Below are 72089 nucleotides of genomic sequence, written 5' to 3' on the forward strand. Positions count from 1 at the left end.
ATACTTATATTTATTTATTTATTTACATATCTATTAGATTAATAGATAGATTTGTAAATTATAATTATTAGATTTATATTCTAATATTCTTATGATCTACATTTTAAGTAATTCTATTAATTTATTATACATTATTATTTGTAACAAATAAGATAATGATACATAGTCCCTAATTAATCAAGATATAATTTAATTATAATTAGGTTTTTATCTATATTTATATTTTATTTATAATTAAAATCTAGTCAATCATAAAAATAAGTAGAAATTCTAAAATCTAATAAATCATCATATTTTACTCAAACGGATTATAATAGGATAAACAACTAACTTTATGTTACTTAAACATTTTCAGATCCCGAACCCCTTATTTGAGACCCTGTTGTCTTTGCTAGCGAGAAGTGTCACACGGTTGATGGGCGGATGTAAGGGATACGTGGTTTGTATCTTCTGATCAGTGTGAGTAGTCTTATCCCCTAGATCCCTTTCTCAAATTAGGTTATAAGAATATTAGAATAGTCCCTAATTAATCAAGATATAATTTAATTATAATTAGGACGCGTTTGTGAATGCTGCTCTTAGTCTATGTGAACGCAGTACCCGTGTTCGAACGCATTTGTGAATGCAGCTCTCGGTCTGTGGGAATGCAGTACCCGCGTTCTAACGCGTTTGTGAATGTGGCTCTCTGTCTGTGTGAACGCAGATTCCGAGTTCGAACGTGTTTGTGAACGCGGTGTGAACTCAACGGCTTTTCTCCAATAAACTTGCAATTCTTCAAACTAGAGATATTCTAGACTTGTGTAAAGTTCATATATACATGAAAAAATACACTTAGAATATTTTGTACACAATTGCCAACAAATAAAACCTTACAATCTCCCCCTTTGGCAATTTGTGACAAAACACCTAGGTTACAAGATATTACAAAGACTTCAAACTGAGCAATCAACAAGTCTAGAATATTTTGCACATCAATCCCTACAAATAAACATATACCAATCCAAGATCAAGTGAAAATAACTTGAAATGAATAAACAATCCAAACACAAGTTATGAATGGAGCATAAGTTCAAAAGTACTTAAGCAGACAAAGTTCACAATTACTCCAAGCAAAGTTATAAGCAAGGTTATAAAGACTCTTAAAGACTCTAACAAACTCCCCCTATTCCCATACTCCCCTACACACCTAGACACCTAGACACTCTCCCCCTTTTGACACAAATGCCAACAACTAGGAACTCGGAGGAAACAGACGATGAAGAATCGTCAACACAGAGTCAAGTATAGTCCCCTGACGAGCTTGCTCACCTCATAAATCATTCACTGCCAAATGGAGATCCTGTACTTGAGTACTAAGCTGATCGAAACGGTCAGAGTACTGTGGTAACTCCCCCTCAGTGTGAGATGAATCATCGTCAGAGCTATCATTAGAACTGTCAAGGTGCGATGAACGACCAGCGGCGGAAGAGGATGGCTTGAGAGGAGACGACTAGTCCTGAGCTTGACTCCGCTTAAGAGTAATCCGATCCAACGGTTTTTGCGAAATAAGGGAAGGTTCCGAAACATCCACACGCACCCCACTCTGAGTGCACAAATTTGTAATAAAGATGCCAAACGGTAACCCCTCACGAGATGCTTCTTTCTGTGCAGCTGTAAAAATCGAATCATAAATCACGGCAACCAAATCAATAGAGACTCCAGATAACATCGCATGAAGAAGGAATGCACGATCCAGACTAATATTGGAATGTCGAGTCTTGGGGGTGACATTGTACAGACAAAAAAGGTGAAGCATGCGAGCCACGGCTGTCAGCTTCGCATGCGGTATCATGTTTCCTTTCCAACGTTCCCCTTTGATCGGTACAGTACCAGCATATTCATTGACATCAGGAAGTGGAGCAGACGTTGGATACTGGAACTCACCATCAGGAAGACGAAGTTCAGCGCGAATAACATCTGAGTCCAAGTATACAGACACACCATGAACAGTAGAACGTATACAGCGATCTAAAATCGTGGCATTACTAAAAAATTCCCGAACAACTTCCACATAAGCAGTCCCGCTCATTCGACACAGATAACCAGCCACGCTCAGTAAAGATCTGTTCAATCCCCAATTCATAAAAATCAGAAATAACCATGGGTCTTTCAAAGATAACAGGACGAGTGCCAAAATTATGTTTGTAGCGCTCGGCAGCCGTTATGTAACAACCCAATCTTAAAAAAAAATAAATAAATAAATAAATAATTTGGGGCACGACGCGACCGGCCACACTGTGGCCGGCCTCGTGCCCATACAAGCTTGCGTGGTGGGGGCGCCACGTGCCCGCTGCCGCTGCCGCAGCTAATGGGCTGCGACCAGCTGGCCGCGGCGGGCCCCGGCGTCGCCGCAAACCGCCCCCCCCTCACCGCCTTCCCTCTCTCTCTTTAAATCTCTCTCTCTCTTTAAATCTCTCTCTCTCTCTCTCCCGGTTGGTCTCTCTCTAAACCTCTCTCTCTCTCTCTCTCGCCGAGGCCGGACTATCGCCACCGCCGCCACCTCCACGAGCGCCGGTGAGCTCTTTCTCTTCCTCTCTCTTCTTCTCTCTTCTTCTCTCTCTCTCTCTCTATCTCTCTCTCTCTTTCTCTTTTTCTTACCTTGGGCTCGGGCCTGTCGCAGCCGAGCCGCCGGCGAGAGGCCGGCAGCTGGCTGGCCACCAGCTGCCGGTGCCCTCCCCGCCGGCCCGGGTCCACACCTCCCTCACCTCCTTTCTTCTCTTCTTCTTCTTTTTCTTCTTCTTCTTCTTCTTCTTCTTCTTCTTTCTTTCCTTCTTTCTTTCTTTCTTTTTCTCCTTCTTCCTCAGCTCCTTCTCTTTCTTTCTGCACAGTGTTGGGCTCGGCCCAGCACTGTAGCAGACAGTGCTGGGCCGAGCCCAGCACTGATGGCAGATGTGATTAATTTATTAATTAATTAGTTTATTTAGGTTATTTATTTAGGTATTTTTCTTCTTAATTAATGCAAATAGATTATTTAGACATGAACTATGTTAATAATACTATATATCCTTCAATATAATTTTATTAATGATAATTTTTATCATTAATGATTAATTAGGTATAAATATATGTAATACTTATATTTATTTATTTATTTACATATCTATTAGATTAATAGATAGATTTGTAAATTATAATTATTAGATTTATATTCTAATATACTTATGATCTACATTTTAAGTAATTCTATTAATTTATTATACATTATTATTTTGTAACAAATAAGATAATGACTACATAGTCCCTAATTAATCAAGATATAATTTAATTATAATTAGGTTTTTATCTATATTTATATTTTATTTATAATTAAAATCTAGTCAATCATAAAAATAAGTAGAAATTCTAAAATCTAATAAATCATCATATTTTACTTGAACGGATTATAATGGGATAAACAACTTACTTTATGTTACTTAAACATTTTCAGATCCCGAACCCCTTATTTGAGACCCCGTTGTCCTTGCTAGCGAGAAGTGTCACACGGTTGATGGGCGGATGTAAGGGATACGTGGTTTGTATCTTCTGATCAGTGTGAGTAGTCTTATCCCCTAGATCCCTTTCTCAAATTAGGATTTATTATATATTATGTACATGCATGTTTTGGCCTCCAGCATGATTATATGACTTTATATAGAGATAATTTCAGTCGAGCATATATTTTATCATGCATTTGATTAGACTGATCTGGGATATGAGTACATTGGTGATATATAGAGATGATTGGAGATTATTATGCTATTATGGTTTTATGTCGGGATGATCTCTATCATGAGTATGCATGTGATAGATTAGCATGAGTATGCATGTGTTAGATACATGGTTGGAGTTTGCATTACATCATTTTTCTCTCAGCTTCTTTACCACCTAAATTCCTGAGTTGTATGATCTATTGTCGTACTGGATATATGCATATGATTTATCATGTATAGGAAATCATAAAAGTACATGTGTATGTGATGTGATGTGATGTGATGTGATGGCTGGAACGGTATCTGGTCCGGACTGGTACTGGACATACTCTTAGCGTATGGCAGAGTATGGTGATGGCTGATAGTTGTACTCTTAGCGTATGACAGGGTACAACTATCATTGATATACCCTTAGCGTATGGCAGGGTATGATTTATCTATAGAGATACTCTTAGCGTATGACAGGGTATGCTCTGAGCTTGTGACATGATGTGTATCGAGTTTGGGGCCGGGTACCGTAGTCCAGCATGGTGGATGATATTCAGAGTTGAGATGGATGATTGTGATAGTGAGAGATATGTGAATTATATCTAGCTCTGACATATATGATTATCTAGTAGTTGGCATGCATCATGCATCATCATTGTTGTGACTAATATCATTGGATCATAATTGTTATACATGATATGGTGTTATATTCGATGATGTTATATAATTTCGGTTGAGGATATAATATGGTCATTCATGAGAACTGATTTCATTCATATATATGTTATTGAGGATACATATATATATATATATGTTCATACATGACATCATACTGTTTTCTGATTCATATTATCCAGTACATGATTTACTCTCTGTTTGGCATCACTGATTCGGGATAAGATCTATTCACTGAGCCTTTTGCTCATGACTCTCTTTATTTCTTTTCTAACCCCTCAGATTTATGATATGTGATAGCGACTTGAGAAGATATTTTAGAGCGATGATGAGGTGAGCTATAGATGCGAGATGGTATAGATGATAGTTTATATAGAAATCGAGTTGTACCAATATTTGATATTTGTACTCTTTTGTATTAGATAATGATTTGTTTAATACAGGTCGAATCATAGAGTAACCTTGTATTAGTTATTTTAGTTGTATCTTGATGGTTTGTTGTGGCCTGTGTGGGTCCTGCCAGATTATGTGGCGGTCTAGTGTATATTATTGTGGACTTTGATATTCATATACTAACAGGTTTATTTGGTTAAGAGTATGATTTATTTGGTGATGGATTATGTGATCATGGATATGTTAGCAGGTGTTATTTGATGATGTCATGATTGTATGTGCACAGGAGTGTATCTGTGCGTGGCGGGCCCCGCCCGACTTGTCGCGTACGCCGCACGTGCCGTGTGGGCGCGTGGGCGTGTACGTGCCGTGCCGGGCGGGGGCGTTACAGTTCAGGTGGTATCAGAGCTTAGGTTTAAGGATGATCTGGCAAACCATCAAGATAGTAGTTGTCGGTTTATTTTAGGGCTACCCTAGTAGTCAATCTCGATGAGTTTGATATTAATTGGTTGAGATAGGAATCTAGGTTGTGATGTTAAGATTATTAAGTTTTGATACTTGTCGATATTTATAGAAATAATGTGTGATATTTGTATATTGATAATTTATCTGAGCGCCTAATGAATAGGAAGATGTATTATTAAAATCATGCATTGATATTGATATTGATGTATCATAGTCTGTGAAGCCTAATATGGGATATATATAGCGTTGTTCATATGTTGTGATAAAGTGTAGAAATTTGTAAATATGTGGAGATATGTATTTTGTACAGAAGAATTATTATAAGTAGATTTGAAGTTATGTTGAGCAGATATAGCATATTTTTGGATTTTTGATCTTTATGAGGGTTATAATTATGGATTGTGGATGGATGAGTAAGACATATGATGATTTTGTATAGTGGAAAAGAAATTATGTGTTGTGATATAGATGATTATAGATTGTATATAGAAAATAATTTTCGGATGATTAGTATGATAAATTATGTTTGCAAGATGTTTGTGTTAGTAGGTATGAAATTTTGATTGTATCGATAAGATGAGTGATTCAGTAGGGATATGTGTAACTAGCAATATTGTTAGAGGATTAACATCTTATTTAAACCTTTGAGTTGATTACCAAATAGGGTAATGGGTATAAGAAATATGTCATGGATACAGTTATTAGTTTGTGAGTGGTGTTAGTAACTAAGAAGTAATGTATATCTTTCTGGATGGCATGATAGTAGGTTTAGTTTAGAAGTTGCTGACTGTGTGAATTTGATTAGATAGAAAGAATAATAATGAAATGAATTATATCGGGTGATGATAGTTGCTAAAGTTGATAGTCTCAGGATATATCTTGTATGGCAGTGAAACTATATTATGGTTATTAGTTTAGTTTTGAAAATTGATTTAGAGGATAAGAATATTATAACTTGAAGATCGTGTATGTTGGGTGATGAATTTTAATTACAAGTATACAGACTTATTTTATTATGATTATTAGGTGATATTAATGATATTGTAGAGAGATATTGCTGATTCTATACGATTAAATTGTGCAGCATATATAGTGGACTTTGTATAGAGGATGTGATAGAATATTAAATTACGACTCTTAAAGAAGTATGAGGTTTAAATGATTTAATTAGGAATGAGATATGTTAGTATAGATGTTAAATTGAGATATTATGTGTTTTGACATGTTAGTTGTTTCAATGATACTAATTGGTGAGCTAATTTGATAGCGTTATTCATAGAGCCTATAGACTTGATTATTTGTTATGACTGAGAGATGGTTTGGAAGTTGAACTAATTGCTTCATAGGACGATAATGAAAGGAATATAGAGGACTATGATATTTCATGTACAATGTATCGATGGATGTTTATTATACTGCTAGATGATAAACAGATAATGATGTATAGGAAAGTGATTATATTAGCAATTATTTAACCATTGACTTACATGCTCGATTATTACTAGAGGTTATTGAGCGAGCCTTTTTGAATGATTAGATTGATTTAATGATTGTAAAGACTTACAAGTTTACATTTAAGTCTTAAGATAAAGACATTTGATTGGAAGACAATGATTTCATGATTGAGAGATAATGACTTCATGATTGGTTCCATTATAGTTTGTGAGAGTGTGATCTTTTAGTAAATTGCAAAGTTAAGGTTGCAAGAATGTTATAATTTATATGTTTGGATGTCTTCTGATCTATATGAATTAGTTAGCGCCAGTTATTTTATTAGCAGATCATAATAGCATTACCAATTCGGGAGATTAATCTTAGTAACTTTAGTTCATGTACAATGACTTTGTAGATTTGTTTAAGATATGTTTATGTATTCTTAAAGATCAAGTATGATGGATTAACAAATATTTGTGTGGCAATGGATTAATATTTTGAATTGAATATTATATCTATCGAGATATTGAAGAGATTATTAGATTACTTCGTAGAACTCAGTAGATAGTCTCTGGATATGAATATCGTTATCATTAAGTGATATTTTGGTGGATATACTAGTAGTGAGCGTAATTAACTAAATAATGATTAAACTGGAATTATGTGAATCGAGGAGTGAATAGTTTGGATATAGAAGTGATTGATCGGATGATCATTATAAAGTTTATTATGTATGTTTCTTGAGATAGTTGGATTTAACCTTTTAGATATTGCAGATTAAGAAGGAATATAATGTTATAAATCAAAAGAGGATATAAATTTCATTTGAGGTTGCATTAGGATTTACATTGATAGGTTGGATTTGTTGCACTATATGTTATTCTGAAGAATGTATTATGAATACACGTTGATATTGTAGTCTTATATGGATAGGTATGATCTCTTATATTGATTTATCTAGTAATTTGTATAATAGTTTAAGCATGTGAGCAATGCACTTTAAATAAGAGAGTTTGTGCTATCGCCTAAATTTGATAAGGATATCGGATGATGTTGAGTATGTTTATATGAGTGAGATTATTTGCTTAGGAAGAGGAGCATGAGTTAAAGTATTTCGGATGTTTTTGAAATAACTTGTATTTATCGTTCCACTTAGTATTAGTGATAGTATTGAGGATTAATCCATTGAGTATGTTTGGGATCGGAGTGTATATTCAGCAGATTGAAGATAATTTACTTAAATAGGTTGTATCATATTACCATAAGTGATTATTGCATTACGATGTGTATTATTGTAGTTAGGAGGAAAAGTGATAAATTGGTATAGCTTGAGGTATTTTGGAGTAGAATATGACTTAGATCTAGAAAATTTAATTTTTGTAAGAGAGCTACTTGTGGTGGTATAAATTATAGATTTGAAACAGTAAGATTATGCAGTTGTCGATTTGATGGGAACGTAGTAGAACTAGATTTGTAGATTTTCTTACAATACCAATGTGATTTAAATTTCGGGGTCGAAATTTTTATAAGGGGGGAAGGAAAATGTAACAACCTAATCTTATTAAAAAAAAAAAAAAAAAAAATTCTGGGCACGACGCGACCGGCCACACTGTCTCAGCCGTCGCCTTTCCCCCTCCTCCATCGCCTTCCCTCTCTCTCTTTATATATCTCTCTCTCTCTTTCTCTCTAACATATTCTCTCTCTCTCCCTCTCTCTCTCTCTCTTCTCACATATTTTCTTGCCGACGCCGGTCTACCACCGCCGTCGCTGCCGTCGCCGCCGCAGCACCACCCTCACCGCCTCTCTCTCTCTCTCTTTTGATCTCTCTCTCTCTCTCGAACCCTCTCTTTCTCTCCTTCCCTTGCCGACGCTAGCCTACCGCCGCCGTCGCCGTCGTCGTCGCCGCCGCACCACCTTCTCCTTCTCTAACTCCCTCGTTCTCTCTCTCTAGCACCGCTCTCTTTCTCTCCTCGCCGACGGCTTCTCGTTGTCGCCGTCGTCGCCGCCGCACCACCTTCTCTCTCTCTTACCCTCCTCTCTCTCTCTCTCTCTCTCTCTCTCTCTCTCTTGAGCTCTCTCCCTTCTCTTATCAACGCCAGCCGCCGCTGTCGCTGTCGCCGTCGCCGTCGCCACCGCCGCAGCCTAGGTGAGCCTCCCTTCCTTCTCCTTCTCTTCTTCTTCTTCTTCTTTCTTCTTTCTTCTTTCTTTCTTTCTCTTCTCCTTCCTCTCTTCTTCTTCTCCATTCTTGGCCTCCTCCTCTTGTTGTGTAGCAGACAGTGTTGGAAGAGGACTATTATTATTAATTTTTTATATAATTACTTCCTAATGATAAGTAACATAGTCTATTTAGATAATTAATTATTTTAATAATTTATAACTAATATAATTTTACTAAGCATTTTAGTATAATAATTTATTAATTACAATTATAAATATTGCCTATAAATTTATTTAGAGTTTTAGTTATTATTTATTAGTGAATATATGTAGTCTTATATTTATATTTAACTTATATTATATATGTCTATTTTTAGTATATTAGTATTGTCTAATAGTTTGTATAAACTAGAATACTAGAATTGCAGATTATTTTTGTATAATAGGATAATGATTATTTTATGTATAATCTAGGATTAGTTAAATAAGAGTAAGTATTACAAAATAACTAGTAATAATATTATTCTATAATTATTTTTTTATTAAATCATATGTATAGACGTCTTGGTTATTTATAAAAAGGAGATAAATTACTATATACTTATTTTCTATAATTACCAAATTAGGATTTTATTAAATAAATATAAATAGCATATTAATATTGCCATAATTAAATTTATCCTATAAATCTAATCAATATTAAACCTAATAAAATATCATATTTTACTCGAACGAATTATAATCAGATAAACAACTAACTTTATGTTACTTAAACAGTTTCAGACTCTGAACCCCCGTTATTTGAGACCCTAAGGATCTCACCAGCGTCGAGTGGTAGTTGATTGATGGACCCGAGGGATACGTGTGTTGAGTATTCTGATAAGATGTGAGTAGTCGTATCCCCTAGATCCCTTTCTCAAATTAGGATTTATTATATATTATGTACATGCATGTTTTGGCCTCCAGCATGATTATATGACTTTATATAGAGATGATTTCAGTCGAGCATATATTTTATCATGCATTTGATTAGACTGATCTGGGATATGAGTACATTGGTGATATATAGAGATGATTGGAGATGATTATGCTATTAAGGTTTTATGTCGGGATGATCTCTATCATGAGTATGCATGTGTTAGATACATGGTTGGAGTTTGCATTACATCATTTTTCTCTCGGCTTCTTTACCACCTAAATTCCTGAGTTGTATGATCTGTTGTCGTACTGGATATATGCATATGATTTATCATGTATAGAAAATCATAAAAGTACATGTGTATGTGATGTGATGTGATATGATGTGATGTGATGTGATGGCTGGAACGGTATCTGGTCCGGACTGGTACTGGACATACTCTTAGCGTATGGCAGAGTATGGTGATGGCTGATAGTTGTACTCTTAGCGTATGACAAGGTACAACTATCATTGATATACCATTAGCGTATGGCAGGGTATGATTACTTTCTTCAGAGATACCCTTAGCGTATGGCAGGGTATGATTTATCTACAGAGATACTCTTAGCGTATGACAGGGTATGCTTTGAGCTTGTGACACGATGTGTATCGAGTTTGGGGCCGGGTACTGTAGTCCAGCATGGTGGATGATATTCAGAGTTGAGACGGATGATTGTGATAGTGAGAGATATGTGAATTATATCTGGCTCTGACATATATGATTATCTAGTAGTTGGCATGCATCATGCATCATCATTGTTGTGACTAGTATCATTGGATCATAATTGTTATAAATGATATGGTGTTATATTCGGTGATGTTATATAATTTCGGTTGAGGATATAATATGGTCATTCATGAGAACTGATTTCATTCATATATATGTCATTGAGGATACATATATATATATATATATTCATACATAACATCATACTATTTTCTGATTCATATTATCCAGTACATGATTTACTCTCTGTTTGGCATCACTGATTCGGGGTAAAGTCTATTCGCTGAGCCTTTTGCTCATGACTCTCTTTATTTCTTTTCTAACCCCTCAGATTTGTGATACGTGATAGCGACTTGAGAAGATATTTTAGAGCGATGATGAGGTGAGCTATAGATGCGAGATGGTATAGATGATAGTTTATATAGAAATCGAGTTATACCAATATTTGATATTTGTACTCTTTTGTATTAGACGATGATTTGTATAATACAGGTCAAATCATAGTGTACTCTTGTATCAGTTGTTTAGTTGTATCTTGATGGTTTGTTGTGGCCTGTGTGGGTCCTGCCAGATTATGTAGCGGTCTAGTGTGTATTATTGTGTATTTTGATATTCATATGTTAACAGGTTTATTTGGTTAAGAGTATGATTTATTTGGTGATGGATTATGTGATCATGGATATGTTAGCAGGTGTTATTTGATGATGTCATGATTGTATGTGCATAGGAGTGTAGGCGCGTGGGCGTGCAGATGTGATTAATTTATTAATTAATTAGTTTATTTAGGTTATTTATTTAGGCATCTGTTTGGCATCACTGATTCGGGGTAAGGTCTATTCACTGAGCTTTTTGCTCATGACTCTCTTTATTTCTTTTCTAACCCCTCAGATTTGTGATACGTGATAGCGACTTGAGAAGATATTTTAGAGCGATGATGAGGTGAGCTATAGATGCGAGATGGTATAGATGATAGTTTATATAGAAATCGAGTTGTACCAATATTTGATATTTGTACTCTTTTGTATTAGATAATTATTTGTATAATACAGGTCGAATCATAGAGTAACCTTGTATTAGTTATTTTAGTTGTATCTTGATGGTTTGTTGTGGCCTGTGTGGGTCCTGCCAGATTATGTGGTGGTCTAGTGTATATTATTGTGGACTTTGATATTCATATACTAACAGGTTTATTTGGTTAAGAGTATGATTTATTTGGTGATGGATTATGTGATCATGGATATGTTAGCAGGTGTTATTTGATGATGTCATGATTGTATGTGCATAGGAGTGTATCCGTGCGTGGCGGGCCCCGCCCGACCTGTCGCGTGCGCCGCACGTGCCGTGTGGGCGCGTGGGCGTGCACGTGCCGTGCCGGGCGGGGGCGTTACACGTTAATGAAGAAAATTTTGGAGCCGAAGACGGTGACGAAGGCGGCCTTGGTTTCTTGGTCACTGTCGCTTTTTTAGGCATTCTTGAGAAAGAAACAAGTTGCAAGATTCAATACATGCCCAAAGCAAACAAAAAATTAGCAAGAATCCCAAAAAATTTTAGAAACCATGAAGGCCCTAAATGAAACCCATCTTTCTCTTGAAAACTCAAAGATATCACGTTCAATCTCACAAGAAACATCAAGATGTTAACATTAACGTGATCAAAACGTGAAAACGCACAAAATCAATCAAGATGAAGCAACTTTATTGAATAAAAAAATAGGAAAATGATTGATGATCATACCTTGCAAAAGTGAAGAAAAACTCTAAGATTCGGTCGAAAGATGCTAGATCCGGTGGAGAACTACCCTCTAAAAGGATTTGAAGTGAAAAATTCGATGAAAAACACCATGATCTTGAAGATTTGAGAAAGGAAAATGAAGGGTTTTTAGAGTTTGGAAAATGGAAGATGAAACCCTTGGGTTCGGACGCACTATTTAAAGAACCCACGAGTGCGTTCGAACGCACCAGTCTGCGTGTTCGAACGCGCCAGTCATCGCGTTCGAACTCAAAAATCTGCGTTTGAACGCCCTTTTTTTATTTTTCTATTTTAAACTAAAACAAATCAAAAATCTTTTTGGAGATTCACTTCTAGAATTTCAAAATATATTCAAGACATAGAATATGATAATCAAATGAAATAAGTCATACACGGATCAATCAAATCATCAAAAGCATATTATAATCAATTCGAATGCATCACTCAAAATTAAATTAATCTTGATTGATCATAACGATATGCATATGCAAGATGAGCATAGATAACATGAACCAATCTTCTTAAACAAACTTTCCTACATAAACAATGATGCAACATGATATGATCACGCCTCGGGATATGAAGCTCTGATACCAAATTGATACGATCTCCCCTTAGGCTAAGGTTCGATCTCTTCCAATTTCCTGATCTAGACTAGATCTGGCATGGAACTTTGAAATAAGATCCCGAAATATGTCGCCATCGGATCAACGTGAAACTTTGATATGTTGTATATCCAGACAATATCTTTCCAACAAATCTAGTTTTAGGCGAATCGGATATGGGGATCTCGAGATATCGTCCGATTAGTAGACGAACGTCAGGTGGTCTATTTTGGCTCCGTGGATGGAGGCACGTGATCCTATGTAATGGTGGTTGAAGGTGGATCGGTGTTAATGGGGTGGCACCAGGAAAAAGTGGTGGTGGAAGGGTTATGGTTGATGGAAGGGTTAGGGCAAGTGTTGGATAGATTGGAAGAAGGGGGAGGAGAGGGCCACCCCTAAGGGACTAGGGTGATTGGCCGATCGAGGGAGGTTAGATGCGGCGTCGACGGGGATTGAGAGAACGGGAGCGAAGAAGACGAAGGAGGCAAGGCAAAACTCAATCTCAATATTCAATAATCAATAATGACTTTGGTTGCCATCCACATCCTTTTAAAGGCTAACCAACAACTCAAAATTAACCCTAAAAATAAAATTTTCGCCAACCACGTTCGAACGCACCGAGTTCACTCCTCTAGATTTACGAACACAATGCAGGCGTTCGAACGCCCCTCTCGATATTTGCAAACACGATGCAGGTGTTCACAGTGTGTTCGAATGCACCGCGTTCGAACGCACAGTGCACTCTCTTCACCCACGTTCACAACCCCGTTCACAAACCACGTTCGAACTCACTCCACCCGCGTTCGAACACAACTTACAAAAAACATATTTTAATGGAAATTAAACACTAAAACATGAAATAAAAACACTCCTAAAGTGAATCCATGCTCGAGACGACGTCGGTGAAGTCCAAATCGTATCAATCCACCACGCTTCCGCAACCTTGTCCTCAAGGTTTGAAATTTGGGAAGCGATCCATGATATCTGACTCTAGCTCCCATGTAGACTCGTTAGTAGGTTTGCTCAACCACTCAATCAGCACTTCAGTCTCTAATCTGGACCCATGGCGTCTTCTCCTACGGCCTAAGACTCGGACCAGTTCAGTAGGGCCATCTTCCTCCATTGGTTCGGGTAAGGCCGAACCCACCACATGGTTAGGCCCGATATGGGCCTTCAATGCTGATACATGGAAGACCGGATGTAACCTGGTTACTTCAGGTAGGTCCAATCGGTAAGCTACTGGACCGATTTGTTGTAGCACTCGATACGGACCGTAGTACTTGTAACCCAACTTTTGGTTCAAAATTGGCCTCAATGTGGATTACCGATACGGTTGAGCTCGAATGAACACCAAATGATCCACCTCAAATTCTCGCTCACGTCAGCCTTTGTCATGAGTTTGCTTCATGCGGTTTTGGACTGTGGCTAGGTGAGTCTTGAGCCGTCTCAATGTTTCATCTCGATCAGCAAGCTCCAAGTCAAGGTCAGTCCTATCCGCCGCCACGAGTCTATTGTATGCACGCAAGACAGGGGGAGTGCGCCCATAAACCGCCTCAAAGGGGGTCATGCTGATGCTAGAGTGATGAGCAATATTGTATGACCACTCAGCCCATGGAAGGAATTTGACCCAATCCTTTGGTCGGTCCGCCACAAAGCATCACAAGTATTGCTCCAGTCCGCGATTCACCACCTCAGTTTGGCCATCCGTCTTCATGTACAGTTTTGGGCCAGCCGCTTGTAGGTACGTAATACCCCTTCATGACCTGCTATAGGAGTATCATGGAAGTGTGCTATCAACAGTCTCCGTAGCTCTTCATTCCGGGGTACCTTGATTCGCCCGCACTCTAGTACTAACCCATCGCGCTCCTCGTGCTCGGGGTGGCTTGAGGGGTTCTCTCTCAACTCCTCCATGAGTCGGACCAGCTCACTATCCTCTGCACTGGCTCTCCGCAGATCTGAGAAGAAAGGAAAGGTGGGTGCCGAGAAAGAAGCGAGCTCCCTTGCGTCCCTTTCGTTTGGAAGTCCAAGCAGCGGTTTACTTCCATCTAACAGCACTCTCTGGTCATTCCTCCAAAATGTCAATGTGAGGCTTGTAAAATCAAATGTCACGGGCCTCAAGCTTCGAAACCATTAGGTCCCCAAAACAATATCGGCACCTTGCAAGGCCAACGGATAAAGATCCACTGTGAAAATTTGGCCTTGCACCTTCAATTCCACACCTCCACAAATAAAATCTGCTCGCATTGTGGTGCCATCTCCAATCGTCACATCGAACCCTTCCGTGGGTTCTGACTCGAGCCCAATCTTTCTAAGGAGCCTCTTGTCAATGAAGTTGTGGGTGAACCCGGTGTCAATCAAGATTCTCACTGTGGTTTTCTTGACTACACCGTTCCATTGGTGGTGGATGTTCTGGTTCAGCAACAACCATTTGCAATAGTAGAGCTCGGTCCCCTGCACAAGGAAAACCCACAAGTGGTTGCAATGTCGGCCCTTGCCGCGGTTGATTTCCATCCAGCAGCACCCTTCGTCCATTCCTCCGAAATGTCAGTGTAAGGTTTGAGAAATCAAATGTTACGGGCCCCAAGCTTTGAAGCCATTGAGTCCCCAAAATAATGTCGGCACCTCGCAAGGCCAACGGATAAAGATCCAATGTGAAGGTTTGACCTTGCACCTTCAATTCCACACCTCCATAAATAAAATCTGCTCGCAATGTGGTGCCATCTCCGATCGTTACATCGAACCCTTCCGTGGGTTCTAACTCAAGCCCAATCTTCCTAAGGAGCCTCTTGTCAATGAAGTTGTGGGTGGACCCGGTGTCAATCAAGATTCTCACTGTGGTTTTCTTGACTACACCGTTCACCCGCAAGGTCTTTGGCGCAGCTGTCCCCGAATAGGCGTGGAGGGAGATTTCGGCTATCATGTCCTCCACGGGTTGCTCCTCAGCTTCTTCTCCTTGATGTCCAGCCACATCTGCACTTTCAGCTACAAACTTATCCTCAGCTTCCTCCAATCCATCGATTAGCATCACCGATCCCATCAGTTTAGCGCAACAATGCCCGGGTACAAACTTCTCATCACAACGGAAGCATAGGCCCTTGGCCCTTCTTTCTTCTACTTGGGTAGGTGTGAGTGCTCGTCCCGGACCTCTAGGTGCATACTTCACATCTTGGGATGGCTTCAAGGGTGGGCGAGGAGGTACCACTATAGCAACAACTCTTGGTACTCCGGTGATGTTTCCTGCCGTTATGGTTGGTTAGGATTGATTGCGGCTTCCTTGACTCGTCCAACTCTGTTTGAGGTGTATCTTCATGGCCCTATGTTTGTCTTCCATAAGCATTGCATCCTCGAAAGCGTCCTCTAAGGTTCTGATACGATTCGGACTTCACCGACGTCATCTCGAGCATGGATTCACTTTAGGGGTGTTTTTGTTCCATGTTTTAGTGTTTAATTTCCATTAAAATAAGTTTTCTGTAAGTCGCATTCGAACGCGGATGGAGTGAGTTCAAACGCAGTTTATGAACAGGGTTGTGAACGTGGGTGAAGAGAGTGCACTGTGCATTTGAACGCAATGTTAACACTTGCATCGCGTTCGCAAATACCGAGAGGTGCGTTCGATCGCGCGTTCGAACGCGCATACGAACGCCTGCATCGCGTTCGCAAATCCAGAGGAGTGAACTCGGTGCGTTCGAATGCGATCGGGTGAGTTCGAACACGGTCGGCGAAAATTGTATTTTTAGGGTTAATTTTGAGTTATTGGTTAGCCTTTAAAAGGATGTGGATGGCAACCAAAGTCATTTATGGATTATTGAATATTGAGATTGAGTTTTGCCTTGCCTCCTTCGTCTTCTTCGCTCCCGTTCTCTCAATCCCCGGCGACGCCGCTTCTAACCTCCCTCGACCGGCCAATCACCCTAGTCCCTTAGGGGTGGCCCTTTCCTCCCCCTTCTTCCAATCGCCTAAAACTAGATTTGTTGGAAAACTCTTTTCTGGGTCTACAACATATAAAGGTCTCACGTCGATCCGACGGTGACATATTTTGAAATCTTATTTCAAAATTCCATGTCATATCTAGTCCAGATCAGGAAATTGGAAGAGATCGAACCTTAGCCTAAGGGGAGATCGTATCAATTTGGTATCAGAGCTCCATAGCCCGAGGCGTGATCGTATCAAGCTTGGTATCAGAGCCACTGTTCCTCGGACAAGCGCTTCCTATGACGACCACCAGAGCCATGGCTGCACGGCGAGATGATGAAGAAGAGATTCTCCCAATAAAGGAGGGGGAAACGATTGCGGGGACTTCCACCCGCGAAACCGCCCGATCTAATCGGAATACGGAAGAACCTAGCGTTCAAGCCATGTTGGGGTCTCTTTCCGAGCAAATGGCCATCAATAATCAAATGATTATGGAGATGATGCAGGAATTACGGGCGACAAGGGAAGCAATGGCGAACGGGAACGCACCATCGACCCGACGATGCGAGTGCACCGCCTTGAACCCACCGCCACCGGTTCAGCCTTTGCAACCACAAGAGCCGCTGCTACCACCACCCTATGGGCAGAGGCAAGCAAGGATGGTTACACCAGGTCCAGTTGCGGGTGAACCCATCCGACGAGCAAACCACTATGGAGACCACCTTGGAGATCAAGATCCGTGGGCGGGTCAACATGATCCAGAACCACGGCTTGTTAATCAAAACCGAAGGAGGGCCCTTCATGGTGCATCCTCCCTCGGTTAGACAAGGACTTGGACATGATCCGGAACGAGACAATGGCATCCGTTGACAAGTCGTGCGTCTCGAATTCCCTAAGTTCAAAGCTGGCGATCCGATCGATTAGTTGTACAGGGCGGAGCAATTCTTTGCATACCAAGGTACGACGGAAGAATACAAGGTGACGCTTGCGAGCTTCCACCATGAGGATGTGGCGATTCATTGGTTTCGAGCAGCCAATGCCATAGAGGCCATCGAAACTTGGGCTGAATTTTGCGTCGATATCACATGACGATTTGGAGCATCGGGGTATGAAGAATTTGATGCTCTCCTCTCAAAAACAGTGCAAAAGACTACGGTTGGGGCATACCAAGAAGAATTTGAGAGAATTAGTAGCCGATGTCATCCACCCTAGACGGATCAGCAACTTCGCAGCACCTTCATCTCTGGGCTGCGGGGTGACATACAAGCCGATGTGAGGGCTTTACGGCCTAGAACCTTAAAGGAGGCCTTCGAAGATGCAGTGCTTATGGAAGACAAACATAAGCCCATGAAGATACACCTGAAACAGAGTTGGACGAGCCAAGGAAGCCGCAATCAATCCCAACCAACCATAACGGCAGGAAACATCATCAGAGTACCAAGAGTTGCTGCTATAGTGATACCTCCTCGAGCACTCTTGAAGCCATCCCAAGATGTGAAGTATGCACCTAAAGGTCCGGGACGAGCACTCACACCTGCCCAAGTAGAAGAAAGAAGGGCCAAGGGCCTATGCTTCCGTTGTGATGAGAAGTTTGTACTCGGGTATCGTTGCGCTAAACTGATGGGATCGGTGATGCTAATCGATGGATTGGAGGAAGCTGAGGATGAGTTTGCAGCTGAAAGTGCAGATGTGGCTGGACATCAAGGAGAAGAAGCTGAGGAACAACCCGTGGAGGACAAGATAGCCGAAATCTCCCTCCATGCCTATTCGGGGACAGCTGCGCCAAAGACCTTGCGGGTGAACGGTGTAGTCAAGAAAACCACAGTGAGAATCTTGATTGACACCGGGTCCACCCACAACTTCATTGATAAGAGGCTCCTTAGGAAGATTGGGCTTGAGTCAGAATCCACGGAAGGGTTCGATGTGACGATCGGAGATGGCACCACATTGCGAGCAGATTTTATTTATGGAGGTGTGGAATTGAAGGTGCAAGGCCAAACCTTCACATTTGATCTTTATCCGTTGGCCTTGCAAGGTGCCGACATTATTTTGGGGACTCAATGGCTTCAAAGCTTGGGGCCCGTAACATTTGATTTCTCAAACCTCACACTGACATTTCGGAGGAATGGATGAAGGGTTCTGCTAGATGGAAATCAACCGCGGCAAGGGCCGACATTGCAACCACTTGTGGGTTTTCCTTGTGCAGGGGACCGAGCTCTACTATTGCAAATGGTTGTTGCTGAACCAGAACATCCACCACCAAGGGAAGTAGCCTCTGACATGGAAGAGCTACTGCAGGAGTTTCAGGATCTCTTCAAGGAACCCCGAGGACTACCGCCGAACCGTTGTCATGACCATCACATCCAGATCATTCCAGGGGTTGAACCTACAAATGTCCAGCCTTATCGGTACCCGCATGTCCAGAAGGAAGAGATCAGTAAATTGGTGGAGGAAATGCTCGAGCAAGGGATTATTCAACCGAGTAGAAGTGCCTACTCATTGCCAGTGCTGCTGGTTCGGAAGAAAGACCGGAGTTGGCGATTTTGCATCGACTATTGAGCCTTGAATGCAATTACTGTCAAGGACCGGTATCCAATACCGGTGATTGAGGAGTTGCTGGATGAGCTCACAGGGTCGGCCTACTTCAGCAAACTTGACTCAAGAGCAGGATACCATCAAATTCGAGTCGACCCTGAAGATGTACACAAAACGGCGTTCCGAACTCACGATGGCCACTATGAGTTCCGAGTCATGCCGTTTGGGCTCACCAATGCACCGGCCACCTTCCAAGGGCTAATGAATGACCTCTTCCGCCCACTTTTGTGTCTGTACGTGCCCGTCTTCTTTGACGATATTCTAGTATATAGCAGGAATTGGAGTGAGCACTTGCGGCATGTACGGGAGGTATTAAATATCTTGCGACAAAACCAGTTAAAAGTCAAGATGAGCAAGTGTCTTTAGGGAGAGTCACGAGTGGAGTACTTGGGGCATATAATCTCAGCAAAAGGAGTGGAAGCCGATCCAAGCAAGATCAAGAATATGGTGGACTGGCCAATTCCTACTAATCAGCGGGAATTGAGGGGATTCCTTGGGTTGACGGGGTACTATCGGCGGTTCGTTGCCAACTACGGCAAAATTGCAGCCCCGCTGACCTCCTTACTCAGAAAAGGTGGGCTTCAATGGACGAGCAAAGCAACGGAGGCCTTCGAAGCCTTGAAGACAGCTATGTCTACCGCTCCGGTTCTAGCACTACCAGATTTCGGCAAGCCCTTTGTGGTGGAGTGCGACGCTTTGGGTGAGGGCATTGGAGCAGTTTTGATGCAAGAGGGCAGACTCGTGGCATATATGAGCAAAGCATTGTCAAATCAGTCACGATAGCTATCCACCTACGAGCGCGAAATGCTAGCGATTCTACACGTCGTCATCAAATGGTGACCCTACTTGATTGGCCAACAGTTTACTATCCGCACGGACCAGCGTAGCTTACCCTACTTCATGGAGCAACGTGTGCACACCCCAGCCCAACAACGGTGGGTCACGAAACTCCTTGGGTATGACTACGAATTAGTCTACAAAAAGGGGATTGAGAATCGAGCCGCCGATGCTCTTTCGCGCCAACCGGACACAAGTGAGCTTGCCTCATTTTCAGCACCAATATTTCCTATATCTTCAGATATGTGGGGAGCCAATGCAAAAGATCATACCATGGAAGAACTTGAGTCAGAGTTCAAAGATCACTTCACAAACTTCAAACCTTGAGGACAAGGTTGCGGAAGCGTGGTGGATTGATACGATTCGGACTTCACCGACGTCGTCTCGAGCATGGATTCACTTTAGGGGTGTTTTTGTTTCATGTTTTAGTATTTAATTTCCAATAAAATAAGTTTTTTGTAAGTCACGTTCGAACATGGATGGAGTGAGTTCGAACGCGATTTGTGAATGGGGTTGTGAACGTGGGTGAAGAGAGTGCACTGTGCGTTCGAACGCACTGTGGACGCTTGCATCGCGTTCCCAAATACCGACAGGTGGATTCGATCGCGCGTTCGAACGCTAGCATCGCGTTCGCAAATCCAGAGGAGTGAACTCGGTGCGTTTGAACGCGGTCGGGCGAGTTCGAACGCGGTCGGCGAAAACTATATTTTTAGGGTTAATTTTGAGTTGTTGGTTAGCCTTTATGGATTATTGAATATTCAGATTGAGTTTTGCCTTGCCTCCTTCGTCTTCTTCGCTCCCGTTCTCTCAATCCCCGGCGACGCCGGTTCTAACCTCCCTCGATCGGCCAATCACCCTAGTCCCTCAGGGGTGGCCCTCTCCTCCCCCTTCTTCCAATCTATCCAACACTTGCCCTAACCCTTCCATCAACCATAACCCTTCCACCACCACTTATCACCAGTTCCACCCCATTAACGCCGGTCCACCTTCAACCACCATTATCTAGGATCACATGCCTCCATCCACGGATCCAAAACAAACCACCTGACCTTCGTCCACTAATCGGATGATATCTCGAGATCCCCATATCCGACTCGCCTAACACTAGATTTGTTGGAAAGCTCTTTACAGGGTCTACAACATATCAAAGTTTCACGTCAATCCGACTGCAACATATTTCGGGATCTTATTTCAAAGTTCTGTGTTAGATCTAGTCTAGATCAGGAAATTAGAAGAGATCGAACCTTAGCCTAAGGGGAAATCGTATCAATTTGGTATTAGAACTCGATAGCCCGAGGCGTGATCGTATCAGGTTCTAGGCCTTAAAGCCCTCACATCGGCTTGTATGTCACCCCGCAGCCCGGAGATGAAGGTGCTGCGAAGTTGCTGATCCGTCCATGGTGGATGACATCGGCTACTAATCCTCTCAAATTCTTTTTGGTATGCCCCAACCGTAGTCTTTTGCAGTGTTTTTGAGAGGAGAGCATCAAAGTCTTCATACCCCGATGCTCTAAATCGCCGTGTGATATCGGCGCAAAATTCAGCCCAAGTTTCGATGGCCTTTATGGCATTGGCTGCTTGAAACCAATGAAGCGTCGCATCCTCAAGGTGGAAGCTCGCAAGCGTCACCTTGTATTCTTCCGCCGTATCTTGGTATGCAAAGAATTGCTCCGCTCTATACAACCAATCGATCGGATCGCCAGCTTTGAACTTGGGGAATTCGAGACGCACGACTTGTCCACGGATGCCATTGTTTCGTTCCGAATCATGTCCAAGTCCTTGTCTAACCAGGGGAGGATGCACCATGAAGGGTTGATGATCCGTCCTTCGGTTTTGATTAACTCGCCGTGGTTCCTGATCGTGTTGACCCGCCCACGGATCTTGATCTCCAAGGTGGTCTCCATAGTGGTTTGCTCGTCGGATGGGTTCACCCGCAACTGGACCTGGTGTAACCATCCTTGCTTGCCTCTTCCCATAGGGTGGTGGTAGCAGCGGCTCTTGTGGTTGCAAAGGCTGAACCGGTGGTGGTGGGTTCAAGGGGGTGGACTCGCGTCGTGGGGTCGAGGGTGCATTCCCGTTCGCCATTGCTTCCCTTGTCGCCCATAGTTCCCGCATCATCTCCATCATCATTTGATTATTGATGGCCATTTGCTTGGAAAGAAACCCAACACGGCTTGAACGCTAGGTTCTTTCGTATTCCGATTAGATCGGGCGGTTCCGTGGGTGGAAGTCCCTGCAACTGTTTCTCTCTCCTCTATTGGGAGAATCTCTTCTTCATCATCTCGCCATGCAGCCATGGCCCTGGTGGTCGTCATAGGAAGCACTTGTCTGAGGAACGGTGGCTCTGATACCAAGCTTGATACGATCACGCCTCGGGCTATGGAGCTCTGATATCAAATTGATACGATCTCCCCTTAGGCTAAGGTTCGATCTCTTCCAATTTCCTGATCTAGACTAGATCTGGCACGGAACTTTGAAATAAGATCACGAAATATGTCGCCGTCGGATCAACGTGAAACTTTGATATGTTGTAGATCCAGACAAGAGCTTTCCAACAAATCTAGTTTCGGCGAAGCGGATATGGGGATCTCGAGATATCATCCGATTAGTGGACGAATGTCAGGTGGTCTATTTTGGATCCGTGGATGGAGGCACATGATCCTAGGTAATGGTGGTTGAAAGTGGATCGGCGTTAATGGGGTGGCACCAGTAAAAAGTAGTGGTGGAAGGGTTATGGTTGATGGAAGGGTTAGGGCAAGTGTTGGATAGATTGGAAGAAGGGGGAGGAGAGGGCCACCCCTAAGGGACTAGGGTGATTGGCCGGAGTTTGAACTCAAAATTAACCCTAAAGATACAATTTTCATCGACCGCGTTCGAACTCGCCCGAATTCACTCCTTTGGATTTGCGAACGCGATGCAAGCGTTCGAACGCGTGATCGAACGCCCCTCTCGGTATTTGCAAATGCGATGCAGGCGTTCATAGTGTGTTCGACCGCACCGCGTTCGAACGCATAGTGCACTCTCTTCACCCAAGTTCACAACCCCGTTCACAAACCGCGTTCGAACTCACTCCACCCGCGTTCGAACGCAACTTACAGAAAACTTATTTTAATGGAAATTAAACACTAAAACATGAAATAAAAACAGTCCTAAAGTGAATCCATGCTCAAGACGACGTCGGTGAAGTTCGAATCGTATCACAACATAGTAGTCAAACCGACTTAGTATTGAAATTTTACACTTTTCGACTTATTCTCCATAACATAACAGGAATTTTTCCTATATTTTTCTTTTACTGAAACATATATGTGCAATGATGGCTTTCACACATGAGTAGGTAGCTCTTTTCTTATAGTACAAATAAAACAATGTGCAAGAAGAAATTCATATATGTCATTTTTTTTTAAATTTGCAAATAATATACTGAGTCAAACTGGACTCTAAACAAGACGACTTTCACACTAACTCATTGTAGCCATTTTCATTGATCTTTTATGAACAAATTTTTGATGACTAAGCATGAGGTCAAACTGTGCAAATCAAGGTTAATAGTGAGCTATTTTAAAAAAATAATTCATGATATCATGCTCACTCAAGAATACACATACGTTATGAGTGCATTAAAATTAGTTTCATTATAATAGAAGTCGAGGGAGTGACAAAATCAAAATTGATACAATATACTACAAGATGACAAAATTGACTATAATAACTCATTGGAGGAGATAGAGATCGTAGAGCTAGTTTGAGTACTTGCTAGACAAAGACGACAATATAGTACCAGATTGGAGATGGAGATTCTAGTTGAGTGGCCTGGCAAGCCATCTGATGAGGTGACGTGGGAGTTGGAGACTGATATCTTAGAGCGTTTCCTTAACTTTTCACCTTGAGGGCAAGGTAGGGGAAGCGTGGTGGGCTGATACACTTAGTTAGGATATTTTCTTATTGCATTAGGTGTTTATTTTTATTAAAATAAAATTCCTATGGGTCACGTTAGAATGCAGGTGGAGTTGCGTTTGAATACCCTTGTGAACGCCTGTGTTTGTGAATGCCTGCGTTCGGCGCCATGTGAACGCCTGTGTCGTGGTCGCGTTCGCAAATCTAGAGAAGGGTCTTTTTGAGTGCGTTCGAACATGATCGGGCGCATTTGAACGTAATCGACGGCAATCCTCTAGAATTAGGATTTCATATTAATTTAGGATTTGTTGGCTAGCCTCTATAAATATGTGGATGACAACCAACTTCATCATGGAATTAGATTCTTGATTTCTTGCCTCCTATCTTCTCTCAAGATTTCTCCCTCCTCCTCTTCACCATCCTTCCACCTCTACTATTGGCAAGGTTTCTCCTCGCTTCTAATCTCCCTCGTCTGTTAAGTCACCCATCTTCTTTGGGATCTTGACCACTTCGTTCCCTTCGTCTACTTCCCTTAATCACTTCCACAATCGACTCTTATCTCCATACCCATCCATAACCCTAACATCCACTCTATCCGTCACCACCACCATCACCCACGTTATTCCGTATTTTCGTTAGTTTGATTCTGCAAAGGGCATACATATAAAAGTTGTAGATTAGGAAGTTACGGATCCAACCAATTGGTTTCGTAATTTTCTAACAATCGGAGAATATCTGATGAATATTTTTCCACGGTTGCACGGACTGCTTCCTACAATAAATTCAGATCTTAAAGAATTATTCCATAGCCAATCTTTTGGTTCCAGATCCTATCAAATTAATTTGATAGGCTCCGATACCAAATTAATAGGCTTTGATACCACTTTGATGGGCTCTAATACCAATTGATAGGCTAGACTTTGATACCAAATTGATAGGCTCTGATACCACTTTGATGGGCTCTGATACCAATTGATAGGCTTTGATACCAAATTGATAAGAACTAGAACCAAAAGATCGACTACGGAATAATTCCTTAAGATCTGAATTTATTGTAGGAAGTAGTCTATGCAACCGTGGGAAAATATTTGTCAGATATTCTCCAATTGTCATAAAATTACGAAACTAATTGGGTTGGATCCGTAACTTCCTAATCTACAAATTTTGTATTTATGCCCTTCATAGATTCAAACTGTGGCAGGGACAAAAACATGGAATAACGTGGGTGATAGTGGTGGTGACGGGTGGAGTGGATGTTAGGGTTATGGATAGGTATGGAGATGAGGGTAGAGTGGATGTTAGGGTTATGGATGGGTATGGAGATGAGGGTGGATTGTGGAAGTGATTGAAGGGAAGTAGACGAAGGGAACAAAGTGGTCGAGATCCCAAAGAAGAGGGGTGACTTGATAGACGAGGGAGATTAGAAGCGAAGAGAAACCTTGCCAACGGTAGAGGTGGAAGGATGGTGAAGAGGGAGGAGGGCAAAGTCTTGAGAGAAGATAGAAGGCAAGAAATCAAGAATCCAATTCCATAATGAAGTTGGTTAGCCAATAAGTCCTAAATCAATATGAAATCCTAATTCTAGAGGATTCTCGTCGATCGCATTCGAACGCACTCAAAAAGCCCCTTCTCTAGATTTACGAATGCGACACAAGCATTCACAAGGCGTTCGAACACGGGCGTTCACAAGGGCGTTCGAACGCGACTCCACCTGTGTTCGAACGCGACCTACAGAAATTTTATTTTAATTAAAATAAATACCTAATGCAATAAGAAAAGATCCTAACTAAGTGTATCATAGGGATCGATCAAACTTGGTTTCGTAATTTTCTAACTATGGGAGAATATTTGGTGAATATTTTTTTTCGGTTGTACAGATTGCCCCTACAATCAATCCAGATCTTGAAGGGATCATTCCATAGCCTATCATTGGTATCAGAGCTTGGTTAATCTCAGACCTCCATTAATGGTGGAAATAAGGAAGATGGCATCAAGAAGGAGATCAATAGAGCACACACTGACAAGGGAAGACTCAATCCACGATAACCCTAACCGAGAGACTGATTCCCTTGGGGCAGCCAGGGTAGAACCGAGTCAACCGATGTCCATGGTTGTGAACACGGGCTTGGCGGATTAACTTAGGGGCATGTTCCAAACATTGCTACATAGGGTTGACGTAATGCAGAATGATCATTGAAAAACCCCTAGACACACGTATGTATCTAACCTCTAGGCAATGATATTTCTCGTTCGCTTAAGTAAAAGTCGGAAGAAATATTAAAAACGAAAGTAGAGATGAACGCTAAGATTTTAACGAGGAAAACCCAAACGGGAAAAAAACCACGGATCCAAACTCGGATCAAAACCAATCACTATGATAGTAGCAGTTACAAGACTGACTCACAAAACAACGAACCGATCCAAACGACTTTGTTCCTCTCAGTCTTGATCGCTAGAACCCACGATTCACTACTTCTTGTAATTGAAGTCCAATCTCAGTAGCCCTCGAGATTGATCTTTCGTCTAGATCACCCTTAAGACGAAAGATTAAGATTTGTAGATGCGAAGGGCCTTGTTTGTTGAATAATCTTCTTCAACCCCCCTAGGTTAGGGCAACACTATCCTTATATATGATCTCCAAGATAGAGCCAAATCCAAGTTATATTCGTACTCACGAAAATCCAATAAATTGCAAACTTCATAGGTGCATTCGAACGGCCTAACTTAATCTCAGGTGCGTTCGAACGGGCCCAAGTGCGTTCGAACGCGACAGCTTGAATTCTTCAGGTTGCATTCGAACGCGTTTGTGAACGCTGCTCTCGGTTTGTGTGAACGCAGTGCCCGCGTTCGAACGCGTTTGTGAACGCGGCTGTCTGTCTGTGTGAACGCAGTGCCCGCGTTCGAACGCGTTTGTGAACGCGGCTCTCTGTCTGTGTGAACGAAGTGCCCGCGTTCGAACGCGCTTGTGAACGCGGCTCTCTGTCTGTGTGAACGCAGATTTTGCGTTCGAACGCGTTTGTGAACGCGGTGAGAACGCGAGGCTTTTCTCCAATGATCTTGCAATTCTTCACACCAGTGATATTCTAGACTTGTGTAAAGCTCAAATACATGAAAGAATACACTTAGAATATTTTGTACAAAATTGCCAATAAATAAAAAACCTAACAATCTCCCCCTTTGGCAATTTGTGACAAAACACTTAGGTTACAAGATATTACAATGACTTCAAACTGAGCAATCAACAAGTCTAGAATATTTTGCACATCAATCCCTGCAAGGAAACATATACCAATCCAAGATCAAGTGAAAATAACTTGAAATAAAAAAAATCAAAACACAAGTTATCACAAGAGCAAAAATTTAAACAGACAAAGATTAAACACACGTTATCACAATTACTTCAAGTTAAGTTTCAAATGCCAAGTTCAACCATCAAGTAAACTCCACTAAACTCCCCCTATGCCCATACTCCTCCTACACACCTAGACACTTAAACACTGAGACACTCTCCCCCTTTTTGGCACAAATGCCAAAGACTAGGAACTCGGAGGATACTGACGATGAAGAATCGTCAACACGGAATCAAGTACAGTTCCCTGACGGACTTGCTCAGTACGTAGATCATTCACCGTGGAATAGAGATCCTGCACTTGAGTACTAAGTTGGTCGAACCGGTCCGAGTACTGTGGTAACTCCCCCTCAGTGGGAGATGAGTCATCGGCAGAGCTATCATCAGAACTGTCGAGATGCGATGACCGACCAGCGGCGGAAGAGGACGGTTTGAGAGGAGACGTCTGGTCGTGAGCTTGACTCCGCTTCAGAGTAATCCGATCCAATGGTTTCTGCGAAGTAAGTGAAGGTTCCGAAGTATCTACTCGCACCCCACTCTGAGTGCACAAAGTGGTAAGAAAAATGCCAAAAGGTAATCCCTCACGAGGTGCTTCTTTCTGTGCAGCTGAGAGAATGGAATCATAGATCACGGCAGCTAAGTCAATAGAGACTCCCGATAACATGGCATGAAGAAGGAACGCACGATCCAAACTAATGCTGGAATGTCGAGTCTTGGGGGTGACATTGTACAAACAAAAGAGGTGAAGCATGCGAGCCACATATGTCAGCCTTACATGCGGCATCATGTTACCTTTCCAACGTTCCCCTTTGATCAGGACTGTACCGGCATAGTCATTTATATCAGGGAGTGGAGCAGACGTCGAATACTGAAACTCACCATCAGGCAAACTCAGTTCAGCACGAATAACATTAGAATCCAGGTATATAGATACACCACGAACAGTAGAACGTATACAGTGATCGAAAATCGTGGCATTACTAAAGAATTCTCGAACAACTTCCACATAAGCAGTCCCGCTCATCCGACACACTGATAACCATCCACGTTCAGTAAAGATCTGTTCAATCCCCAACTCAGAAAAATCAGATATAACTACGGGTCTTTCACAGATAACAGGACGGGTGCCAAAATTATGCTTGTAACGACCCTCAGCCGTTGTTGAAGAAAACTTGGGAGCCAAGGATGGCGAGGAAGGCGGCCTTGGTTTCTTGGTCACCGTCGTTTTCTTAGGCATTCTTGAAAAGAAAACACGTTTCAATATTCAATACATCTCCGAAAGCAACCAAAAAAAAATAGCAAGAAATCCAAAGAAAAATGGTAAAAACCATGAAGCCCCAAAAGGAAAAACATCTTGCACTTGAAAAATGCTAAGATATCACGTTCAATCTCACAAGAACCATCAAGAGTTGAACATTAACGTGATCAAAAGTTGAGAACGCACAAATCACTCAAAATCAAGCAAGTTTATTGAAAAAAAAATAATGGATGATCATACCTTGCAAATGTGGGGAGAAACTCAAAATTTTGGTTGAAAGACACTAGATCCGGAGGAGATCGACCCCCAAAAAGGATTTGAAGTGAAAAATTCGATGAAAAACACCAAGATCTTGAAGATTTGAGAAGGGGAAAATGAAGGGTTTTTAGGGTTTGGAGAATGGAAGATGAAACCCTTGGGTTCGGACGCAATATTTAAAGAACTCACGCGTGCGTTCGAACGCACCAGTCCGCGCGTTTGAACGCGCCGCGTTCGAACTCAACAATCCTCGTTCGAACGCCCTTTTTTTATTTTTATTTTTTATTTTAACTAAAAATAAAGTAAAAATATTTTTGGAGATGCACTTCTAGAATTCCAAAATATAATCAAGACATAGAATATGACAATCAAATGAAATAAGTCATACAAGATCAATCAAATCATCAAAAGCATATTATAATCAATTCGAATACATCACTCAAAATTACATTAATCTTGATTGATCATAATGATATACATATGCAAGATGAGCATAGATAATATGAACCAATCTTCTTAAACAAACTTTACTATATAAACAATGATGCAACACAGTAGTCAAACCGACTTAGTATAGAAATTTTGCACTTTTCGACTTATTCTCCATAATACAGCAGGAATTTTTCCTGTAATTTTTTTTTATTGAACCATATGTGTGCAATGATGGCTTTCACAGATGAGTAGGTAGCCCTTTTCTTGTAGTACAAATCAAACGATGTGCAAGAAGAAATTCACATATATCATTTTTTTTTAAATTTGCAAATAATGTACTGAGTCAAACTGGACTCAAAATGACTGTGCATGAGATCAGCAAACTCCTTAACTAATAATTGACTCGTCGCCCCGAAGACAATGTCATCCACATATATTTGTGCCACAACTAAACTCTTGTTTTCACGTCTGATGAATAATGTCTTGTCCACTCCCCCTCGAGTGAACCCCGCATCCACTAAAAAGGTGGTCAACTTCTCATACCAAGCTCTTAGAGCTTGTTTTAGCCCGTAAAGAGCCCTTTTCAATTTAAAAACATGAGAAGGAAATTTTTGATCTTCGAAACCCTTAGGTTGTTCAACATAAACATCTTCATTCAGGATACCATTTAAGAAAGCACTTTTAACATCCATTTGAAACAATTTAAATTTTAAATGACAAGCAATGGCAAGCAGTATACGAATAGACTCTAATCTAGCAACAGGAGCAAATGTCTCATCAAAATCTATACCCTCAACCTGAGTGTATCCCTGTGCTACTAGTCTGGCTTTATTTCGAACTATATTGCCATGTTCATCACTTTTATTTTTGTAGATCCATTTTGTTCCAATAACATTCACATTCTTAGGTCTAGGAACTAAATGCCAAACATCATTCCTTGAAAATTACTCTAATTCCTCATGCATAGCATTTACCCAAGAATCGTCTAACAATGCTTCCTTCACATTTTTAGGTTCAAAAGAAGATGTATAACAAGTAAATGATACCTCACTTTGGATTTGTCGTCTTGTCTTAATTGGTCCATTCACGACTCCGATCACTTGTGACAGTGCATGATTTGATTTCACTCTAGCAGATGGTTCCGGTACGTTGCAGTCATTTTTGTTCATTTCAACTTTGTCCTCGTCCTGATTCTCCATATCCAGATCAAGCTCCTTTCCTATTTCTTCATAATATGTATTTGCAGAAACAAAAATAGAAGTAGCTTTAGTTAAGTCAGTCGAGGATTCATCTATCATAACATTAGCAGATTCCATAACAGTAGAAGTTTCAAGGTTAAATACTCTGTAGGCTCTACTATTATTCGAGTACCCCAAGAAGATGCCTTCGCTACTTCTAGTGTCAAATTTAGTCAAATATTCTCGATCACGCAAGATATAACATTTACTACCAAAAACTCGAAAATACTTAACACTAGGTTTCTTACCTTTCCAGATTTCATAAGCAGTCATATTTGTACCTGGTCTTAGATAAACACGATTTATCACATGTACCACTATATTGATCGCCTCTGCCCAAAACCTTTGAGTAACCATTTTAGCATGAAGCATAACCCTAGCCATTTCCTACACAACTCGATTTTTTCTTTCAACAATCCCGTTCTGTTGTGGAGTTATAGGAGCTGAAAACTCATGTTGAATACCAAGAGAATTGCAAAATATAGAAAAATTTTCATTTTCAAATTCTCTACCATGATCAGAACGAATCCTAACTAGGGTTGTAGATTTTTCATTCTGCAATTTTAAGCATAGTGATTTAAAAACTTCAAAGGTTTCAGACTTTTCACGTAGAAAGGCAACCCAGGTATATCTGGAGTAATCATCGACCATTAAGAATATATAGCGATTACCTCCAAGACTTTCAGTTTTTGTTGGTCCCATCAAGTCCATGTGAACTAATTGTAGCACACGGTCAGTGGTAGCTGTATTTACCTTCTTGTGTGAGATACGAATTTGTTTTCCAATTTGACATGAACCGCACACTCTTTTTGACATTTCTTTTATCTTAGGTATTCCTCTTACCACTTCATGTTTGGACAGAGTAAATAATTCCTTGTGATTCACATGTCCAAGACGTTGATGCCAAAGATCTGCAATGTCAAAAGACGCACTGTTACATTTCAGTTTATGTGAAGTTCCAACGACATAGCAATTATCAGATGTTCTAGATCCATAACATATAACATTACCATCATGATCTAGAACAGTACAATCATTTTTGGAGAATTTTACCTCATAATCTTCATCACAAAATTGACTGATGCTTAGTAGATTTGCTTTCAAGCCCTTAACATAAAGAACATTTTCGAGACTAGGAATCCCTAGAGTACTTACTTTTCCTTTACCTATTACCTTTGATGAATTACCATCTCCGAATGTCACAACTCCCCCTTCATGTTTTTCAAGATTAGAAAATAACGACTTGGTTTGAGCGATAAAAATCCCTCTCTCCAATTGAGTAATTTGAAGCCCTAAAAAGAAATTCAACTCACCCATCATACTCATCTCAAAATGACTGTGCATGAGATCTGCAAACTCCTTAGCTAATAATTGACTCGTCGCCCCGAAAACAATGTCATCCACATATATTTGTGCCACAACTAAACTCTTGTTTTCACGTCTAATGAACAATGTCTTGTCCACTCCCCCTCGAGTGAACCCCACATCCAATAAAAAGGTGGTCAACTTCTCATACCAAGCTCTTGGAGTTTGTTTTCAATTTAAAAACATGAGAAGGAAATTTTTGATCTTCGAAACCCTTAGGTTGTTCCACATAAACATCTTCATTCAGGATACCATTCAAGAAAGCACTTTTAACATCCATCTGAAACAATTTAAATTTTAAATGGCAAGTAGTATACGAATAGATTTTAATCTAGCAACAGGAGCAAATGTCGCATCAAAATCTATACCCTCAACCTGAGTGTATCCCTGTGATACTAGTCTGGCTTTATTTCGAACTATATTGCCATGTTCATCACTTTTATTCTTGTAAATCCATTTTGTTCCAATGACGTTCACATTCTTAGGTCTAGGAACTAAATACCAAACATCATTCCTAGAAAATTGGTCTAATTCCTCACGCATAGCATTAACCCAAGAATCGTCTAACAATGCTTCCTTCACATTTTTAGGTTCAAAAGAAGATGTATAACAAGTAAATGATACCTCACTTTGGATTTGTCGTCTTGTCTTAATTGGTTCATTCACGTCTCCAATCACTTGTGACAGTGGATGATTTGATTTCACTCTGGCAGATGCTTCCAGTACGTTGCAGTCATTTTTGTTCATTTCAACTTTGTCCTCGTCCTGATTCTCAATTTTCAGATCAAGCTCCTTTCCTATTTCTTCGTAATATGTATCTGCAGAAACAGAAATAGGAGTAGCTTCAGTTAAGTCAGTCGTGGATTCATCTATCATAACATTAGCAAATTCCATAACAGTAGAAGTGTCAAGATTAAATACTCTGTAGGCTCTACTATTATTCGAATACCCCAAGAAGATGCCTTCGCTACTTCTAGTGTCAAATTTAGTCAAATATTCTCAATCATTCAAGATATAACATTTACTACCAAAAACTCGAAAATATTTAACACTAGGTTTCTTACCTTTCCAGATTTCATAAGCAGTCATTTTTGTACCTGGTCTTAGATAAACACGATTTATCACATGTACCGCTGTATTGACCGCCTTTGCCCAAAACCTTTGAGTAACCATTTTAGCGTGAAGCATAACCCTAGCCATTTCCTACACAACTCGGTTTTTTCTTTCAACAATCCCGTTCTGTTGTGGAGTTATAAGAGCTGAAAACTCATGTTGAATATCAAGAGAATTGCAAAATATAGAAAAATTTTCATTTTCAAATTCTCTACCATGATCAGAACGAATCCTAACTAGGGTTGTAGATTTTTCATTCTGCAATTTTAAGCATAGTGATTTAAAAACTTCAAAGGTTTCAGACTTCTCACGTAGAAAGGCAACCCAGGTATATCTGGAGTAATCATCGACCATTAAGAATATATATCGTTTACCTCCAAGACTTTCCGTTTTTGTTGGACCAATCAAGTCCATGTGAACTAATTGTAGCACACGGTCACTGGTAGCTGCATTTATCTTCTTGTGTGAGATACGAATTTGTTTTCCAATTTGACACGAACCGCACACTCTTTTTGACATTTCTTTAATCTTAGGTATTCCTCTTACCACTTCATGTTTGGACAGAGTAGATAATTCCTTGTGATTCACATCTCTAAGACGTTGATGCCAAAGATCTGCAATATCGAAAGAGGCACTGTTACATTTCAGTTTATATGAAGTTTCAACAACATAGTAATTATCAGATGTTCTAGATCCATAACATATAACATTACCATCATGATCTAGAATAGTACAATCATTTTTGGAGAATTTTACCTCATAATCTTTATCACAAAATTGACTGATGCTCAGTAGATTTGCTTTCAAGCCCTTAATATAAAAAACATTTTCGAGACTAGGAATCCCTGGAGTACTTACCTTTCCTTTACCTATTACTTTTGATGAATTACCATCTCCGAATGTCACAACTCCCCCTTCATGTTTTTCAAGATTAGAAAATAACGACTTGTCACCCGACATATGTCTTAAACAGCCACTGTCTAAATACCACAAATCAGAATTTAAAGCTTTCAAGGCTGTATGCACAACATAACATTTCAAATCACTTTTCTTGACCCATATGGCCTTTGTTTTCATCTCATAAATGAAAGCATTTCTAAGGTTTTACAAAAATTTGCAATGAGGTCGAATATGCCCTAGAATGCCGCAATGATAGCATGTCGGAACAAACCCTTTTCTACTCACCTTTTGTCGAGGAGTGTGACTAGAGTTTACCTTTGGTGCCGTTGAAGATTCACCAGTTTGTAGATTCAACTTCAGTTTAGAAGCATTCATCCAAGATTGCTTTTTAAATGCGGTTGATGACTTCAGGTATTCTTCATTTTGTATACCTGCAGAAACAAAAACAGTTTTATTATTATTTGAATTACCAGTGTATCCAACACCATACCTGTCTTTTCCAGAGATCTGAGCTTTTAGAATCTCGTCCAGTTTGTTCTTCCCTTTTAGTAATGTAACTTCCTTATGCAATCGCTCTACTTCAATTTCATCAGCCTTCATTTTATTTTTCGCATTGTCAAGTTGTTCAGAAAGGTCTTTGACACGTTCAAGCTCCAATTTGTACTTCTCCTCAAATTGAATTCTTTCTGGTTCAATTACCTTGAGTCGTTGAAGTAGTCTAAGATTGCTTTTCTTGAGTTTAAAGGACTCCAGGTACAAATCATTATATGCTTTTTGAATTTCAGATTCATCTTCCTCAGCTGGTAGCATATCAAGATCATCTGTACTATCAGTATCAACAACAGAGTCAGTATTAAGCAGAGAAGAGGCAAAGGCTACAAAGTTTTCTTCATCTTTTTCAGAATCATCATTAGATTCATCTGAATCATCCCAAGTAACTTTCATAGCTTTACCCTTTCTCTTAAGACGATTAGGGCATTCTTGTGTGATGTGTCCAAAATCAGAACATTCAAAACATTGAACTTTATTCTCAGAATTCTTATTTTTCTGTTTGACATTGTTGTTGCTACCACCTGTATTCGAACTCACAGTATTCTTCTTTTTCACAAAGGCTTTGCTTTTTTCAAATTTTTCAGCATTCAATTTGTTTGGCTTTCAAAAGAATTTATTGAACTTTTTGACAAACATAGCCAACATCTCAACATTTAAATCACCTTCATCATCAGACTCCTCTAAATTTTGTTCAACAGTGGATAGAGCCATCCCTTTGGACTTCCTTGGTTTTGAAAGACTGGACTAAAATGTTTGTAGATTTCCTACCAATTGTTCAACTTTCATAGAGTCGATGTCCTTACTTTCCCCAATAGCTGTAACTTTTGCCTGAAACCTTTCTGGAAGAGACCTAAGGATCTTACGGACAATTCTGCTTTTAGAAATTTTCTCTCCTAGGTTGAAACTGGAGTTGACTATATCACTCAACTTTGCATAGAACTCATCAAATGTCTCATTCTCCTCCATATGTAGGGTTTCAAAACTAGTAGTCAACCTCTGAAGTTTCAAAAGTTTTACAGCCATAGTTCCTTCATGAGTTGTTTTTAAGATCGTCCAGGCTTCCTTTGCTATTTCACAAGTGGAAATTCTTCTAAATTCTTCGGAGGAAACACAACTAAAAGTTGCATTTATTGCTTTTGCTATTCCAGCCAACTTTTTCATAATCTGTCTTATCCCATGACTCAATCGGTTTCTCAATAAACTCATCATTCACCATGTACATTGGTGGACTTCAACCATTCACAATGGCTATCCATACTCGCTCATCTATAGACTTCAAATAAGCTCTCATCCTAGTTTTACAATATCCATAATTTGATCCATCTAAAATAGGAGGTCTAATAGATGAGAGTCCATCTCTATGAAAATCCATGCCAACCTGATCTCTCTCAAAGAGTGAGGGAACCTGCTCTGATACCAATTGAAAAAACCCCTAGACACACGTATGTATCTAACATTTAGGTAATGATATCGTTCGTTCGCTTAAGTAAAAGTTGGAGGAAATATTAAAAACAAAAGTAGAGATGAACGCTAAGATTTTAACGTGGAAAAACCCAAAACAGGAAAAAAACTACTGATCCAAACTCGGATTAAAACCAATCATTATGATAGTAGAAATTACAAGACTGACTCACAAAACAACCCGTCGATCCAAACGACTTTGTTTCTCTCAGTCTTGATCGCTAGAACCCATGATTCATTGCTTCTCGTGATTGAAGTCCAATCTCAGAAGCCCTCGAGATTGATCTTTCGTCTAGATAGCCCTTAAGACGAAAGATTAAGATTTGCAGATGAGAAGAACCGATGTAGCCTCAAAAAGTCTCCTTCAATAATGCTTCTTCAACTACCCTAGAGATAGGGCATCACAATCCTTATATATAATCTCCAAGATAGAGCCAAATCCAAGTCTTATCCGTACTCACGAAAATCCAATAAATTGCAAACTTCATAGGTGCGTTCGAACGGCCTGACTTAATCTTAGGTGCGTTCGAATGGGCCCAAGTGCGTTTGAACGCGACAGCTTGAATTCTTCAGGTTGCGTTCGAACGCATTTGTGAACGCTGCTCTCGGTCTGTGTGAACGCAATACTCGTGTTTGAATACGTTTGTGAACGCAGCTCTCAGTTTGTGTGAACGTAGTACCCGCGTTCGAATGCGCTTGTGAACACGGCTCTCTGTCTGTGTGAACGCAGATTTCGAGTTCGAACGTGTTTGTGAACGCGGTGTGACTCAACGACTTTTCTCCAATAAACTTGCAATTCTTCAAATCAGAGATATTCTAAACTTGTGTAAAGCTCATATACACACAAAAATACACTTAGAATATTTTGTACACAATTGCCAACAAATAAAAACCTTACAGAGGCTTTAGGTAAGAAGGGCATTACGCTCGATCATTTGATGCTTGTTGGCAATTACGAAGCCCACCATAGGCTTGTAGCTAACCATTATCATCAGTGGTCGTTTGAACGCAGGTCTCAAGGTTGCACCCATGGATTTGCTTTAGGGAGAGAACTATCGTAGACAGTTTGTCGAGTGTCTCGTGACCTAGCTAAAGTAGCATTCCTTTTTATTCTCGGAATGTTTCTTTATTATAACATATATGGAGTCTTAACATAGAGAAACCTTGAATATAAAAGTTGGAGATCAGGACATCTTCGATCTTCTCCAAGTGGTCTTATAATATTTGATCAACTAATAAATATGTACATAATATTTTCCTAAAACTGCATAGAAGTTAACGAACTTAGCTAATTAAATAAACTTTAACCTACTTAGATTCTAACTAAACTATATAAGAAGAATAAATTAGATAACTAGACTTGATCCATCGAATCCAATGTCATCGTGAAGCGATCCGATCTGACTTGGATTGCATCAATTTTTTACGTGAAAAACCTCAAAGGTAAAAAAATATAGATCCAAATTGAATCAAGACGAATCATTAAAACTTGCTATAGTTGACAAGAAATTTATAGATCACCTACTGATTCCCATGACTTAATCTGTACCAGCCTTACTTGCTATATCTCGCAACACATTACTTCCAGTGATCTCGAGGTTGATCTTCTTGTGTTAGTGACCCTCGAGACGTAGTTCTTCTAAATCTGATGTAATTGCGTTGAGGTGAGGACGATTTAGCACGTTTCGTCTAAAGTATAGAAGTGATCTTTAATGGCCTCCAAAAGATAAGATAAAATAAATATCTTTTAAAGATAAGAGAACTATCTTTATGAACCAGATCTGGCCCGGTCTAGATGTAAGAAAATTATGAAATACATAATAGTAGCCTTAATAGTCGGAACGAAAAGATATAAATAAAATAGTGGAGGAAGATCAGAATTGGATAAATTGGTAATTTTTCAATATTGTGGTGGCCATTAGAGGGTGGCAGATGGCTAAGGGTGGTGGTGAACGATCATATAGTTAGATGGCTCATGGAGGTGATAGTGGCTATGGTTTAGAGATAAAATTAGAGTTCTAAGTTAGATTTGAAATAAATGGCTATGATTAACTTACTTCTACGCTTATATTATTTTACTTTTATTTTTAAGATAAACTCAAAACTAAAATAATTTCTCAATGATTGGATGCTTTGACGATTAAATGATTAACTTACTTCTACTCAAACTAGTATTAAAAATTTATACGGCTCGAACTAGAACTTACCTTAGTGGCATGCATGACTTAATTAGACTTGCCTTAAGGGCTTATATGACATAACTAAACTTGCCTTATGAACTTACATAAAAGATAACTATGAATATATTAAAAGATAAATAGATTTGATTCATTAAGCCCAATGGCCCTGAAATTCAATCCGATCAAACCTAGATCGCATCAAGTATCTCTTAGAGATAAGATAAATATCTTTTTAAAATTCTCGATAGATTTTCCTAGAGATAAGATAAACAAAGATAAACTCAAATCTAAGTCAATTTAGTCAAGGCCATTCAAATGCCTATAACATGTTTCTACTCCCCACGAAATGCGTTTGAATGCTCGTAGAAGTCCGCTACTCACAGACTTTTGCGTTTGAATGCTTCCAAAGGTTGTTCAAACACCAGAGCATCGGAACTCTGGTACAACAGACTTTAAACCTTCATTACACTATGTGAGTGCTAAAATCAAATTTCCACTTTAATATTATTTGTCAAACATTTCATATCTTGTGCATATACTCATACATAAAATCTAAACACATTATAAAAATATATGCATTATGTTTTGAAATATAATTTGTCAATTACATAAGTGTAAATAAAACCTAATACATAGTATTTATTTCGCTGTTATTTCATTTACAATATGGTACTACCATATTCTGCTCATACAATTATGCATATATATATATATATATATATATATATATATATAAATTGAGACATAATATATGGATATCTAACAATTATGACTTTGGTTATTTCTTTTATTTAGCATCTTTACATATTGTTATATTCATATAAGTATAAGATCCAATCTTGTTATGTTTACATTATCTTTAGACTATTGTGCACTTCACTTGCCGGGCAATTATACTCACCATCTTCGGTGGAATATATATCACAAACTTTGAGGAGGATTATGAGTTCACTATGGAGTAGCTACTGCATAGACTTAGACATTATTTTATTATGTAGAGTATATTATAGCTTCTGCGAGAGTTGGATAGTATGAATTAATATGGACATATGATTCTGAAGATTTATTGTGGCCTGTGATTTGTTTAGTTTATGTCTTATTGAATTTATATTTCTTTTTAGTAAACTAGTTTTATTATTTATAAGTTGTTGAAATATTAATTATTAAGTCACGTGAGTATATGGCACGTGATATGCACGTTATATGGTGGTGGTGATATCCACTTAATTGAAATTGATCTTAAATATATGAGAGCTCTAATTTTTTTATAAGCATTTGGCCGATAAATCTGAAATACGTTTGATATAGTACTTTTCTCCGTTTCATATTTCTATTACAAAACTACCCAATTTCACTATTTTTTTTTTTTGCCAAATCATCCTTTCTTTATTTTTGAGTGTAGGAGAGAAAGTTACGCTTTTCATTTAATAACTGTTTGGTTTGTTCGTTTTCAAAAGGAAATAATACTTTTTCAAAAATACTAGTATATTTTTAAACTCAAAAAATTATTATTATTATTATTATTATTATTATTATTATTATTATTATATGTGTTGAAGCTTAACGTGGCTACTATAACTTTATCTTTTATGAATATCTTCACAACTTAAAAAAAGAATACCATAGGTTGAAAAACAACATAATCCATTACTAATAATAGAATCAATATTTATTCACTATTTTACTTTTTTTTTAATATAAATACTAATCGGTATTATTTTATATGTACTAGAAAACTTATATAGTCACGAAGAAACTAAATAAGTGAAAGGGAGGCAGAATCCAGTGATTTATGTGTATTCAAAACTATAAATAATTTATATTATTATGTGTATTTCTAATAAAATAAAAATAAAATAATTAGGATTTAGAAAGATTTGAAAATCCAGTCATATCAAAAGTATGTGGATTGTAAGAGAGCAAGTTTGGGGGGTATTAAACATACTTATACATTTATTTGTAGATTTTATGATTTAATAGATATTTGAATTGTGGATAAACAAATATTTGCATCTGATACGAAATCCACATCCACATCCAAAATTTCTAAAATTCATATCCATATCCATATTCAAATCTGAATTCAGATCGGACAAAAAAATTTGCAACCTACATAAAAAATCAGTCAGATTGTATTATTTTTCGACCTGCTTTCAGCCCCAGTGAATGATCGGTTCACCTCTCGGTAGGCTTATTATGCCAATTTGAAGTCCTTTGTAGCCGATGAATTAATATTTTCAATCAGTGTCAGTTTTGGCCAGTTACAAATTGATATTTTCAATTATCTGAATTCTAATCATAAATAGTTTTATATAAGATGACCGGTGAATAATTCCAGCACATTAATAAATGAATCCCATCTAAGATGTTATAAGTCCTCACGTCGATCTTTGTCCACAATTATTGCTATTTAGAGTGGGCTTTTGGATGAGCTGAATGGAGTCCAGCTAAAGCAAATCACAGGCTGTAGCATATTTGAAGCTCGACTGTCGGTTGGATGTGAACCACACTCATCAAGTACTACCTTTTCTGCGTTCAAACTGGAAACTGAAACCGTGATCTACCTTCTTTCCTTTTTCTATGAGTCGGGCTAAAGCAACACCATTGGTCAAAGTACACAAAGCCCCGAAATTCTATCTATAGCACTATATTTGTTGTATTCTAGCATTCATAGTACAACTAAAGTAAAGGCCTTATTGATCAGACCTAATAATTCGACACAATAATTCGTTTCTTAATTAGATTTGAGTTTAGTCTACTCCGACTTGGGTCATAAACACGTCAATCTGCCAAACTCGATAATAATTAGATTTTGTTCAGATATATATAGTTGACTCATTGACCTGTTTAACTCGTTTAAGTATACGGTTTGGATTGGGTCATGATCAACTCATCAACCTATCAACCTGTAATATATAAACTAAACTCTAAACCTAATCCTATCTCTTGCATAAACTCTCACTACCACATCCTCACACCGATTCAACCAGCCGCCTCCAATATTCTCCCATCTCCACTAGCCACCACCACTCACCTCTCGCCCATCTCCACAGGCTACTGCCTCTATCACAGGTTCTCAGCTCTCGTTGAAAGCCCTCAATTCTCTATTATCTCCCACCGCCTCTCGCGGATCTCCACAGGAACCAAATGCATCTTTGTACACCTTTCCCATGCCAGACTGCATGTGTCAGCAAGAAGAAGCATGAGTTTGCAGCTACCCTATAAGTGAAGTTGTTAAATTTATAGGTTGAATTTGTTGATACACATGTAAGTAATCTTATCATCGATGACTATTCAATTGCTACATCAATTCATTTAATTTTGTTCGGGTGGGAGAGTTGGCATAGCTCGATATTCAATTTTACTTAGGCCTATAATAAATTGATATATGAGTTTATTGTATATGACACCGTAGAAAATTTAATTGTATAACAAGATTTTCTGTAATATCATCATTTTTTCTGCAGTTAGTGTTTCAAACGTTTTTTATGAACTCCTTTTACAATCCGATCTTGCTGTTCTTTATGTTCCTCCTCTGATACGAGTCTACATTTTTGGTATGTCAGCTAATTTCGGAAGGCCAATACTTGTACTGGTCGTTGAACAGCTGATTTGCTAGCATGCCTCTTTTTATTTCAATTGCTGTCTCTGATAACCTCGTTATATACTTCAATGCTTTGATGATTCTTTTTGTACTCCTGGAAAATTGTTATGCACTGAAAGATGAGTCCAGTACTGGGAACCTCTTCAACTCTTGATTGTTCAAGATTGAGGTGAAATGGATTCTTCTTCGTGGGTGTGGAGAGAAAAGGAAGAATGTCACAACATACTAACTAAACAACATGAGGGTATTGCTTGATGATCTTTTCACTGGAATTGTTATCCCATCTCCTCTCCATGTGCTATGCTGTGTAATTTATGCTACTTGTGGGACTCTAGTTATGCATTTTTTTAACTTATTTGAGCTAATCCTTTCAGATGTTACTTTTGCCAGTGAGAGATATCTTTTTTTTTGTTGTCGAGGATTTTGTATATCTGTGGTCTTTAGTTGAGGATTATAACTTCATAATATATCTGCATTCTATTCGATTGTTCAATTCAATGTTTGTGAACCTGAAATTCTTTATTGACATTTTTTACTTGGTTGTATATGCATCTATATTTGATATACGAAGCTACTCTATTAGATTCAAGTTGCTTATCCTGTCTGACATTATACAAGGCTATAGAACAATACTGCTTATGTATTAAGAAATCACTGCTGAAATTGATCTTTTACTTTCCAGATTATGTTCTCTGGTTCACTGAGCTAGAATTGGTATTGATTATCTCTGTACATTTAAAAAATTTCTGGATATGTTCTCTGGTGAACTATTAGAATTAGAATTTTATGTTATATGAGTTTTGAGTCGAAAATAGGTTATTTTGTTTATATAATACACTAGTTATATAGGATAAATCAATAAATATTAAATTTTATATAAAATTAATACAACTGTGTTATTCATGTCATGCTATTGTGTTATCATGTTATCATGTCGTGTTAAACGGGTTATACTGTCGTGTTAATACAACTCATTTATTAAATGAGTTATCGTGTTGTGTTAATGTGTTGTATTAACATAACCTGTTTATTTAATGAGTTAGACGGGTGTTGTAACGCCCCCGCCCGGCACGGGCATGTGCATGCCCACGCACTCACACAACACGCGCAGTGCACGCGACAGGACAGGCAGGGCTCGTCACGCATAGATACACTCCTGTGCACATATAGTCATGATATCATCAAATAATACCTGCTAACATATTCGTACTCACATAATCCAACACCAAATAAATCATATTATCAACCAAATAAATCTGTTAACATATGAATATCTAAATCTACAATAATATACACTAGACCACTACCTAATCTGATAGGACCCACACAGGCCATAACAAACCATCAAGATACAACTAAACAACTAATACACGAGTACACTATAATCTGACATTTACTATACAAATCATTGTCTGATACAATAAAGTACAAATATAACAAATAACGATACAACTCAATATCTGGTTAAACTATCTTCTATACCACTTCACGTCTATACCTCACCTAATCTTTGCTCTAAAATATCTCATCAGGATATCTCAAGTCGGTATCACGTACCATAATATCTGTGGTGGTTAGAAAAGAAATTAAAAGAGTCTTGAGCAAAAAACTCAGTGAATAGACCTTACCCGAATCAGTGATGCCAAACAGAGAATAAATCATGTACTAGATAATATGAATAAGAAAACAGTATGATGCCATGTATGAGCATATGTATCCTCAATGACATAAAAATGGAATCAATTCTCATGAATGAGCATATTATATCCTCAACCAAAAATATATCTCATGATGAAATTATAATATAACGTCACCGAATATATCAACATATGATGTATAACAATTATGATCTAATGATACTAGTCATATCAATGATGATACATGATGCATGCCAACCACTAGATAATCGTATATGTCAGAGGCAGATATAATCCACATATCTCTCATTATCACAATCATCTGTCTCAACTCAGAATATCATCCACCATGCTAAACTACGATACCCGACCCCAAACTCGATACTCATTATGCCACAAGCTCAGAGCATACCCTGTCATACGCTAAGAGTATCTCTGGAGATAAATTATACCCTACCATAGGTTAAGGGTATCTTAGAAGAAAGTAATCATACCCTGCCATATACTAAGAGTATATTAATGATAGTTGTACCCGATCATACGCTAAGAGTACAACCATCAACCATCACTTTACTTTGACATATGCTAAGGGTATGTCCAGTACCAGTCTGGATCAGATACCATTCCAACCATCACATCACATCACATACACATATATTTTTTATGCTTTCCTATACATGATAGATCATATGCATATCCAGTACTGCAATAGATCATGCAACTCAAGAATTTTGGTGGTGAAGAAGCCAAGCGAAAAATGATGCAATACCTACTCCAACCATGCATCTAACGCATGGATACTTTTGCTAGTCTATCACATGCATACTCATGATACAGATCATCCCGACATAAAACCATAACAGTATAATCATTTCCAATTATCTCTATATATCACCAATGTACTTATATCCCAGATCAGCCTAATCAAATGCATGATAAAATATGCTCGATTGGAATCATCTCTATATAAAATCATATAAACATGCTGGAGGGCAAAACATGCATGTACATAATATATAATATATCCTAATTTGAGAAATGCGTCTAGGGGATAAGACTACTTATCTCTGATTAGAAGACCCAATACACATATCCCTCACATCCATCAATCAACTGTCACACATCACTAGCAAGGTCCCGATAGGCAGCGGTTCTAAGGGAGCTAGTGCCAGCCGGCAGGCCGGCGGGGCGGCGATGGTAGTAGTTAGAGAAAGGGAGAAAGAGAGCTTGAAAGAGAGAGGAGAGTGAGAGAGAGACCGAAAGGGAGAGAGTGGAGTGAAGTAAACGAGAGAGCAAGAGAGGCGGTGGGGAGAGGGAAGTCGGTGGTGGGGGCAGGGTGGGGCCCGCCGAGGCTAGCTGGCCGGGCAAGTGACGCATGGCGCCCCCATGCAGCATCAAGCTGCATGGGCACGATGCCGGCCACACTGTGGTCGGCCACGTCGTGCCCAAAATTTAATTTATTTTTAATTTTTAATTTTTTTTAAGGTTGGGTTGTTACAGGTGTCATATTATTCATTTAATAATTGAGTCATATTTATATCTATCAAATGCAACCCGTTTATTAATTGAGTTGTGTTTGTATTAGGGTGAAATTGACCCGACCCAAACTCGCTTAACACTATCCAATTGCCACCCTTACTTAAGAGTTGTTTGGTTGAGAACTTTTCTAAATGCTGCATTAATATATTTAGTATTTAATTTAAAAATTATTATTTAATTCGATGCATTAAATCTAAAAAAAAATATTATTTTAAAAAACTAATTACACTCAGATATAGTCTTTTGGCATCCATCTGATCCAAGTGGATATCAAAAGACTAGATCTAGCCATCCCGACTTGACTCATCTTTCTTCTCTCATTTTGATCACAACCCAACCCATCTCCCTCCTCTCATTTCAATCCCAACCTAACCCAAACTCATCTCTCTCCTCTCATTTCCATCATCAATTCTAACTTATCTTTTCTCCCCTCTCGTTTATTTTCCTCCTCTAATTAAACACTTGTTTACTATATCATTATCAAATATAACTAACCAAACATGTATTTAATAAATACAGCGCTATGAAATACAATCAATCAAATAAACCATTTATTTCTCTAGAGGAAAGTAAGTTTACTCTATTTGATTTAAGGAGAAAAGAGAAGAGAAAACAATATATTTACCATTATATAATTTATATAATATCTAATTATTAAAATTCATTAGCAATATTACAAACTAGACTTGGGTCGACCCGTTCGCACGAAAAATCTAGAATTTTATGAGAGATAGTGTAATAACCAAGATTTTTTTCAAAAAATATATTAAATTAAAAACAAGACAAAAAGAAAAAAGAAATTGTGTTGCATGGCACAAGCTCATGCCATGCAAGTCGCGGGTGTGCATTGTGGGTGTCGGTGTGCCGCTAGCTGCTGGCCCTACCAACCCGGTCGGGCCAGCTGGCGCAGCAAGCTCCATTGCCACCACAGCTACCGCCTTCTCTCTCTCTAAATCTCTTTCTCTCTCTCTCTCTCATGGTTCTACAGCCACTGGAACCCACCGTTGCCACCTCCACCGAGCGCTGGTGAGCTTCCTGTCTTTTTTCTCCTCTCTTCCCTCTCTTTTTCTCTCTCTCTCCCCAAATACCTCAAATTCTTGCCCGTGAGCTCGGGCTCACCGGAGCTGAGCCACCGATGAGAGGCTGGACACTGGTTGGCCAGCAGCGGCCGGTGTCCTCCCCGCTGGCCCGGGTCCGCACCTTCCTCCCTCCTCTTTTCTCCTCATCTTCTTCTTCTTTTCTTTTTTTCTTCTTCCTCTTTCTTCTTCTTCTTCTTCCTCAGCTTTTTCCCCTTCTACAATAGTGCTGGGCCGAGCCTAGCACTGTAGCAAGGAGGTTGCTCCCTTTTATATTTTTTACATTAATTATATCATTTTATTTTCTAAAATTTAGGTAAATTAGTTTATTTAGATGGTAGATTAGTTTGATAATTTACACTCACTAGTATAAGTATTAGCTAAGTATTTTTAGTATAATAATTTATTAATTATAATTATAAGTACTTGCATATGAATTTATTTATAGTTTAGCCATTGTATATCAGATTAATACATGTAATCATATTGATAACAATTTTATATTTTACATATTTAGTTTTTTAAAAATAATTAAACTATATAAGTTTCTATTAATGTTTTTATATATATATATAATGTATTTCTAGCTAGGGGTGGCAATCGGGTCGGGTTAAGCGGGTTCAGGTCAGGTCAACATTACCTTGACATGAACACGACCTGATTAATAAATGGGTAACACAACACGACCCGTCTAACCCGTCTAATAAACGGGTTAGGTTAACACGACACGTAACATGACCCGTCTAACCCGTATACTTAAACGGGTCATGTTAACCCATTTAATATAAATCCTATATAAAATTTAATATTTACTGATTTTGATATGATTTAGACTTCAGCGATGTCGTTTCGAGCATGGATTCACTTTAGGAGTGTCTTTGTTTCTTGTTTTAATGTTTAATTCCTAAGAAAATAAGTTTTCTGTAAGTCGCGTTCGAACGAGGGTGGAGTGCGTTCGAACGCGGTTGTGAACATGGTTGTGAGAGTGTGCATTGTGCGTTCGAATGCCTTGTTCGAATGCGAATGGAGTGCGTTTGAACGCAGTTGTGAATGTGATTGTGAGAGTGTGCATTGTGCGTTCGAATGTCGTGTTCGAACGCGCTGTGAACGCCTGCATCGTGTTCGCAAATCCAGAGACGTGGAAAATAGGTGCGTTCGATCGCGTGTTTGAACGCCTGCATCGTGTTCGCAAATCCAGAGAAGAGCGAACTCAGTGCGTTCAAACGCGGTCAGCAAAAATGTATTGTTTAGGGTTAATTTTGAATTGTTCGGTTAGCCTCTAAAGGATGTGGATGGCAACCATAAAGTCATTATTGAAGAATTGAGTTTTGTCTTGCCTCTTTTGTCTTTTTCGCTCTCGTTCTCTTAATCCTCGGTGACGCCACTTCTAACCCCCCTCGACCGGCCAATCACCTTAGACCTTTCGGGGCGGCCCTCTCCTCCCCCTTCTTCCAATCTATCCAACACTTGCCCTAACCCTTCCATCAACCATAGCCCTTCCACCACCACTTTTCAATGGTGCCACCACATTAACGCCGGTCCTCCACCAACAACCATCACCTAGGATCTCGTGCCTCCATCCACGGATCCTGATTAAACCACCTTGACGTTTGTCCACTAATTGGACGATATATCGAGATCCCCACGGCGAGTTAATCAAAACCGAAGGAGGGATCATCAACCATTCATGGTGCATCCATCTCCGATTAGACAAGGACTTGGAAATGATCCGGAGCGAGACAACAACATCCTGGACAAGTCATGCATTTCGAATTCCCCAAGTTCAAAGGTGGCGATCCGATCGATTGGTTGTATAAGGCGGAGCAATTCTTCGCATACCAAGGTACGGCAGAAGAATATAAGGTGACGCTTGCAAGCTTCCACCTTGAGGATGTGGCGCTTCACTGGTTTCGAGTAGCCAATGCCATTGAGGCTATTGAAACTTGGGTTGACTTTTGCACCGATATCACACAGCGATTTGGAGCGTCGGGGTATGAAGACTTCGACGCTCTCCTCTCAAAGACGGTGCAAAAGACCACGGTTGGGGCATACCAAGAAGAATTTGAGAGGATAAGCAGCAGATGTCATCCACCATGGACGGATCAGCAACTTCGCAGCAGCTTCATCTCCGGGCTGCGGGGAGACATACAAGCCGACATGAGGGCTTTAAAGCCTAGAACTTTAAAGGAGGCCTTCGAAGATGCGGTGCTTATGAAAGACAAACATAGGGCCATGAAGTTACATCTAAAATAGAGTTGGACGAGCCAAGGAAGCGGCGATCAAGCTCAACCAATAATAGCGACGGGAAATATTACTGGAGTACCAAGAACCGCTACTGCGATGGTGCCTCCTCAAGCACCCTTGAAGCCATCCCAAGATGTGAAGTACGCACCTAGAGGTCCGAGACGAGGACTCACACCTGCTCAAGTGAAGGAACGAAGAGCCAAAGGCCTATGCTTTCATCGTGATGAGAAGTTTGTGGCCAGGCATCGCTGCGCTAAACCAATGGGATCGGTGATGCTAATCGACGGATTGGAGGAGGCTGAGGACGAGATGGTAGATGAAGATGAAGATGTGGCTGGATATCAAGGAGAAGTAGCTGAGGAGCAACCCGTGGAGGACATGATAGCCGAAATCTCTCTCCATGCCTATTTCAGGGATAGCCATGCCAAAGACTTTGCGGGTGAACGGTGTAGTCAAGAAAACCACAGTGAGAATCTTGATCGACACTGGGTCCACCCACAACTTGATTGACAAAAGGCTCTTTAGGAAGCTTGGGCTCGAGTCAGAACCCACGGAAGGGTTCGATGTGATGATTGGAGATGGCATCACCTTGCGAGCGAATTTTATTTGTGGAGGTGTGGAATTGAAGGTGCAAGGCCAACTTTCACATTGGATCTTTATCCGTTGGCCTTGCAAGGTGTCGATATTATTTTGGGGACTCAATGACTTGGAAGCTTGGGGCCCATGACATTTGACTTTACAAACCTCTCTATGGCATTTTGGAGGAATGACCAGAGAGTGCTGCTGGATGGAAATTAACAGCTGATTGAACTTCCAAGCGTAGGGGATGCAAGTGAGCTCGTCTCTTTCTCAGCACCCACTTTTCCTTTTTTCTCATATCTACAGAGAGCTAGCGCAGGGGATAGTTAACTGGTTCGACTCATGGAGGAGTTGAGAGAGAACCCATCAAGCCACCCCGAGCACGAGGAGCGCGGCGGGTTGGTACTCGAGCATGGGCAGATCAAGGTACCCGTGGACAAGGAGCTACGGAGATTATTAATGGCCCACTTCCATGATACTCCCATAGTAGGCTATGAAGGGGTCTTACGTACCTACAAGCAGCTGGCCCAAAACTGTACATGGACAATGATGAAGACATGAAGAAATATGTGCGTGAATGCCAAACCTGCCAACGAGTCAAATCGGAGACACTCACACCCAGCGGGCTGTTACAACCACTACCTATACCAGAGTATATTTGGGAGGACATCTCCATGGACTTCATTGAAGGGCTGCCAGAGGTCTGAGGATAATCGGTGGTGTTTGTTATGATGGATAGGCTGAGCAAATATGCTCATTTCATAGCATTATCTCACCCATTTTCAGTGAAAAAGGTTCCTGAAATTTTTATTAAGGAAGTGGCGCGCTTGCATGGGATGCCTAGGACGATCGTGTCAGACTGGCATCGCATCTTTATCTGCGAGTTTTGGTCTGAGTTCTTCAGATTGCAAGGGACTCAAATCAACCTTTGTTCAGCTTATCATCCCGAGACGGATGGACAAACTGAGGTGGTGAATCGCGGACTGGAACAATACTTGCGATGCTTTGTGGCGGACCGACCAAAAGATTGGGTCAAATTCCTTCCATGGGTCGAGTGGTCATTCAATACCGCTCATCACTCTAGCATTGGAATGACCCCTTTTGAGGCGGTTTATGGGCGCACTCCCCCGGTCTTGCATACCTACGATAGACTCGCGGCGGGAGATAGAATCGAGCTCGACATAGAACTTGCCGATCGAGATGAAACATTGAGGCACCTAAAGATTCACCTAACAACAGCCCAAAACCACATGAAGCAAACTCATGACAAAGGCCGGCGTGAGCAGGAATTTGAGGTGGATCAATGGGTGTTTGTTCGAGCTCAACCGTATCGGCAATCCACATTTAGGCCAGTTTTGAACCAAAAGTTAGGTTACAAGTATTACGGTTCGTACCGAGTGCTATAACGAATTAGTCCAGTAGCTTACCTATTGGATGGTCTTCCATGTGTCGGCATTGAAGGCCCAGATCGGGCCTAACCATGTGGTGGGTTCAGCCATACCCGAACTAATAGAGGAAGATGGCCCCACTGAACCGGTCTAAGTCTTAGGCCGCAGGAGAAGACGCCATGGATCCAAATTGGAGACTGAAGTGCTGATCGAGTGGCTGAGCACACCTACTGACAAGTCTACATGGGAGCTAGAGTCAGATATCATGGATCGCTTCCCGAATTTCAAACCTTGAGGACAAGGTTGCGAAAGCATGGTGGATTGATACGATTTGAACTTCACCGATGTCGTCTCGAGCATGGATTCATTTTAGGAGTGCTTTTGTTTCTTGTTTTAATGTTTAATTTATAAGAAAATAAGTTTTCTATAAGTCGTGTTCGAACGCGAGTGCAGTGCGTTCAAACGCGGTTGTGAATGTGGTTATGAGAGTGTGCATTGTGCATTCAAACGCTGCGTTCGAACGGGCTATGAACACCTGCATCGCGTTTGCAAATCTAAAGAAATGGGAAACAGGCATGTTCGGTCGTGCGTTCAAATGCCTGTAGCACATTCGAACGCCTGCATCGCGTTTGCAAATCCTGAGAAGAGCGAACTCGGTGCGTTCGAACGCAATCAAGCGCGTTAGAACGTGGTCGGTGAAAATGTTTTGTTTAGGGTTAATTTTGAATTGTTTGGTTAGCCTCTAAAGGATGTGGATGGCAACCATAGAGTCATTATTGAAGAATTGAGTTTTGCCTTGCCTCTTTCGTCTTCTTCACTCTCGTTCTCTCAATCCCCGGTGACGCCGCTTCTAACCTCCCTCCATCGGCCAATCACCCTAGACCTTTATGGGCGGCCGTCTCCTCCCTCTTCTTCCAATCTATTCAACACTTGCCCTAACCCTTTCATCAACCATAACCCTTCAACCACCACTTTTCACTAGTGCCACCCCATTAACACCAGTCCTCCACCAACCATCATCACCTAGGATCTCGTGCCTCCATCCACGTATCCTAATTAGACCACCCTAACGTTCGTCCATTAATCAGACAATATTTTGAGATCCTCACATCCGATTCACCTGAAACTTAATTATTTGGAAAGATCTTTTCTAGAGCTACAACATATCCAAATTTTACGTCGATCCGACAGTGGCATATTTTGGGATCTTATTACTAAATTCCGTGCCAGATCTAGTCCAAAACTGAGAATTGGAAAAGATTGAACCTTAGCCAAAAGGGGAGATCGTATCAGATTTATTATATATAAATGGTGTATAACACAAATAAAATAATTTATTTTCAACTCAAAACTCATATTAGATCAAAATTGCAATCCTAATAATTCATCATAACAAAACCCATACAATAGAGTTTAGAACAAAGTTTCAACTCTCAAAAAGTGTATCATACATTCATACAAACAAAATAATACATTTTCAACTCAAAACTTATACAATATCAAAATTACAATCCTAATAATTTAATATAATAAAAGTCCATAAAATGGAGTTTAGAACAAAGTTCCAACTCTCAAAAAGTGTATCATACATTCATACAAACAAAATAATACATTTCCAACTCAAAACTTATACAATATCAAAATTACAATCCTAATAATTTAACTTAACAAAAGTCTATACAATTGAGTTTAGAACAAAGTTCTTACAAAGTTCCAACAAAGTCCTATGACAATTAGAACAAAATTTAGAGTTACAATCCATTATAAATTACAAATAGTTTGAAATATGCAAACACTATCATTAAGCTCTCCATCTCCAAATATCACGACCTAGCTAGAAAGAACAAAAGGTAAACATAAAATATAAGATATATATACAAAACTTCACTTACATTAGTCAATGAGCATTCACCGAATTTAGATTTGTGCATTTGAGCATTCACTGGATTTTACAATTTCACTTGCATTAGCCATTAAGTCCAAATTTGTAATATCATCCGTTAGCTCCTCCAATGCTACTAAATTATCTATCATAATATGATAAAATATTAGTAGACTAAACCTTTTGAATATTTATATAAGAAAACAACAATATACTTACCTCTAGTATGAGACAACCAATCTCGAGTACAAATTAAAGATTACATAGTTTCAAACTTTAAAATACTTCTATATTGATCAAGTACTCTACCACCAACACTAAAAGCAGATTCAGAAGCAACTGTGGAGATAGGAATACTTAATATATCGCATGCCATGAGAGAAAGATCTAAATATCGAAATTGATTGGATTTCCAATAATTAAGAATATCCAATTTAGAACTTCGATCAATTTGAGGCTTTTCAAGATACAATTCAATTGTGACTTGTGTGATTTACTCACAAATTCAAAACTCTCAAATGAATCAAACTCCTACATTAAATTTTTTTTTATTATTCTGAATATATAAAGAATATTAAAAAATATAATGATAAGAACATACTAATGGTACTAAATTACCTTCATCGTAGAGTTGTTATCTTCAGTATCATTTGAAACTTTACATAAAGTAGCTAAAGATGTCACATTGGAAACTTTTGAAGTGTTTTGAACATAGTGATAAAAAAGAGCAAATAACTTCTCGCGGATCTTTATCATGTCATAAGAAGTGCCATAGAGTTTGTTGTATGAGAATTCTACAAAATATATATTGAATTGTGGATCTAGGATAATAGCTATCGCTAAAATAATACTGTATTGTTTCCAATATTTTTCAAACTTTACATTCATCTGTGTGGCTATATGACTAATAAAATTATCTGAGCTTTGCATGCCTTCCATTATATTCAATTGGATCAAAATCACCTTAGGAAAGTACACATTTGTTATAGGGTATATAGATCCACAAAATAGAGATGTAACATCATAAAACAACTTCAAAAACTTGCAAATCTTTTCAGCTTTGCTCCATTCTTCTTGTGATGGACAATACTTATAATTTGAATCACTCAATTGTAAATTAAGAAATGCACGGCGATATATAATAGCATTGTCAAGCATTAGATAAGTTGAATTTCATTTTGTAGGCACATCTTGTCTTAATCCTTTACTACTATTCAAAAAAACTTGTTTAACACACTCAGCAAATCTTTGTTTTCTGACTTGTGACCCTTTAACATATTTGATGCTCACTCTGATTTTGAATACAGAATCATTTATTTCTTTCAGACCTTCTTGCATTATTAAGTTAAGAATATGAGCACAACAACTAACATGAAAGAAATCACCATCACATAATAAAGCATCATTCAACATAAGTTGGCTCCTTAACAGCTCAACAAATAAATCATTTATAGATGCATTATCAAATGTTATAGAAAATAACTTTTTCTCTATACCCCATTCAGTCAACAATGTATAAATCTTATTAGACAAAGCTATTCCAGTGTGTGGGGTTGGCATTGCACAAAAATTTATAATTTTTTTTGCAATACCTAATTTTCATCAACAAAGTGTGCTGTGAGACATAAATAACCATCAGTGGTTATGGAGGTCCACAAGTCAGATGTTAAACTGATTCTTCCAGGAATAGAATGTAACCAATCTTTGAGTTTATTCTTCTCCCTTCTATACATTTTCAAAACATTTGCCTTAGCTGTATTCCTACTAATATATTTGAGCTCATCATATAACTAACTGTGTAATATTCTAACTCCTTCATAATCAACAAATTGAAAAGGCAAGTCATGCTTAACAATTGTCATTCTCATCAATTTACGATATTTCTCCTGTTCAAACTTAAAAACTTGTAAAGACATTGATTATTCTGATTTGACAAGTAATAATGGGCCTATATCTTTAGTTTTCAACTTTGGGCATATAGGTATATGGCGTTTCATATTTTTAGTCCCATACTTACTATATGATATATATTTGACACCACACAATTTACATTTGGCTCTCTTTAACCTATTTCTCCTTTCAGTAGCTTCAAAAACACTTCCCAAATACCGGATGTTTGTTTCTTTTTCTTTTACTACTAGAATTCTCTCCACCTACTATGGGAGGAGAAACCTCCTCAGAAATATTTTCTCCATCTTTAGAGAATATCTCCACACTATCATCACCTAAAATGAGAGAAAGAGAAATAATATCATGATATGGAACCAAACCTATGAAACTAAATTAAATTGAACTAAAATCAAGTGAGATGGACTTGACTAAAAAGATCTAACAAGAAATTAAAAAAATAATACAGTAAAATAAGTAACTAAAACAATAATTAGTAATTAAACACTTCAAACTAATTAATAAGTTTGTATATAATTGATAAAAAGGCTAATGGATAAGATGCCACTATAAGATTAGTAAGATATTTAACAAATAAATCTAAGTTAAAAACACCCATAATTAAGATGAAAGCAAGAGAAATAATATCTTGACATGGAACCAAAGCTATGAAACTAAATTAAATTAAACTAAAATCAAGTGAGATAGATTTGACTAAATAGATCTAACAAGAAAGTAAAAAATAATGCAGTAAAATAAGTAATTAAATAATAATAAGTAATTAAGCAATAGTCTGGACTATGGAGTTCTGTGATAGGAGGGAGCATAGCTAAATTACCATTAAAAGTGAACAATAACATATCAGATCCAAAATATCAATCAAATAAGCTAAACTACCATTAAAGGCACTAACAACTTTGCTATCTTCAAATGTTTTAGTGAAAGATGGCCTAGCTCAAAACTTGCCTAATAATCTTCACATCATGAGCATAAGCACACTTAAAATAGAAAGGATCTAAGTCAGAAAAGGAAAATTAGTATTACAGTGCTTAACAACTAAGAGGAGGATGTCATGAAGACCTCAATGTATTAGAACCTCAATGTCATGAAAATTAGTATTACAGTGCTTAAGTAGTAGAATCTCAATGTATAACATTGAATTAATGTTAGTAACAAGCATAGCTAAATTACCATTAAAAGTAGAGTCAGCCTAAACTATGTCTAGATTAATTTAATTGAACTATTAGTATAATAAACAAAAATGATGCTCAGTTGCTCAAACTAAATTTCTAATCTCATTCATACTTGACAAGATCCGATGGTGTGAGGTGACGACAACTAAGGAGGCGAGGAGCTCGGGTGTCTGGCGGCGCGAGGAGCCCAGGTGTCGACGGCGTGAGTGAAGGGGATCGGTGAGCTCGGGCGGCGTGAGGAAGCGTGAGTGAGGAGGATCGACGGCATGAGTGAAGGGGATTGCCGGATCGGTGAGCTTGGGCGACGTGAGGGGGGAGATTCGACGTGAGAAGCTCCGGCGTGAGGACCTGACGGCGTGACAACCTCGGTCCTCGGGCGGTGTGAGGAGACCATGTGCCGATGTTACTCGATGTGAAGAGTGAGGAGGGAACTGGTGATGGCAAAGTGGGCTGCGAGGATGGGTAAGGGAAGGAGGTAAGAGAAGGGGGTGACGGCGCTCGTGCCTGGTGTAAGGATTGAGGAAATAAGTTTGGGTCTTAGGGTATTAGGGTATTAGGGTCAAATTTAGAATATATATGTGTCTGTGTGTGGCGGGTTGGTAGGTCGACCCGACCCGCCCGACTCGTTTACTTAAACAAGTTAAAGGGGTCAGTCAAGCAAGTCAGAGGCATAAACCCGAACATGATCCAATTTATAATCGGGTTAGGTGGGTTGACCCGTCTATGACCCGAACCCAATTAGCAGCCGGGTTATCGTGTCGGGTTATTGGGTCGGGTCAAGTTTTGCCACCCCTATTTCTAGCACCTTATTATTATTATATATTATTTTCTATAAAATAAAATGCTTAGCTCAAATAATAATTTTTATAGTTAATGTATAATGATTATTATATGTATAATTAGTAACTAGTTAAGTAAAAGTAGTAATTGCCAACTAATTGAATTATACTTAGTTATTTTATATAAATGTACTTTAATTATATTATTGCATATCTGATTCTTTTATGGTATTATATCAAAAGAGATTAATTATTATATGCCTAATATATAATTAGAATAAGGTTGTCATAAGTATATATATATAATATAAATCCAGTTATGTAACAAAATCTAATAAATTATTATATTTTACACTAATGAATTTTAAATGGGATAAACAACTAACTTCATACTACTTAAAACATTTTCAGACTCCGAACCCCATTATTTGAGACCCTGTGGACTTTGCTAGCGATGAGTTGACACTCTATTGATAGATGTGGTGCATACGTGGTTTATCATGCTTGACTAAAATCACTTCTAAATAAGATTATATAAACATGCTAAAGGCCAAAACATGCATTCGATTAGACTGATCTTCGATATGAGTATGTTGGTGATATATACAGATGATTAGAGATGACTATACTATTATGACTTTATGTCGAGATGATCTTTAGCATGAGTATGCATGTGATAGATGTATGATTAGTGATTGCATCGCATCATATATTTCTTTTGACTTTTCTACCACCTAAATTCTTGATATGCATGACTTGTTATAGTACTATATAAAATGCAAATGATATGTCATTTAGAAGAAAAGTATGAAATCTAATTGATAGGATAGTTGGTAGAAAGTATGAGGATACCCGAGCAGGCACAAGGGATTGGGCATGCCTAGAGATAATTGATCGCTCGACATATTCGCGATCTTGTTAGCTTTACGTATGAGGTTAGTAGTATATGTGCGTAGCAGACATTCTGACATATGTCGTTCACTAGGGCATCTATGGCAAGTTATCATCATATAGTTTCTATCAGCTAGTCAGGTACCCAGGTCTGGATGATGATGATACCCTTAACAATTGGCAAGGTATGATTATATGATTAGATACCCTTAATAGTTGGCAAGGTATGCTTTGAGCCTTTGGGCTGGATTATGAGATTGGGTACCGGGTGTTGATTATGCATAGTGGTCTAGTATGATGATGATTTTTAGAGATGATATTGATGACTGAGATCTTAAAAAATGCATATGACTTTATTATCATCTGATATACCTGATTATTGAGTGGTCAATATACATCATATGTGGTTGTATTTGATATCATAGCATAATCATGATTGGCACGCACCGTATATGACATATTTAAAAGAGAGTTATGAAGATAGTATGACATGGAGATTGTTTATACACTATGATCAGTTATGACATGATATCTATATTTCATATATATTATTATTAATTAAGATACATTCATATATTCATTCATGACATAATGCCTCTATGTGATTCATATTATCTAATATATAATTTACTCTCTGTTTGATATCACTGATTCGGGATAAGGTCTATTCACTGAGCCTTTTGCTCGTGACCCTCATTATTTTTTTTTCTAACCTCTAGATATTATGGTATGTGATAGCGAATTGAGATATCCTGAGGAGATATTTTAGAGCAAAGATGAGGTGAGCTATAGACGTGAGAGGGTATAGAAGATAATTTATCTAGATATTGGGTTATACCATTATTTGATATTTGTAATCCACTGTATAGACGATGATTTGTATAATATAGGTTGGATTAAAGTGTACTTATGTATCAGTTGTTTTAATTATATCTTGATGGTTTGTCGTGGCTTGTGTAGGCTATGCCAAATTATGTAGTGGTCTAGTGTATATTGTTGTGAACTTGGATATTCATATATTAACAGGTTTATTTGGTTAATAGTATGATTTATTTAGTGATGGATTATATGAGTATGGATATGTTAGCAGATTTTATTTGATGATGTCATGATTATATGATCATAAGCATCATGATGGGCACCACTCGACCTATTGAATGCGCTGCGCATGCCTTGTGGGCGTGCACGTGCCTGTGTCGGGCGAGGGCGTTACAGATAGCCTCGTAAGTTACAGATCTAATAGCTTTGGAATGAATGGATTCTGAGATTAAGAGTTATGAGGAAATAGTGGAGAAGAGTCAAAACTGAAGAAAATTGGTAATCCGAATGTAGCAGTCGACGGAGGTGAGTGGACAGCCATGAGATGGTGGAGGTCGGTTGTATAAGTGGGTGACTTGTGAAGGTAGAGAGTGGCATAGTTTGGAGGTAGAATTAGGGTTCTAAGTTAGATTTACTCTAGAAAAATAAATGGCTAAGATTAATTTACTTCTACTCTTAAATTATCTTACTCTTACTCCTAAAATAAACTTAAGGTTAAAATAATTTCTAAATGCTTGGATGCTTAGCAAAGGAGACCAAACCTTCTTATATACAGAGGTCGGGAATAATGACAACTTCTAATAGTAACCCTAAAGGCCTACACGACTAGATGTGGGATTTGCTTTAAAGACTTACATGACTTAATTGGATTTGTCTAAAAGACTCACATAACTTAATTGGACTTGTCCTAAACACTTACATGACTTAACTAGACTTGTTTTTAAGGCTAATATGACTTAACAAAACTTGTCTTAAAGGCTTAAATAAGAGGTAAATATGAATTAATTAAAAGATAAATATACTCGATCTATCGAGTTCAATATCCCCATTGATGCGATTTGACCTAACCTGATTCGCATCAAGAAAAAGCTATAAGATCCATATGATCACACACACAAATATATATATATATAGAGTAATATTATCCACAAGCTATAATATCCCTCACAAGCTATTATTGTAACAGAGGTAGGGGATAATGTGTAGGCATAGATAAGAGGGGATCATTGACACTAATATGTCGCACCTGGACCTGTGAGGTATCGGATCGGTGTGGTTTCACTGCTGGTCCTTCTTGAGGTATCGATCTTCGTCAAGAAGATGATGAAGCCGATCAATTCATGACATATTCCTTTAGATCATTGTTATCCTTTTGTATTGCATCAACTCTATGCAGCAATATTTGGAACATACCCCTAAGTTCATCCGCCAAGCCCATATTCACACCCATGGACATTGATTGACTCTGTCTTGTCGTGGTCACTCCTAAGGAATCGGCCTTACGATTAGGATTGTCGTAGGTTGAGTCTTCCCTTGTCGATGTGCTCTCTATTGGTCTCCTTACTGATGTTATCTTTCTTGTTTCAACTATTAATGGAGGTCTAAGGTTCGCTTGGCTCTCATACCAATTTGATGGGTTCTTATACCAAAAGGTCGGCTATAGAACAATTCCTTAAGATTTGAATTTATTGTAGAAAGCAATCTGTGCAACTATGGGACAATATTCATCAAATATTCTATTATAATCAGAAAATTACAAAACAAAGTGTATTAGATTCTTAACTTCCTGATCTATAACTTTCGTATTTATGCCCTTCACAGATTTGAACTATAACTAGGATAAAAATACAGAATAGTGTGGGTGATGGCGGTGGTGACGAGTGGAGTGGATGTTAGGGTTATGGATGGTATGGAGATGAAGGTGGATGGTGGATGTGATTAAGGGATATAGATGAAGGGAATGGAGTGGTAGAGATCTCAAAGAAGAGAGGTGGATTGATAGTTAGAGGGAGATTAGAAGTTAGAAGAGACCTTGCCAACGGTAGAGGTGAAAGGATTGTGAAGATGGAGGAGGGAGAGAGTCTAGAGAGAAGATAGGAGGCAAAAAAATCAATAATCCAATTCCATAATGAATTTCGCTATCATCCACATACTTATATATGCTAGCCAACAAGTCCTAATAAAAATAAGTAACCCTAATTCTAGAGGATTTCCGCCAATTGCGTTTGAACGCGCCCGATCGTGTTCGATCTCACTCGACCACGTTCGAACACACTTTTTGCTTTCTCTATATTTGTGAACTTGATGCAGGCATTCGCTAGGGCGTTCGAACGTGACCCCTCTTGCATTTGAATGCGACCTACATGAATTTTAGTTTAATGAAAATAAATAACTAATGCAATAAGAAAAGATCCTAACTAAATGTATCAGCCCACCATGCTTCCCCCACCTTACCCTCAAGGTGAAAAGTCGGGGAAACGCTCCAAGATATCAGTCTCCAACTCTCATATCGTCTCATCGGATGGCTTGCCAAGCCACTCAACTAGAATGTGCATCTCTAATCTGGTACAATGTCATCGTCGGCGCCTAGCAAGTACACGAACTAACTCTATGATCTCTATCTCCTCTAATGGCTCTGGTAGAACTGATCCAACGACCACATGATCTCCTATCCGCTCTCTCAGCAATGAAACATACAAGATAGGATGTACTCTCAGCCCTTCCATCAGCTCAAAATGATATGCAATCGGACCAATACGCTCCAACACCCGAAATGGACCAAAGTAGCGATGTGCTAACTTTTGGTTTTGCATTAGACGTAAGGTCACCTGTCAATACGGTTGCATCCTCACAAACACCCAACTACCGATGTCGAACTCTTGCTCCCTATGGCTACAATCATAAACTTGTTTCATGTGATTTTGAGCAAGTTTAAGATGAGCACGCAACCTCCTCAATGTGGCGTCTCTATCCATCAAAGCTAAGTCCACCTCCATCCTATCTACAAATGCCACTAGATCATAAGCACGTAACGTCAGAGCCATGCGTCCATACACCACCTCAAATGGAGTCATGCCAATGCTGCTATGGTAGTCGATGTTGTAAGACCACTCTGCCCATGGTAAGAACTCCAACCATTGTCTCAGCATCTCTCCAACAAAGCACCTCAAATACTACTCAATGCCTCGATTGACCACCTCGGTTTGGCTATCCGTCTATGGATGATAGGTCGAATTGAAGTTCAATCGAGTCCCCTGCAATCTAAAAAACTCCGTCCAAAAGTACTCATAAATACACGATCACGATCCAAGACAACTGTACGTGGCATGCCATGTAACCGAGCAACATCTCTCACAAAAATTTCAGCCACTGACTTGGCTGAAAATGGATGTGACAATGTTGAAAAGTGCGCATACTTGCTAAATCTATCAACCACCACAAAGATAACGGAATACTATGTACCAGCGGAAGACCCTCTATGAAATCCTCCCAAACATGGTCCAATATAGGTAATGGTTGTAGTAATTCGGTCGGTTTCAATGTGGTTGCTTTAGCCTTTTGACAGACTTCGCAAGCATGGATAAAACTCCTCACATCCCGTCTCAATTCTGGCCACGTGCAACTCTGAGATATTCTCCTATAAGTCCTCAAGACACCCTCATGACTAGCCTCTGGAGTTTGGTGGAAGTGCTCCAATAATTTCTGTCGTAATCCATCATTTGCAGGCACCCAAATGTATCCGCGGTCGAATAACAAACCGCCTCAGTTCTCCAACTCTGGATGGCGCTCTAGATCATCCAGCACCTCCTTCAACAATCTCAAAATATCTATTTTAGATGTACATACATACCTCAGCTCGTCAAGGAAGGAAAAGGTAGGAGAAGAATGGGCTACAAGCTCGGCGGTATTGGGTTAGCGCGATAGTGCATCTGCTGCTTTATTTTTCGTTCCCTTCTTATATTGGATTTCATAATCATACCCCAACAATTTTGTGACCCATCTCTGTTGTGCCTGAGTGTGTATGTGCTGTCCCACAAAATATGAAAGGCTATTTTGATCGGTTCGTATAATGAATCGTCTACTAATCAAATAAATCCTCCACTTTGTCATTGCATGTAGAATTGCTAACATCTCTCTCTCATAAGTCAATAATTAATGAGATTTTTGTGACAAAGTCTTACTAAAAAAAGGCTATGGGACGTCCTCCTTGCATTAGTACAGCTCCTATGCCAACTACCGATGCATCACATTCCATAATAAACTCTTTGGTGAAGTCCGGTAGCACTAGAACGGGCGCCGTCGTCATTGCTGTTTTTAGTTTTTCAAAGGCTGTAGTGGCTTCATTCGTCCATCTAAAAGAGTCTTTAACAATAAAGTTAGAGGAGCAGCGATCTTGACATATCCAGTGATGAAGTGGCGATGGTATCCGATCAGCCCCAAAAATCCTCTCAATTCGGTGGTAGTAGTAGGAATAGGCCAAGCGGTCATGTATGCAACCTTTTGAGGATCCTCCGCTACACCATCCGCTGAAATGATGTGTCCTAAATAGTCCACTTCTGGTACTCCCCATAGGCAATTGGACTTCTTGATCTTCAATTGGTTTTGCTTCAACAAATTCAGCACATCCTCTAAATACTACCAATGCTCCAATTTAGTCATGCTATACATCAAAATATTATCAAAAAATACCAAGATATACCTTCACAAGAGAGGCTGAAATATATCATTCGTGAGGCCTTGAAAGGTAGCTAGAGCATTGGTGAGACCAAAAGGCATCACCCGAAAATCCTAATGCCCATCTGAAGTCCAAAATATAGTTTTGTGCACATCCATTGGGTGAACTCTAATTTCATGATACCTGGCCCTCAAGTCAAGCTTGCTGAATATGGTCCCTCCTGCAAGCTCGTCCATCAGCTCCTCTATAATCGGAATAGGATACCGGTCCTTGACGGTAATAGCATTTAGTGCCCGATAGTCGACACAAAAATGCCATGTCCCATCCTTTTTCCAGACCAATAGCACGGGGGATGAGTATGAGCTATGACTTGGTTGTATGAGGCCTTGCTCCAACATCTTGGCTATCATCTTGGATATAACTTCTTTTTACACATGTGGATACCGATATAGCCTCACATTTGCCGGTGCAGCCCCGGGTACAATCTCTATGCGATCGTTCTCCGTTCACCTTGGTGGCAACTCCTATAGCTCTTCAAATAGTCCAGAAAAGTTATCTAATAAATTAGACAATTCAATGGTAGTACCTAAACTCATTTGAGGCTCCTCTCTTGCTGGTCCTAACTAAAGAAGATAGGTTTAATCATACGCACAAGGTAGCCCCACCATAGGCTGCATGACAAGAATCGGCAAAGACCGAACGCCATCAAGCCACACATCTTTATTTCCTTGTTTAAATTTCATCCACATTGTCTGGAAATCAAATGTGATGGGTCCCAAGCTTTATAACCACTGAGTGCCAAGGACAATGCCCACTTCTCACAGCACCAACGGAAACAACTCCACAATGATGTCGTGTCTTTACACCTGTATATCGACCTAGCAACACAAGCTCTCCACATTAAGCTTCGTGCCGTCTCCAATAGCAACGTCAAATCCCGTAGTCGGTTTGGCTTCCAAACCCAATCTCCTCACTAACCTCTCATCTAGAACATTGTGTGTACTCCCGAAATCGATGAGGATGTGGACACAATGCTTTCTAACGACTCCGTCTACTCGTAACGTCCTCGGTGTGAAAGTACCCGAATATGCATACATCGATGACCAATGACTAGGGGTGAAACGCTCATCACATCGAAAGCAAAGGCCATTCGCTATTCGCTCCTCCACCTGGGCAGGTGTGAGAGTTTGAAGGGGGGGGGGGGGTCTTGTGGATCCTTTAACATTGGAAGAAGGTTTCAAAGGTAGTCATGCTCTAGTACTCGCAGCCGCTATATTTTAACCCGCACAATTTCTAGCCGACGTTCTAGGTGCAAATTGCCAATCTCGGTTATCCCAACTTATTTTTGCTGCCATCTTAAGAGCCTTATATTTTTGCTCCATCCTCATAGTCTTATCAAAGGCCTCCTCAAGAGTAGTAGGACAAAGATCACGAACAACTGCTTGTATCTCCTCTCGCAGCCCTGAAATAAATGTGCTCATTAATGTCGGTTCGGGCCAAGGTGGCTCACAACGACTACTAACTCTTTTAAACCCAGCTTGGTACTCCAATTCGGTCGTCCTCTAAACCATCTTGCTTAATGCGGCAGTAAAATTTTCATATGTCGCTGTCCCAAATCTACGTGTCATCCTCCCACAAAAGTCAGCCCAACTAGTAAATCCTTTACCACGAATAACTGATCTATACCAATGAAATGCCATTCCTTGGAGGTGAAAGCTTGCCATCTAGACCTTTGCTGATATGATCTCCTCTTAGGCTAAGGTTCGATCTCTTCCAATTCTCTGATTTGGACTAGATTTGGCACAAAACTTTATAATAAGATCCCAAAAGATGCTGCCATCGGATCGAAGTGAAATTTGTATATGTTGTATCCCTAGAAAAGAGCTTTCCAACAAATCAAGCTTCAAGTGAATCGGATGTAGGGATCTCAAGATATCGTCTGATTAGTGAATGAACATCAGGATGGTCTGTTTAGGATTCATGGATGGAGGCACAAGATCCTAGGTGATGGTGGTTAGAGGCGGATCGGCGTTTGTGGGGTGGCACCGGTGAAAAGTGGTGATGGAACGATTATGGTTGATGAAAGGGTTAGGGCAAGTGTTGGATAGATTGGAAGAAGGGGGAGGAGAGGGCCGCCCCTAAGGGTCTAGGGTGATTGGCCGGTCGAGGGAGGTTAGAAGTGGCGTCGCCGGGGATTGAGAGAACGAGTGCAAAGAAGACGAAGGAGGCAAGGCAAAACTCAATTCTTCAATAATCAATAATGACCTCTGATTGCCATCCACATCCTTTTAGAGGCTAACCAACAACTCAAAATTAACCCTAAATAATACAATTTCGCCGACCGCGTTCGAACGCACCCGACCACGTTCGAACGCACCGAGTTCGCTCTTCTCTGAAATTGCGAACGCGATGTAGGCGTTCGAACATGCGATTGAACGCGCCTATTTTTCACTTCTCTGGGTTTGCAACGCGATGCAGGCGTTCACAGTGTGTTCGAACGGGGCATTCGAACGCACAATACACACTCTTTACCCACATTCACAACCACGTTCACAATCACGTTCGAACACGAATTACAAAAAACCTATTTTCATAGAAATTAAACACTAAAACAAGAAACAAAGACACTCGTAAAGTGAATCCATGCTCGAAACGACATCGGTGAAGTCCGAATCATATCAATCCACCATGCTTTCGCAACCTTGTCCTCAAGGTTTGAAATTTGGTAAGTGATCTTTGATCTTTGACTCCAGCTCCTCCATGGTATGATCTTCTGCATTGGTTCCCCTATGTTGGTGCTGAAAAAGAAGCAAGCTCACTTATGTCCAGTTGGCGCGAAAGGGCATCGGTTGCTTGATTCTCGATCCCTTTTTTGTAGACTAATTCGTAGTCATACCCAAGAAGTTTCGTGACCCACCGTTGTTGGGCTGGGGTGTGCACGTTGCTCCATAAAGTATGATAAGCTACGCTGGTCCGTGCGGATAGTAAACCGTTGGCCAATCAAGTAGGGTCGCCATTTGGTGACGGCGTGTAGAATCGCTAGCATTTCACGCTCGTAGGTGGATAGCTGTCGCGACTGGTTTGACAATGCCTTTCTCATATATGCCATGGGTCTACCCTCTTGCATCAAAACTGCTCCAATGCCCTCACCCAATGAGTCGCATTCCACCACAAAGGGCTTGCTGAAATCCGGTAGTGCTAGAACCGGAGCAGTAGACATAGCTATCTTCAAGGCTTCGAAGGCCTCCGTCGCTTTACTCGTCCATTGGAACCCACCTTTTCTGAGTAAGAAGGTCAGTGGGGCAACAATTTTGCTGTAGTTGGCAACAAATTCCCACTGAGTAGTAGGAATCACCCAGTCCACCATATTCTTGATCTTGCTTGGATCGGCTTCCACTCCTTTCACTGAGATTATATGCCCCAAGTACTCCACTCGTGGCTCTCCCCAAAGACACTTGCTCATCTTGACTTTTAACTAGTTTTGTCGCAAGATATTTAATACCTCCTACACATGCCGCAAGTGCTCGCTCCAATTTCTGCTATACACTAAAATATCGTCAAAGAAGACGAGCACGTACCGACGCAAGAGCGGGCGGAAAAGGTCATTCATCAACCCTTGGAAGGTGGCCGGTGCATTGGTTCGGAACGCTGTTTTATGCACATGACTCGAAACTCATAATGGCCATTGTGAGTTCGGAACGCCGTTTTATGCACATCTTCCAGGTCGATGCGGATTTGATGGTACCCCGCTCTTAAGTCAAATTTGCTGAAGTAAGCTGACCCTGTGAGTTCATCCAGCAACTCCTCGATCACCGATATTTGATACCGGTCTTTGACGATAATTGCAGTCAAGGCTCGGTAGTCGGCGCAAAACCGTCAACTCCATCTTTCTTCCGAACCAGCAGTACCAGCGATGAGTAGGCACTTCTACTCGGTAGACATGCGGGTACCGATAGGGCCGGACATTTGCTGGTTCAGCCCCTAGAATGATCTGGATGCGATGGTCGTGCTGATGAGTCGATGGCAATCCTTAGGGTTCCTCGAAGAGATACTAGAACTCCTGCAGCAGCTTTTGCATGTCAACGGCTATTTTCCTTGGTGGTCGATGTTCTAGTTCAGCAACAGCCATTTGCACTAGTAGAGCTCGGTCCCCTACACAAGGAAAGCCCACAAGTGGTTGCAATGTCGGCCCTTACCGCGGTTGATTTCCATCCAGCAGCACCTTTCGACCATTCTTCCGAAATGTCAGAGTGAGGTTTGAGAAATCAAATGTTACGGGCCCTAAGCTTTGAAGCCATTGAGTCCCCAAAACGATGTCGGCTCCTCGCAAGGCCAATGGATAAAGATCCAATGTGAAAGTTTAGCCTTGCACCTTCAATCCCACACCTCCACAAATAAAATCCGCTCGCAAGGTGGTGCCATCTCTAATCATCACGTCGAACTCTTCCGTAGGTTTCGACTCAAGCCCAATCTTCCAAAGGAGCCTTTTGTCAACGAAGTTGTAGGTGGACCCGGTGTCAATCAAGATTCTCACTGTGGTCTTCTTGACTACACCGTTCACCCGCAAGGTCTTTAGCGCAGCTGTCCCCTAATAGGTGTGGAGGGAGATCTCGACCATAACGTCCTCCATAGGTCGCTCCTCAGCTTCTCCTCCTTGCTGCCCAGCCACACCTTAATCTTCATCTACAATCTCATCCTCAGCCTCCTCCAATCCGTTGATTAGCATCACCAATCCCATTGGTTTACCACAGTGATGCCCGGGTTCAAACTTCTCATCCAAACGAAAGCATAGGCTTTTGGCCCTTCGTTCCTCCACTTGTGCAGGTGTGAGTGATCGTCCCAGACCTCTAGGTGCGTACTTCACATCTTGGGATGGCTTCAAGAGTGCTCGAGGAGACACCATCGTAGCAGCGGTTCTCAATACTCTAGTAATATTTCCCGCCGCTTTGGTTGGTTGAGCTTGATTATGGCTCCCTTGGCTCGTCCAACTCTGTTTCAGGTTTAACTTCATGGCCCTATGTTTGTCTTTCATAAGCACCGCATCTTTGAAGGCCTCTTTTAAGGTTTTAGACCTTAAAGCCCTCACGTTGGCTTGTATGTCTCCCCGCAGCTCGGAGATGAAGGTGCTGCGAAGTTGCTGATCCGTCCATGGTGGATGACATCGACTACTAATTCTCTCAAATTCTTCTTGGTATGCCCCAACCGTGGTCTTTTGCACCGTCTTTGAGAGGAGAGCATCAAAGTCTTCATACCCCGACGCTCCAAATCGCCGTGTGATATTGGCGCAAAAGTTAGCCCAAGTTTCAATAGCCTCAATGGCAATGGTTGCTCTAAACCAATGAAGCGCCGCATCCTCAAGGTGGAAGCTCGCAAGCATCACCTTGTATTCTTCTGCCGTACCTTGGTATGCGAAGAATTGCTTCGCCCTATACAACTAATAGATCGGGTCGCCACCTTTGAACTTGGGAAATTCGAGACGCACGACTTATCCACGGATGCCATTGTCTCGTTCCAGATCATGTCCAAGTCCTTGTCTAACCGGGGGAGAATGCACCACAAAGGGTTGATGATCCCTCGGTGGAAGCTCGCAAGCATCACCTTGTATTCTTCTGCCATACCTTGGTATGCGAAGAATTGCTTCGCCCTATACAACTAATAGATCGGGTTGCCACCTTTGAACTTGGGGAATTCGAGATGCACGACTTGTCCACGGATGCCATTGTCTCGTTCCTAATCATGTCCAAGTCCTTGTCTAACCGGGAGAGGATGCACCACAAAGGGTTGATGATCCTTCCTTCTGTTTTGATTAACTCACCGTGGTTCCGGATCGTATTGAGCCGCCCATGGATCTTGATCTCCAAGGTGATCTCCATAGTGGTTCGCTCGTCGGATTGGTTCACCTACAACTGGGCCTAGTGTAACTGATATGATTCAGACTTCACCGACGTCGTCTCGAGCATGGATTCACTTTAGGAGTGTTTTTCTTTCATGTTTTAGTGTATAATTTCTATTAAAATAAGTTTTCTGTAAGTCGAGTTCAAAACGCGGGTTGAGTGAGTTCGAACGCGGTCGGCGAAAATTGTGTTTTAGGGTTAATTTGAGTTGTTGGTTAGCCTATAAAAGGATGTGTAGGGCAACCAAAATTTATTATTGATTATTGATTATTGATTATTGAGAATTGAGTTTGCCTTGCCTCCTTTGTCTTCTTCGCTCTCGTTCTCTCAATCCACGGCGACGCCGCTTCTAATCTCCCTCGACTGGTCAATCACCCTAGTCCCTTATGAGTGGCCCTCTCCTCCCCATTCTTCCAATCTATCCAACACTTGCCCTAACCTTTCCATCATCCATAACCCTTGCACCATCACTTTTCCACCGGTGTCACCCCATTAACGCCGATCCTCCACCAACCACCATTACCTAGGATCTCATGCCTCCATCCACGGATCCAAAACAGAGCATCCTGATGTTCGTTCACTAAACGGACAATATATCAAGATCCCCAACTCCGATTCGCCTGAAACTTGATTTTTTGGAAAGCTCTTTTCCGGGGCTACAACATACCAAAACTTCACATTGATCCGACGGCGGTATCTTTCGGGATCTTATTTCAAAGTTCTGTGCAAGATTAGTCTAGATTCGAGAATATGGAAGAGATCGATCCTTAGCCCCAAAGGAGAGATCGTATCAAGCGGGTATCAGAGCTCCATAGCTCGAGGCATGATCGTATCAAGCTTGGTATTAGAGCCACCGTTCCTCGGACAAGCACTTCCAATGACGACGACCAGATCCATGGCTGCACGGCGAGATGATAAAGAAGAGATTCTCCCAATAGAGGAGGGAGAAACGATTGCGGGGACTTCCACCCGCGGAACCGCCCGATCTAATCGAAATACGGAAGAACCTAGCATTCAAGCCGTATTGGGGTCTTTTTCCGAGTAGATGGCCATCAACGACCAGATGATGATGGAGATGATGCGATAACTACGGGCAACAAGGGAAGCAATGTTGAACGGGAAAGCACCATCGACCCCACGACGTGAGTCCACCCCCTTGAACCCACTGCCACCAGTTCAGCCTTTGCAACCACAAGAGCCGCTGCTACCACCACCCTATGGGCAGACGCAAGCAAGGATGGTTACACCAAGTCCAGTTGCAGGTGAACCCATCCGACGAGCAAACCACCATGGAGTCCACCTTGGAGATCAAGATCCGTGGGCGGGCCAATACGATCCAGAACCACGGCGAGCTAATCAAAACCGAAAGAGGGATCATCAACCCTTCATGGTGCATCCTCCTTTGGTTAGACAAGGACTTGGACATGATCCGGAACGAGACAACGGCATCCATGGACAAGTCATGCGTCTCGAATTTCCCAAGTTCAAAGGCGGCAACCCAATCGATTGGTTGTATAGGGTGGAGCAATTCTTTGCATACCAAGGTACGGCGGAAGAATACAAGGTGACGCTTGCGAGCTTCCACCTTGAGGATGCGGCGCTTCATTGGTTTCGAGCAGCCAATGCCATTGAGGCTATCACACGGCGATTTGGAGCATCGGGATATGAAGACCTTGATGCTCTCCTCTCAAAGACGGTACAAAAGACTACTATTGGGGCATACCAAGAAGAATTTGAAAGGATTAGTAGCCGATGTCATCCACCATGGACGGATCAGCAACTTCGCAGCACCTTCATCTCTGGGCTGCGGGGTGACATACAAGCCGATGTGAGGGCTTTAAGGCCTAGAACCTTAAAGGAGTCCTTCGAAGATGCGGTGCTTATGGAAGACAAACATAGGGCCATGAAGATACACTTGAAACAGAGTTGGATGAGCCAAGGAAGCCGCAATCAAGCTCAACCAAATATAGCAGCGGGAAATACTATCGGAGCACCAAGAGTTGCTGCTGCAGTGGTACCTCCTCGAGCACCCTTGAAGCCATCCCAAGATGTGAAGTATGCACTTAGAGGTCTGGGACGAGCACTCACACCTGCTCAAGTAGAAGAAAGAAGAGCCAAGGGCCTATGCTTCCGTTGTGATGAGAAGTTTGTACCCGAACATCGTTGCGCTAAACCTATGGGATCGATTCAAGCAGGTATCAGAGCTCCATAGCCCGAGGCGTGATTGTATCAGTAACCATCCTTGCTTGCCTCTACCCATAGGGTGGTGGTAGCAGTGGCTCTTGTGGTTGCAAATTCTGAACTGGTAATGGTGGGTTCATGGAAGTAGACTCACGTCGTGGGGTCGATGGTGCGTTCCTGTTCTCCATGGCTTCCCTCGTCGCTCATAATTCCCACATAATCTCCATCATCATCTGGTTGTTGATGGCCATTTATTCGAAAAGAGACCCCAACACGACTTGAACACTAGGTTCTTCCTTATTCCGATTAGATTGGGCGATTCCGCGGGTGGAAATCCCTACAACCGTGTTAGGTTTTTTATTTGTTGGCAATTTTGTACAAAATATTTTAAGTGTATTTTTTCATGTATATGAGCTTTACAAAAGTCTAGAATATCACTGGTGTGAAGAATTGCAAGATCATTGGAGAAAAGCCGTCGCGTTCTCCGCGCGTTCACAAACGCGTTCGAACGCGAAATCTGCGTTCACACAAACAGAGAGCCGTGTTCACAAGCGCGTTCGAACGCGGGCACTGCGTTCACACAGACAGAGAGCCGCGTTCACAAGCGCGTTCGAACGTGGGCACTGCATTCACACAGACAGAGAGCCGCGTTCACAAACGCATTCGAACGCGGGTACTGCGTTCACACAGACCGAGAGCAGTGTTCACAAACGCGTTCGAACGCAACCTGAAGAATTCAAGCTGTCGTGTTCGAACGCACTTGGGCCCGTTCGAATGCACCTGAGATTAAGTTAGGCCGTTCGAACGCACTCGGGCCGCGTTCGAACGCACCTATGAAGTTTGCAATTTATTGGATTTTCGTCAGTACGATTATGACTTGGATTTGGCTCTATCTTGGAGATCATATATAAGGATAGTGTTGCCCTAACCTAGGGTAGTGGAAGAAGATTATTCAAGGAGACTTTTTGGAGGCTACATCGGTTCTTCAACAAATAAGGCCCTTCGCATCTACAAATCTTAATCTTTCGTCTTAAGGGCTATCTAGACGAAAGATCAATCTCGAGGGCTACTGAGATTGGACTTCAATCACAAGAAGCAGTGAATCGTGGGTTCTAGCGATCAAGACTGAGAGGAACAAAGTCGTTTGGATCGACGGGTTGTTTTGTGAGTCAGTCTTGTAACTGCTACTATCATAGTGATTGGTTTTGATCCGAGTTTGGATCCGTGGTTTTTTTCCCGTTTGGGTTTTCCACGTTAAAATCTTGGCGTTCATCTCTACTTTCATTTTTAATATTTCTTCCGACTTTTACTTAAGCGAACGAGAAATATCATTGCCTAGAGGTTAGATACATACGTGTGTCTAGGGGTTTTTCAAACCGTTTCCCCCTCCTCTATTGGGAGAATCTCTTCTTCTTCATCTCGATGTGCTACCATGGATCTGATTGTTATCATAGGAAGTGAATGTCGGAAGAATGGGGGCTCTGATACCAAGGTTGATATGATCTCGCCTTAGGCTAAGGTTCGATCTCTTTTAATTCTTAAATCTGGATTGCATCTGGCACGGAACTTTATAATAAGATCTCAAACAATACCGC

This window comes from Typha angustifolia, chromosome 13 (genome assembly GCF_048772165.1).
Source record: "Typha angustifolia cultivar Huaian chromosome 13, ASM4877216v1, whole genome shotgun sequence".
NCBI classification, from domain to species: domain Eukaryota; kingdom Viridiplantae; phylum Streptophyta; class Magnoliopsida; order Poales; family Typhaceae; genus Typha; species Typha angustifolia.